The sequence below is a fragment of the Coffea arabica genome, chromosome 8e (assembly GCF_036785885.1).
Source record: "Coffea arabica cultivar ET-39 chromosome 8e, Coffea Arabica ET-39 HiFi, whole genome shotgun sequence".
Lineage (NCBI taxonomy): Eukaryota > Viridiplantae > Streptophyta > Magnoliopsida > Gentianales > Rubiaceae > Coffea > Coffea arabica.
This window is the reverse complement of record NC_092324.1, coordinates 13,091,464-13,163,552: the sequence shown is the minus strand read 5'-3', so window position 1 is coordinate 13,163,552 and position 72,089 is coordinate 13,091,464. Positions and strand designations below refer to the sequence as shown.

Sequence of the window (72,089 nt, the reverse complement as noted above, 5' to 3'; positions counted from 1 at the left end):
TTGAAAATCCTCTTGAGCGCCTGAAGAAATAACAATTATCTATCACTCACAACCATGCATCAACCAAGAAAGAATGTACACTTGTTTAGACTAAGTCAATGTCTTAAAAGAGAACTTTAATCGCTCAAAATCGAGATTTCAAAGTGAGGATTTAAAGTCTCAAGAGAAACTTGCCTTTCCCATGAAATCGAGTTTAAAATGGTTTATCAATATCGAGAGAGGTGACAAGTTCTCAAAAACTCATTTCCTAAGAAATCATGAATTTTCAGCTTTGCGTGATAAACTTGGTAAAATCGGATCTTGAGTTTGGCATGTCCAAAAATGGAAAACTTTATATGGTCAGAAACTAGGTTCGAAATACTAAATGTTCCTAGAAGATATTTTTTTCAAGATTCGAAACGGAAAGCATTCATTTTTCAGCTCAAAGTTGTTGATTCAAGAAAGCAAGACAGAACCAGTCTTGGTTTTTTAGCAATCTTTAGTAATTCGGCAAAATTCACAAGAAGTGAATCAGCCTCTGAAAATTGTAACACAAAAAGAGTCCCATACAAAGTTTCAAACAAAATAAGCGGAACTAAATTCGAAGTTTTGAGCCTCAAGATAAAATAGTTTAAAGTCGGTTGATTTCACTACTTGAACAGTGAATTTCCAGATTTGAAGAGCAATTTTTGGGGCATAATTGGATATCGAAATAGTATTGAAATCACACCAAATTTGATACACTTAAACTTTCATATGTGAACTACCTCTCTATCAAATTATAGGCAAAACTCACGTGGGAAGGCGGTTAATGAAACGACCAAAATTTGTGAAATTTTCAAAGCAAATCTGCCAACCCACTCTTTCTTTCTTTCCAAAGGTTTTATCCAATGAAATCAAACCCAATTCACTCCATTTTTGAAACCAAGATTCCAACAACATTTAATAAGCAATTGATGATTGAATGATACTAAAATTTTTGAAATATAACATCCCAAAATAAATTTGACCATTCGGTCAGCAAGAAAGGGAAAAGTTTCATGTTTCCAACTTTGTCGCATTTTTGAAATCAAACAATATAGAACTCTATACAAACTCAAATTGAAAATGGTTGCTGGTGTTGGAAACTAGGTTCAAAATGTTACAATTTATCAGAAGACATCATTTTGTAAATCTTTCTACAAGTGGGACAAAATTGAGCCATAATATGCAGCTTCTAGTTTCATTCATATGAACAGTCAAAACAGAACAGCCAATTTTGTTGACTCACTACGGTTCACTCAAAATGAACCAGTAGGAGATCTTTATACCGTTGGAAAGTTATGAATGTCTAGTTTTGAATGCTGTAAACAGCACTCAATTTTGGCTTTTGTACAGAGAGTTACGTTCGAACAAAGAAGCACTGTCTGAGTACCCCTGCTATACGATTTTCAAATTTGAATCGTGCCAAAACTCAAGTTTTTGAAAGATACTTTGTACACACAATATAAAACATATATCCATCAATTTCACAGTCAACCAAGCATCAAAATTTCAAAATAAAAACTGAACAATATGGACAGAATTTTCGGCCAGCATACCCACCAAAATTTTCCAACTTTCTCTCCATTTTCTAACCGTAATCCTTTCATTTATCACACAAACAAAATTAACCAGGCAACATAGCCTCAAGTTAGCTACCTGCAAGCCTCCTAAACACTGCTAACCTAGATTAAAGCAAGGTAAATGGTTTCCTCAAGTCCTCTAACCAATTTTCTTGATTAGGGTTGTAAACCCATGAAGATTAACCACTAATCTTTGAATAAATGGAAAGATTAAAGGAGTTGAAAGGTTACCTCCTGAACCTTAGATGAAATCTAGATTTTTCACCAAAAATTTCCCAAGAAACTCCACAAGATGTTGCCTTTCTTCAAGTTAGGATGAATCTCCAAGAACTAGAAGGTTGGATGAAGATTTGCAAGTGAATTGAAGCCAAAGAAATGGAGTTTTTCTTCTTCCTTTTTCCTCTTGGTTGGTCGGCTGAAATGAGATGAGAGTTTTGTGTGATGAAACTTGTGAGTAATGAATGAAGGAAAGTAGCTTTAAATTGGGTGCAAAAAGTCAACCCTCAATGGTAGCAAAAATAGTGTCGCGCACTACCACTTCCTCTCTTGTTTGGTACACTTATACTAATCCTCCAAGGTAATTTTCTAACACTGTAATTACTCACTCTTACGAGTCTAGTATTAATTTCTCAAATCTCCAATTAGTCGCGCAGTGCGAATTTCAAAAAACTATCGATGCGCGCGTGGTAAAAGCTTAATTGGAACTCACTCACCTCTAATCTCTCAATTAACTTTTCTTAGTCTACTATTGATCATTCTTAATTCTCCAAAATTATTGCACTCTCGAATCAAATATTGTCTCAAAAAACGTGTATTCGCTATTTCTCGCTAAACGAGCCGCAGAAAAATTAAATTTGCTAACAGGACATTTTAAAAATATGAATGAGACCTTGTTCCATGTAAATAGATTTAAAATGATTGAAATAAATTATTCGGAGAAAAAGGGTGAATAAATAATTAAATAAGCCAATAAAATAGAATTAAAGTAAATAAAAATTCGGGTCCTCACACATCCCCAAGCAAAGCCTCCTCTAGACGGTCGGCCATAGTTACACACTCAGCCATAATACCATCCACATGGTTCCCCGCCTCCTGAACAATCTGGATAAGGCGCCCCTCAGTCTCCTGAAACTGAGCATGGGAGGCGTCAGCCCTCAGACGCTCCTCAAGTCCTCTAACCTCTAGCTGCTGGATCTGGGCAGCCTGGGCCGCCATAGTGGCCTCCATCTCCTCTCTCTCAGCTAGTGCTATCCTGAGGTCACGAGTCAACTGCCTCCTCTCATTGACTATCCTTAACACCACACTGTTAGGGCAGGGGAATCTCCTTCGGCATGGGCACGTCCTACCCCGCCTAGCAGGAGAGTACCGGAGAAGGAGTCCGTCTCTAACCCTTCGATACAGAATCATGTGGAGAGGTCCCTCAGTCCAATCATCATCACTGCTACTGTCCATATTCTACAAATAACCCACAAAACTAAAAGTCAAGCCCTTATAGTCAATAATACCAATTAAAAATTTAACTTAAGGTATATCATAAATATCTATGATCAAAAGTTCACGATTAAGAACTCCTAACCCTACTCCAAGTATTTCAAACCTAGTGCTCTGATACCAACTGTGAAACCCCCACCTCTCCCTAGGGCGAATCTTAGGGTATTAGTGGGACACCTGCCTAACTCTGGTCAGAACTCACGCACTCGTTCAAACTTAATATAGAGTCACAAAACAACCATCGACTTAATTAAGAAGTACTTCAAATATACAAGCCACAACTTCTAAGCTAAAAGTTATGATTACAATCCACCAACCAACAATAACAAAGTTACACTTTAAGAGCCACCAAAAGTTCATACAAAAGGTATACTAGCATCCACAAAGTTGCTAGTCTATGACCTCCAATCCACCTCCAAAGCCTGTTAAGGAAAACAAACTTAAAAGGATGAGCTAACGCTCAGTGAGGCCAAGAAAACAAGCAAGCAAGCATGTAGGACCAATTAATCGAATAGCATGTTTGAAAGCATCTTTAACATGAACTTTCATTTAAATGCACAAGTAGGAAATAAACACACAAGGAAGGATACAGGAGCTCTCAGGAGCTATTTTCACGTCTCGACCGCTTCAAGCCATCTAGGATTGATTCTCCGTCAACTCAAGTAGTAACATGACCGTAGTGCTCCACTTACTTCCTCCGTCCAACATAACACCCTCTCGGATCTGGAACCAAACACGCATGAGGTGGCGATACTATTTGAGTATGCCAAGCGAGATCTTAAAAGATCAAACTATAAAATTTCTCAAGATTCACTAAACTTCTCGACCAATTGCAAGGTTAGCCAATGGGTTGGGGCATCCCCACAAGCATGATAGTCGACGAGACAACGCTCCAATCGACTGAGAATCGTTCATAGCACTGAGTCAGTATGAGAAGCACTTCCCACCCGAATAGGGTGTGGTACATGCTTCCACTTAGTGCTCACGAGTTAAACATGTTCATGTACAAGTGCAAGTCATATATATTCATTTAACAAGTATCATCCAATCAAGAGAAAGAGATGACGAGGGCGATAAAGTACAGCCTTGTCTCGACAAGTTCACGTATCATATAGCACTTATACAAATATCATTTCAATCATACGAACATTGAACATGCACTTGACACTCACCAAAAGTCAAGGCAAAACAAGAGCAAAGCGAGAAGTGAGATGAGCTCCTCGGCATCCTCGTGACCACCTGAGACATGCACAATCATGATTACCTAGGTACTCGACCAAGATTATAAAGAAAAATATTTTCTCACCACCCACTTTCAAAGTCACAAGTCGAGTCAAGTTAAAGGAACTTTTCTCGCTAAATCATCGAAATAATGCTCAAAGAGAACTCAAAGGTTGTTTTTGATTCAAATTGTGATAAGAAATCTCAATTCCAAAAGAAAGTATCATATTTACTTTTGACACGAAAATCAAAAAAAGGTAAATGGTTTCCATCTCCCAAAACTATTAATCTCATGTCCAAAAGTTAGAATATAAAGAACGTTCACATTTTTCAAGCTAATGGAATCAAAACTCATCAAAACTCCACTCATTTTCATAGTAAATATCAAAATTAAAGGTTCCAAATTTTGAATATAAAACTAGTGAAATTTCCAAGAATTACTCTAGTGAAAATGTTCTCTTTTAAAGTTCCAATCTCATGGAAATCAAGGGCATAAGACTAAGGTTGAAATCCATTTCTCAAGTATGAAAAGAGGTGTCACTAACTAAGGAAGTTAAACAATCAAGAAAACGTATCAAGAGAGGTTTAATCCTTTGGAAATCAAAATTCAAAATGAATGTTTAAAATTCAAAAAAAACCTTGTATCCAATCATGAAACTAAACTTAAAACGGACCAACAATCTCAAAGGAAGGTTGAAAGTGCTTAAAAGAGTACTTTTATTTGAAACCAGAAAATTTCCAGTTTGGTGCGACACTACTTGGAAAATCATATCTCGAGTTCTGTAAGTCTAAAAATTGAAAACTTTATACCGTTGGAAACTAGTTTCAATGCACTAAAACTCTCTAGAAGACACTTTTCTCAGACTCCAATCCAAAATCATTCAAATTTCAGCTCAAAGTCACTGTTCTAGACAGGACAGAGCAAAACAGGCTTGCAATTTCAGTAAACTTTGAAAATTCAGAAAAATTCATAGAAATGGAATCAGCCCTTGAAATTTATACCACAAATAGGACTCCAATTATATTTTCAAATGCAGTAGACGAAACTCAATTTGGACCTTTCTACGCCAAGATACAATAGTTTTAAGAAAGCTGAGTTTTGGAACCTGTTTACGAAATTTCCAGTTCTGAAGTGTTTGACAGAGTTTGAAAGTCTGATCATAACTAAAGCTACACAACTCAAAATTTAGATTCAAAATTCTCAAAATCACTAGAAGGAACTGTCCTAAAATTCGTTTTGCAAGATAGGTGAAAATGAGCTACAAACTGCAGCTATGCTTGCTTCTCGGATGAAAATAGTGAGGAAAATCAGTCATCTTTGCCGGTTTACTACGGCTCATAGAAAATGAATTAGGAGGTCTATCTTATACCATTGGAAAGCTCTTGGAGTCTAGTTTCAGATGCCACAACCAGCACTTGATTTCAACACCCAGACAAAAAGTTATGTCCCAAAATGTGAACACTGGTCGGGTCTCCTGATCAGAAAATTTTCCAGATTTCTTCCTCACTTTAACCCTACTTTAACTCAACCAATTGTAAAGGTTTTCAGGAGATATTTAACACACATAAACACCAACATATGTCAAGCATTATAGCACCAAAATAACAATAAAATTCGAAATTAACATGAGAGATTCAACCAGACAAAAATTTGGACAGCAAGACTCTTTCTTTCCTCTAGTTTTCTTTTCAACTTTCCAACCAAAACTAAGTCATATCTTCTCAGAACAAGCATCAAACAAGCAAGTAGACATACAAAATCCTCAAGGCCTCTACCTATAAAACCACCTCAAGTCCTCTACCTAGTGTGAAGATCCTTGTGAACCCATCAACAACCCAACAACTAACTAGATAACCAACTCACTACTAAGATTTGAGAGGAAAAGTTGAAAACTTGGAGGATTACCTTTGCTTCCAAGAATGAAGAACAACCACTAGTATATAAGCTCTTAAATCACCAAAGTTTCTTCCTTGTTCAAGTCACCTTCCAAGCTTGTATGAAAAACCAAGAAAAGAAGCAAATTTGGAGTCTTCTTGGAGGAAAATGGAAGACAAGGAAGCTAAAATTTTTGGTAGGAAATGTGGGAGAGGGAGTCGGCCAAGGAAGAGAGGAGGAAGAAAGGTTTTGGGTGGTAGTTGGATGATTTGATGGTGTAAAAAAAAGATTGACATAAAGGTGCTTTTGCTCCCAAAAGTCAACAATTGAATAGTGAGCAATTAGTGCTCCTAGTTGAGCTTAATTTAACTAACTCACCTCTAATCTTTCAGTTAACTTTTCTTAGTCTACTATTAATCATCCTTAATTCTTCAAGATTAATGTACTCTTGGATCAAATTTGCCTCGAAAGACGTGCATTCGCTATTTCTCGCTAAATGAGCCGCAGAAAAATTAAATTCGCTAACGAAACATTTTAAAAATATAAATGAGACATTGTTCTATGCAAATGGATTTAAAATGGATGAAATAAATTATTCGGAGTAAACGGATAAATAAATAATTAAATAAGCCAGTAAAATAAAATAAAAGTAACTAAAATAAAAATTTGGGTTCTCACATATTATGCTTTCGTGTTCACAAAACTTATCTAAAGCTAAATATATCCACCTCCTCTATGAGACCTAATTCTTTTTATCTTCTTATGAAGTTGATTTTTTATCTTAAACTTATAAGATAAAAAGGCATTATGAGTATTATCATTATTTCTAAATAAATAAAATTTAGTATATCCAGAACAATCATTTATAAAAGTAACATAATATCTTTTTCCTCCTCTAGTCATAGTTTGTTTTAAATCACCTAAATCTGTGTAAATTAAATTTAATAATTCAGTTTCTTTTGTACAGTTATACAACCTTTTTTGTTATTTTAGTTTCTGCACATATTTCACATTTTTTTCATGTCATTATTATTAACACTAGAAAGTAACCCAAGTGATTGCATTTTCTTTATGTAGCTAACATTAACATGTCCTATTCTAGCATGTCATAAAGAAATTGAATCAACAATATAAGCAGAAGAAGATGCATTTTCATTAATCACATTTGAAATGTTAAGTGCAAAGAGTCCCTGATTACAGTAACTCTTGCCCACAAATACATTATTTTTGGTCATTACAATCTTGTCATAATCAAATGACACTTTCACCCCAACTTTTCCTAGCAGTGCTATAGATATTAGATTTGCCCGAATATCCAGCACATGCAGCATATCATTAAGGGTTAAAGTTTTTCCTGAAGTGAGTTTCAAAAGAACTTTGCCCTTACCCAGAACTTTAGCAGTCGTGAGTCTCCAAAGTAGATCACCCCTTCATCATCCCCTATTGGAATATAGGAGGAAAATACTTTTCGATTTGTACATATGTACCGAGTAGCCCCAGAGTCTACTATCCATTCTTTCACATTGGCTACAATGTTGACTTGAAAGATGATTGCAGCAATTATATTATCCCCTTCGATTAAATTAACCTTAGGACGATTGGCATTTGCTTTATCACCTTTCTTTTTGCTCCTACATTAAGCAACATGGTGTCCTAGTTTTCCAGAAACATAGTAATTGCCTTTCTTCTTCTTAAAGTTGGGATTATTGGGCTTGTAATTCTAGGACTTATTAGCTTACCTCTTGTTGTTGCTTTGTACCAGGTGAGTTTTGAGAGCCATCTTCTTAGCTTTGGCAGCTTTTAACTCCTTCCTATTAGAATCTTCAGTCAGAATGTGTTTCACGGCCTCATCAATGGTGTAATTTTTCTACTTGTGTTTCAAGTTATTTTTGTAGTCATCCCATTATTCGGGCAACTTTTCAATTAGCATGCTTGAAGCAAATTTCTCGGGCAGTTTGATGCCTTTTTTCAAATCCTCGAATAACATTTGGCAGTCCGTGATTTATATTTCATCTCTTTGTTGTCTTTCATCTGCCATTGATTGTACTTGCCCATGACGAATCTTTATTTCGTGGCATCTTCGGCGGTAAACTTTGTTACCAAAACTTTCCAAATTATCTTAGCTTCCTTGCAACTATAGTACATGTCAAAAAATTCATTTGAAACCGTTTGTAGATAGTATGCCGACATATCTTATTGGCATATTGCCATGATTCTTGCATCTTGACATCCATGGTTGCAGCTCGTTGTGCTTCAGTCAGTGCATAGGCCACTCCTTGAATGTCGAGTAGAGAATGCACATGTTCTTGCCACCTTTTGAAGTTTTTATTGGCAAAAACTTCACTTTTGGAGACGTCTGAAAAAGGCTTAGCGAATGGTAGTGCGACTGCAATGATGCGGATGCAGGTTATGAGGTGTTAAATCTGTCGAAGGCCTTAGTTTCTTAGATTGTTGTAAAAATTATCTGAACAGTGGTAACAGACGTAATTGGAGGAAGCTCGAGTTGTGCTTATTAGTACTGTCCTAAGAAACTTTTTCAGAAAATTGAAATGTTTTCCCAGAATTAAACAACTTTTTTAAGAAGGAATAGAACCAGCAAATATTGTATCAGCATAGAGGAGAAAAGAAAGTGGAGTGAAGGAGGAGAAGAGAGCTCCCAGAAAAATTTAACTAGAGCTGTGAGTGAGAGTGTGCTTCCTAATAAGAAGCACCTGGTATTTATAGGTGTCAGAAAATAGTTACGTTAGAGAAAGAGATAAGATATATTTCTGTAACAAAATAAAACGTGCACTGATTTTGTGATTGTGAACGTTAGAGTGGCTGATTTTATACAACAATTCTATTAAGAGACTGTTAAGAGATAAGAGATAAAATCGTATCTGGTGGTGAAGAGATAAAACTTTATCCCGGTAAACATTTTAAATAAATTTTACTTCAGGAAAAGAGATAACATCTTTTGAAATACTTCATTATTTACAACACATCCTTACTCCAACAAGTGGATTTTACTCTAGTGCACTGTTACAAGGAGATCAATTCAACTGCAAATGATCTTGCTAAAAGAGCAAGCGCATCTCAAACTTCATCTACCGACAGTGCCATGGATCCTTCAATCCATATCAGAGGCATTTCGCAACTAGATTAGTAGCACTTCCTTTAAATTCATTGCTCTCATAGGCATTAGGGAAAATGGCCAATTTAGTCCCCTAACCTTTTTTTGCTTAAGTCAACTACAGCCCCAACTTTTATTCATGGATAATGTAATATCTCAACTTTTTTATCGGGTCCAATTAAGGGTCTCTACGGTGACGCCACCACCTAAAAGTCACCTGACGCCTAATTCAACATTTAAGAAGGGGTATTTTTGGAAATTCATGTACGAATTGTATTAAAATCGAACAAAAGACACTAAAAAAAGAACAACTTCAGCAACTCGTTCTTTATTCTCCCAAAAATTAACTGATAAAACATTGCTGACAAAATCTAGTGTTTTAATGGAGAGTAAATTGGCCAAAATTGAAAGTTATTGATATGGACAAGGAAGCGGAGGGCGTTGGAAGGAGAAAGTGTGCAGCGAAAGGTTCCCAAGTTGTCGAAAGGTGGGAAAAACTACATGCTATTATTTTTGTCGTGTTCCAGGCTACAGCAAGAAGACTTGCTGCTGTTTGCAGTCGCAAGAGTGGAGATAACTCATGGCAGTGGTTGATCCATGTAACGCGCATGGTAGTCCCACACCAAAAATGAAAAGGAGAAAGCAAAATGTGAGCTAGGATACACATATAGTGTATTCTGGTTTGCTGGAAAACAGTTATTGCCGGAGTTTAGATTTTATCTCCATGTGCAGAACCACAGATTGTTGGATAAACCAAATGATGCACCACAGGTGTAATTCGTTAGAGATTGACGCTAGAGAACCTTTGTTGACCTCTTCCTGCTGAACATGCCTTGCTATTGAAAAAGTCTAGCAGCTGAAGGTGCTTTGGTTCACAAGGTTCATTAGTTTTAGGAACGATATTTTGCTAAAGATGTCTTTTGTGGTCAATATATGTAAACCTTTTGTGGTTAGGACTTAGGAGTAGCGTTTAGGGACTGATGATCAGTTTATGGATTGTTAGAGACATTGAAGCTGCTTTCTTCTTATGCTATTCAGCTTGTAAAACTTCTTTTTGAGATGCAACAGGGATTGTTTAAATCTATCAATGTGCATCACTTTGGCAGGGACATTTGCAACACTCATTACCAACCATTGAGGAAAATAATAGTTTTAGAACTGGAATGTGAAGCCGCATATTTTGCCATATTCAACATAATCAAGCTAATACATTAACTAGACATTTTCCAACATACACTAAAAAACAAAAGCTACATCATACAATCAAAGACTACATCAACTCTATCATTAGCCATCAAATGCAAAGCTGCAGTATCTACCATAGTTCTAATTCAACATCTTCAGCTCCAGTAGGCCCTGCTTCTGCCTTCTATTGCCAACAAGTACAACAAAAATTAAAATGCAGCTGCTGACACAAACCATGAATAGCATTTTTACTCTTGCTCTCAATTTGCCGATCTCAAGATTCAATCTTGAATTTTCTCCCCCTGGCCTTTTGTTATGGAATTTCTGGGCCTTGTATGGATAGGTTAACCTTTTTTGTAACAATGGTATCAGAGCCAGGCAACGAACCTTACGTCCCAGGTTCGAATCTCGCAGAGGCTTTGCCTCGATAAAGGGGGAGTCCCAAAATTACCAGGCCGTCGGGACGTCGGCCTCTAAGGATGGGCGTTTGTTATGGAATTTCTGGGTCTTGTATGGATAGGTTAACCTTTTCATAACACCTTTCTAAGATCCCTCAACAACAAGGCCATCACATTCTTCATTTGCTAGAATATGGGTGGATCATACAACCCAAAAAAAAAGTTACAAGCACCCAATTTCTGACATTATTTGCTATATTTCAATTTCAATAATCTATGTTCTTCATAAACTTTACCCCGTAATTTTTACAGACATGAAATCTAGAAGGATTTGACTCCATCCATGTCGTCACAATTCGGCATTCTTCATGGCAATGGAAATGCACAATTTGGTCTATACTGTAATATTCAGCTTTCCGTCACGAATCTGTGCTCCTGATTTCGATTGATTTGATCCCATATTCTTTGATACTCTATCACCAACTGAGCTTAATTTTGCTTTGTTTTGATTCCTCCTCAGATGTGTTTGATTGCATTGATTTGGTGAGCAATTTGGGCAGCTGCAAATTTGGGATGAACCCTAGCTTTAGAATTTGGGATATCTTCATTTTTGGGGGAAATAATAACGAAGATTTTAACGTCTTTGTTGGATTTTAATACAATCCGTATGTGAAGTTCCCAAAATACCCACTCTTAATTTGTTGAATTAGGAGTTGGGTGACTCTTAGGTGGCGGCGCCATAGCAGAGACACTCTTAATTGGAGTCGATAATAAAATAGAGGTATTACATTGTCCGCAAATAAAAGTTAGGGACATAATTGGTTTTAGTAAAAAATGTTATAAACTAAATTGGCCATTTTCCCTAGGCATTAATTACAAAGGAGTGGTACTCCTTATTTATGATTTGCAGGACTTGTATTGAAAATTAGGTTTATATGTCATTATGAATAGGGGTGAGCAAATTCAGTACATACCGAATTCAAATTCAATTTGGCAATTTGAAATCGGGTATTTGGTAATTTGGTACAAATTCAGTATGTACCGAATTCACTGAATTCTAATATGGTATGAAATAGGTAATGAGATTATGAATTTGGTAATAACCGATTTCACATTCAAATTCGGTAAAATGAAATAGGGTACCGCATTACCGCATTCGAATACCAAATTAGTTTATAAAATTATATAATATATAGATAAATGCTATTTAGTATTAGTGTATACTACTAATATATTATTGTATTATATAAGTAAATGCTATTAATAATTGTTAGTATATGGTATTATCATGTACTTATAATAATAATAATATATAATAATGTACAATATATTATTTTAGTATTTGGCAATTGTTATATGATTATAATAATACAGATATATAGTAATACATAACAACATAACATGACTATAATACTTATTATTTTATACATGAGTAACATGACTAGAATTAGATAATAATTAATACATATATGTATAATACTAAATATTAAACAATAAACATAATTAGTAATTAGAATTTAGATATTGGTAATATGATACATCATTCATGTTTGAATTATTGAATATTTGAATGCGTAACCTGTAACTTGCGAGTATTAGTATGCTCTAAATTTACATTACATATTTAACATAAAAATTCGTATTCTCTATTCACTAATCTTAAGGTTTTAAGTATAGACAAGACAACTGAGCATGTAAGTGAATGCATATGAGTTGCAAATTAATGTATTAGTATATTGATTTTCACAATAACATGTGTAAGTAAATAAGTTTTGTTTTGATTTGAAATAAATTATAAGTTTGTAACTAATATAACTTTTCACTAATCATTGTAATTTGTAAGTTTATAACTAATATTACTTATTATTAATCATTGTAAATTATAAATTCATAAATTATCACTAATCATTGTACAGTCTAAGGTTTATTCTAGTTTAAATTAATCATTTTTTATGTGTTCCTTAAATCATAGACTAAGGATTCTAGGTATAAGCGATCAAATAAATGCCAATTAAATTAAACCACAAAATGATTAGAACATAAGTAATTGGTTAAATTATGAATAAATTTGGGGATCAAATCAATAATAATTTTTAAAAAATCAGTATTTTTTAACCAAATTCATTACCATTTCTGAATTCGAAATCGGTTGCGAAATGAATTCGATTATAGCCAATTTGAAATTGAAAACAGTTTAAATTTCTATAAGTCAAATAACCGAATTCAACTAACCGAATTACCGAATTTATACCGTTTGCTCACCTCTAATTCTGAATCTTGCTTTTTTAAAATTTATTTGATAAAATCTGAGCGGGCATGCCACTCTTTGTCAAAAGAAACTAGTTTATGCTTGACCACGTTCTTGACTAGTGTTATGGAATTAGCAACTTTTAGCCGTGGCTTGCCAAACAAATGATGACAAAATTTGATGGCCCAGTAAATTGTAAAATGAAGCTATAAAAGCATAGTTATTAAAACCAACCCGGGAAGAAATCCGGCGAAGGAGGTGGACAATGTTTTAAAAATCGGACCGTTAATTGAACCGGTGAAGTGAAAGGGTCGAGGTTCAACCGGTCGGACCGGTTCAACCTCGGTTCAATGAATTTTTTAAAAAATAATTTATATAAATATATATATGTACAAAATAAGACATGTAATGGACTAATTTAATAATTTATATGATGACAAGTTTACTATTTTTTAATAATTTGGATTTTTAAAAATAAATTTTTTAAATTATAAGTTAAAACAAATAAATTTCATCTCAATTTCAATTATATCTAAATCCAACCCAAAAATATCACAATATTTTGAAATTATACAAAATTCACGTCTATGAGAATTTAGATATTGTGAACTTAGATTTTAATTTACATTTTGGGATTTAAAGATTGCAATTTAAAAAAGGAAATTTGGAGTTCGAAGGAAGTCAAAAAAATCGAAAATAGAAATGTAAACTTGATAAGAAACAAAAAATGAGATAAAAGTGAGTGGTTGTGGCATTAAATAATTTGGGTTAAAAAATAATTCTTTTTTAACTTTTTTCAATTTAATGGCAAAAACAAAATTAAAAGATGGAAGAAAATATCAATAAATTAAAAATAAAGAGTTTTGATTAAAAAGGGAGTGACAAAAGAAAAGAGGATAGAGAGAGAGAGAGAGTTGAAAATTAAAAAAAAAAGAACCATGAGAGGATGAGATTTTGTAAGAAAAATGAAAAAAAGAAATATGAGTGTTTGCTTTATATAAATAAGTTATCAAGAAAAACTAATAAGATGTGATGGTGCAACGGTTAATACATTGATCTTCTATTACAAAGGTCTTGAGTTCGAATCTTGATAGCTGCATTTTGCAAAAAAATAAAACATAAAAAATAAAAAATAAAAAAAAATAAGAAAAAGAAGAAGAAGAAGAAGAAGAAGAAGGAAGGTTGAAAACCGGTTCAATAGCAGTTTTTACGGTTCGACCGGTTCTTGACCGGTTTTCTGACGAAGTCAACTATGGCATTGAACCGGACCGGTGCCATGTCCGGTTCGCGGTTCAACCGGTCGAACGGCCGGTCTGGTCCGGTTCTCAAAACATTGGAGGTGGGTCAACGGGTACTAGTTCAACTAGTGAGTGAGTGGTAACCAGTGGTCACTAAATATATTTAAATATTATATTTCATAATTTTTGATATAAAATATATGATATAAATTGTAATAAATAATGCCATAACAAATGCTCATTTAATTTAAATTGCCATAAAATAATTAATTCATATAAGAATCAATCAAATATAAAGTTATTTAGTAAAACACCAAACTTCACGTGTAAAATTTTATTTATGTTTAGTATAATTATCTAACTTATTTATGAATTTTAAGCGCAAAAAATTATTAAAAATAATATTTGTCTTTAAAATGAATTATGTAATATGTTATTTTTGAAATCCATTTTGGAGGGTCATAAATTTGTATTAAAAGATTCCAAATAAATTTGTTTTAGAGAAATAAAAAAAAAGAATTGACAAAATGTTTATATATTATAAGAAAGCTACTCTATTATCATATGGTGAAGTTGCTTGGTGGTAAGCATGTTATAGCATTGGCCACAGGTCCAAGGTTCTAATTGAATTCTAGCAAAGTAACAAATTTTTTCCACAAAACCGCTGGGTTTTCGATTTAATCCGGTCAAATCGCCGGATCATTGACTAGTCAACCGTTTGCTTGTTCAATGATCTGATTTAAAACCCAACCCGACCCAATGGCCAGTTCACCGGTTTGACCTGTTCGACTATCAGACCAGGTCGGGTTTAATAACTATGTATAAAAGTAATGGTAGGAGGCGGAAATTTGTCCGTACATTATATGTCATTTTGGGTAACCGACAATAAATTTGGAATGGACAAAAATGAAAGCACGACACTTTCATTAAGATGGAGAGAGTACTAATTAACAATTGAGCTATGAAAAGAAAAACTAAATTCACCACATAAACTATGAATTATACATGATTCTAAGAATTTCCCCTAAAAATTACGAAATAAAAGTGATAGTAAGATCACACATTCAATATATTGTTAACAAGGATAAATTTAACAGGATATATTTAAGCCTCAAAAGAAATTGTTAACGAGGATAAAGAGAGAAAAAAGAAAAGGATAAACAAGAAAAAAGAAAGAAAAATAAAAATGTAATACTTAACATGTGACTTTTGTTAATAATACATAATAAAGAATTCTTAAGGCAAACAAAAAATTACTTAAATTAATTTCATAAGTGTAAACTACTTTTAATTTCCTATGATGATTTAGTATAATTAAATATTTTTATAAGATTATAGCAATAAATGTTTAATCATAAAAGAAGTTTGTTTTAACTTTTATTTTTAAGTGTAAGTAGAATAGCTCAAATTCAGGACGTTTCACTTACCCTCCTTCCTTCGGAACCACTCAATCCATCTCTCCCTGATGTGTGCATGGATCAGGGCCCACGTAATGACCCAGTCCGAGCTCCATTAGACCCAGTCACATGTGCACGGGCCAACCTCTTCAATGAATCCCTCCAAACCCTTGTTCGAATTGTCCAAGACTAACATGGAGTCCATAGAGATATTGAAGGCTTGGAAAGAGACAATCAAGTAATCTACACCTTGATCCAAGCCCATGAAGGATCAAGTGGATCTCCACATGAGTCGGCCGAGTAGGGCCTTAGTCCTTAATACTTATTAGATTGGATTAGTTGTTTTTAGAAGAATATGGGCCGGCCTATCTTGTCCACCAAGATAGCCGAATTACCTTTTCCTATTCCCCTTAGGAATTTAGTAACCTCTAGCCTATAAAAGGGCTTGCTTTGTAAGGGTTTAGACACAAGTTTGATGAATAAAGTTTTCTTTTATTTTCGATTCTTCCTCTAAGAGAGAGTGTCGAGCCTTTTACTTGCTTGGCAAGGGTTATTGAGCAATCTTGCGTCTTGTCCATGATTGTTCTATCGACCTATCCACTTGAGTAGCCACCTCGATTGGAGTCGTCGTTCTACAGCCTATAATCAAATCGTGTCGTCCGTTTGATTCTAGGTTCCGCAATCCAAGCGTTGGACAACTTCGCTAGATCCTTGGGCAAATGTGCTACATGTCTCGAAACAAGTTGATCGAGGAACGTATCAGTTGGCTTTAGAGCTTAGGTTGAGGTATCTTTCGTTATATCCTTGTTTTCATAGTTGTGTCATAAAGTTTTGTGTGTTTTATCCGCTGCCCATTCAAAAAAAAAAAACCGATAGCATCTTTGTTGTTGAGTCGTTCAATTTTGGATCGTGTCGCTTCGTATGAAACAATTCTAGTCGTGTAGTTTTGTGTTCTTTTCACGTCAATTGCTGATCCATAGTGTTGTGTCAATCTTTCCTGGTTGTTAGTCTTAGGCCAAGCAACAAAAACGAAACAAAAAAAAACTGACCGAAGTTGTTTTCGTTGCCTTGTTGAAATCTGGCTGCACTTAATTTTCCTTGTTGTGTGAGTCGTTACCATACAATTTGTCCGTGGCATTGCTCCTTGATTTGCCCAAAATCTGTTGAAGCCACTAGTCATAGCCGAAGCAACAAGAGGCCAAGGAAGCGACGGCTAGGGTTTGTCTTAGCGGCTAGGGTTTCTTGTTTGCGCTAGGGTTCTTGTGTCAAATCTGTCCAAGTATTATTTGCTTTACCCAAGTTATTTGCTTAACTTTTCTAAACTGATTTTGGGTTAAGAACTTATTGGGTTGTGAATCTTGAAGAGGACCTACAAGACTTTAAGGTTCTTGAAGTTCTTGGAAGTTCTTGAAAACCTTGATACGTATCTTGATAGTTCTTGGGAGATTGAAAGATTGCATTGGGGAGCCAACCAAATTTCTGGAATTTTTACTCATTCGGCCAAGTAATTGTGTTGTCTTGAAGTAAAAAAAAAACAGAAAACAGAAACGAAAAAGAAAAGAAAGACATCCATTCGGCTAGGGCAAAGAGGCTGAACAAGAAAAGAAAAGGAAGAACGTGGTTCTTTATTACCAAATCAGATTTGTTACATCTTTGTTTTCCTACCCAAAACAGAAATTTAAACCCCCAAGAAAAAGTGCTCAAAAGTTTTGACCTACCTCTTCTTAAAATTCTTGACTACCTTGTGCCTTGATCACTTGAGCTACCCTTCGAGATTCTTGAATTTCTTGGCCTTGTTTCTTGAAGATTTGAACCTCCCTTCGAATAAACAACTTCCTATACTCTCTTGCGGTGGTGAAGGGCTTCCTTGGCCTAGGAGTAAACTTCTTGGAGGAATCTTGAGCAACCTGTGGAGGTGTAGTTTGCGTGAGGTCGCTTGAATCTTCTTGCCGCGAAGCCATAGTCAAATCTGTCTTGGTTGTTGCGCAAGCAGAAAGGAGGGCCGAATCTGGTTTGTGTTTGGTGAAGAGGGTGCGGCTGTGAGAGAAGGTTTTTTGTAGGGAATTAGTTGACCTTGGGGAAGGGTTTAAGAAGGAAAAAAAATTCTGGAAAGTAACGGGTGGAGAAAGGCAAGAAACCGACTTTCTTATTCTTGAAAGTGGAAGCCGAATCTGAACTTTTTTTTGGGAGTGTGAGGCTGTGGCTGCCTTGAGGTGTTTTTATTGAAATCCAACCAACCTTAGGAGGAGTTTTTGAAGGAGAGAAATCTGGAAATTTTTGGTTGGAGTGAGAGACACCAAATCTGATTTGTAGCCTTCTTGGTTTAGAATTTGGAAGCTTCTTAAAGTTGTTTCAAGAAGGAAGAAAGGTTTCCTAAGGAGTTTCCAAAACTAACTTGTTTTCCAAATCACTTTAGGAAACTAAGTAAAATACTTGGGTAACTCTTGTTCTCACTTAGACACTTTCCTATATTCTTTCATCCATTCTAGGAAACTCTCCTATATTCTCTCATCCACTTTAGGAAACTACTCCTACACTTTAGAAAGCTAGGGATTCCTTTTTTTTTGTGACGCACATACCATTGCTGGCCACCTCATTTTTCACCCATATTTGTGTCTTATACTCTCGATTACTGTTGTGAAAAAATTGGTAACGATCATTGGGCTCAAGTAGCATTCCTCACCTACTTACACCGACAGGTAAAGGCATTGGGTAAGATCTTTAAAGAGTGTCTTGAGTGATAAACACGAGAGAGAGTGATACACTGAGGGAGTGAAGTAAGGATATATTTGCACTATTTCTTCTTGTTACTAACCTTTTGCAGGGCAACAAGAGAGAGATGGAGCAACAACAACTGACCACAGACTACTCCTTAATGTTCACCACCATGAAGAACGAGCTCAGGCGAATTAGTGAGCAACAAATGGAGGAGTTGCACACTCAGTTTGACGAGCTATCCAAGAGTGTCTCACACGGGGCTCTCGTTCAAGATCTCACAACCGGAGTAACCATGGCACTAAAGAGGCAAATAGCGAGGACTACTCCGCTAGTGAGGATGAGGAGCGACTCGAGAAGCCTAGAAGGGACACGTTTAAGAATGAACTAAAGGGGCTTAAGATTCAAGTGCCTGCATTCAAAGGCAAAAGTGACCCTGAAACTTACTTGGAATGAGAAGGCTACATCGAGATGGTCTTCGACTATTATGACTATAGTGAGGAACAAAAAGTTAAAGTTGCCACCATTGAGTTCACCGACTACGCCTTAGTCTGGTGGGACCAAGTGAGGACCCATAGGAGAAGAATGGGAGAACCACGAGTCCGAACTTGACGAGAGCTCAAGGCGTTGATGCGTAAGAGATTCGTTCCAAGCTACTACAATCGAGTTCTCCACTCCAAACTGCAAACCCTCACTCAAGACAACATGAGTGTGGAGGACTATTACAAGGAGATCGAGATGGCCATGATGAGGGCGAACCTTCAAGAAGATAGTGAAGCAACCATGGCTAGGTTTCTGCGAGGTCTCAACCCTGACCTTCAAGAAGCCTTGGAGCTCCAACACTATGTGGACATACATGACCTTCTTGAACTCGCTATCAAAGCCGAGAGGGGAAAGAAACTGAAGCGAGGAGCCCGAACCTTCCAGTCTTCTAGCTCGACCTCATGGAAGGGCAACCAACCACGGAGAGCGACCCATGAAGCTGGATATTCGGCCACACCAACTTCTTCAAGCCAAAACCAAGGTAATGTCCCTAACCGTAGTTCCAATTCTACCCCTAACAAAGCCTTTGATGCATCCAGGTCAACCTCTAAGACACTACATGAAACTCCTAAGACTAGGAGTAGGGATATCAAGTGTTTTAAATGCCAAGGGTTTGGACATATTTAGTCTCAATGTCCAAACCAACGGGTCATGCTAATCACTCACAGTGGCGAGATCGTGTCCGATGATGACGATTGTGAAGAGATACCCGAATTGGTCAAAGGCGACTGCCTGGATGAAGATTCAGCTGAGGAAGATTGCTCGCCTACACAAGGAGAAGTAGGTTGCTTGGTGGCACGACAAGTGCTAACCGTCCGAGTTAAGGAGGACAAGCAACTACAAAGAGAGAACCAGTTTTACACCCGTTGTAAAGTAGGTGACAAGGTGTATAGCCTCATCATCGACGGTGGGAGTTGCACGAATATGGCAAGCTTACTCATGGTTGAGAGCTTAGGGCTCCCAACTACCAGATATCCACACCCCTATCGCCTCCAATGACTAAGTGAGGATGGAGAGGTACGAGTCTTCAAACAGGTATGCGTTCCCTTTTCCATAGGAACTTACACTGATGAGGTTGTCTGTGACGTCGTGCCTATGCATGCTACACATGTCATCTTGGGGAGACCCTGACAATTTGACAAACATGTCACATTCGACGGAAGGGCAAACAAGTACACACTTTTGCACGATGGCAAACGTAAGGTCCTCACACCACTCACACTGGTACAAGTGTATGAGGACCAACTTAAGTTGCAAAAAGAGTGTGAACAAGACCGTCAAAGGAGGAAACAAAAGGTGGTCGACTCTGGCAACAGCTCCACTTCTACAAGTGAGTCATCGACCAAGGGTCAAGTGAGCACACCTAGTGTTACGCATGACAAATCACCCACTACACCTACCACTAGGAAGCAAAACATGATCATTAAGGCTAAGAACGTTAGAAAAGTTGTCAATTCTGATCAGCTTGTACTTCTCATGATTTGCAAACATGTGCTCTTAGATGTTGCTGAGCTCGATAAGGCATTGCCTTCGAGTATGGTTGCTCTTTTGCAGGAATTTGAGGATGTTTTCCCTGATGAGATCCCTGATAGCTTACCACCCATTCGAGAGATTGAGCACCAGATTGACCTGATTCCTGGAGCACCACTATCCAACAAATCTGCTTACTGCATGGGTCCTTAGAAGACAAAGGAATTTCAACGACAAGTTGATGGCCTATTAGGTAACGGTTGTGCAAAAGAGAGTCTCAATCCTTGTGCTGTGCCTGTAGTACTTGTTCCCAAAAAGGATGGTACTTGGCGCATGTGCACTGACTGTAGGGCCGTTAATGCCATTACTGCGAAATATCGTCATCCCATTCCTAGATTAGATGATATATTTGATGAACTAGATGGTGCTATAATATTCACCAAAATTGATCTAAGGAGTGACTATCATCAAATTAGGATGAAAGAAGGCGATGAATGGAAAAAGGCCTTTAAAATCAAACATGGTCTCTGTGAGTGGCTAGTCATGCCTTTTGGGTTGACTAACGCCTCTAGTACATTCATGCGATTAATGAACCATGTTCAGAGGAATTTCATTGGAAAATTTGTCATTGTTTACTTTGACGATATTCTCATATATAGTTGCAGTTAACAAGAGCACATGGAGCATGTAAGATTGGTTCTCGAGACACTTCAATAGGCGCGTTTATACGCTAACTTTAAGAAGTGTACCTTTTGTACTAACGAGTTTGTGTTCTTAGGATATGTAGTAAGCTCACAGGGAATTAAAGTAGATGAGTCCAAGATTGAGGCCATCAAGCAATGGCCAACTCCAACATCCGTCCATGAGGTGCGTAGTTTCCATGGATTGGTAGGCTTCTACCGACGCTTTGTCAAAAACTACAGCACCATTGCTGCCCCATTAACTGCCGTAACAAAGAAGAATGACAAGTTCTATTGGGGAGAAGCCCAAGAACAAGCATTTCTCACCCTCAAAGACAAACTCACACATGCACCTGTTTTAGCATTACCAAATTTTAACAAGACCTTTGAAATTGAATATGATGCCTCTGGTGTAGGTATTGGCGCCGTACTCATGCAAGACAAGAGACCCTGTGCATTCTTTAGTGAGAAGCTAGGAGGTGCTGCCCTAAACTATCCTACATACGATAAGGAGCTCTACGCACTTGTACGCGCATTGGAAACTTGGCAACACTACCTCCGCCCAAGAGAGTTCGTGATACACACTGATCACGAGTCCTTGAAATTTCTCAAAGGGCAACCCAAGTTGAGCAAGCGCCATGCCAAATGGATAAGAAAAAGAAGGCTGATTTTGTGCGCAAGTTACATGAAGCCGTTCGGGCAAACATTGAGAGGTGCACTCAACAATACATCATGCAAGCCAACAAGCACCGTTGTAAGATGGTTTTTGAGCCTGGGGATTGGGTTTGGCTACATTTGCGAAAGGAGAGGTTTCCCAAGCAGCGACAAAGCAAGTTATCCCCAAGAGGTGATGGACCCTTCCGCGTGCTCCAATGAGTTAATGACAACGCTTACAAATTGGAACTACCCGGGGAGTACAGTATTAGCACGACCTTCAACGTCACGGATTTGAGCCCGTTTCTTAACGAGGAGGATTCAGGTAATGACCCAGTCCAAGTTCCATTGGGCCCAGTCACACGTGCACGGGCCAAGCTCTTCAATGAATCCCTCCAAGCCCCTGTTCGAATTGTCCAAGACCAACATGGAGTCTATAGAGATATTGAAGGCTTGGAAAGAAACAATCAAGTAATCTACACCTTGATCCAAGCCCATGAAGGATCAAGTGGGCCTCCACGTGAGTCGGCCGAGTAGGGCCTTAGTCCTTAATACTTATTAGATTGGATTAGTTGTTTTTAGAAGAAGATGGGCCGGCCCATCTTGTCCACCAAGATAGCCGAATTACCTTTTCCTATTCCCCTTAGGGTTTTAGTAACCTCTAGCCTATAAAAGGGCTTGCTTTGTAAGGGTTTAGACACAAGTTTGATGAATAAAGTTTTCTTTTATTTTCGATTCTTCCTCTAAGAGAGAGTTTCGAGCCTTTTACTTGCTTGGCAAGGGTTATTGAGTAATCTTGCATCTTGTCCATGATTGTTCTATCGACCCATCCACTTGAGTAGCCACCTCGATTGGAGTCGTCGTTCTACCGCCTATAATCAAATCGTGTCGTCCGTTTGATTCTAGATTCCGCAATCCAAACGTTGGACAATCTCGCTAGATCCTTGGACAAACGTGCTACATGTCTCAAAACAAGTTGATCGAGGAACGTATCACTCCCTCCATAAAAGAAGTTATTTAGCACACTTTTGTCAAAATAATTAACTATAATACAAATGAATGGGGAGCAAAAAGAAATCTAAACATAATAGAAAAAAAGAAAAAAAGAAAATGAAAAAGAGCCATGGAATAATTTTCTAAGATGAGGGCATAATTATCTTTTCGCTACTCATATACATTTGACTTTGAATCAATGGAGGGTATTTCATAAATTTTGTAAATATAGGCAATGAGTTGCCATTAATTTCTAATTATAGGGGATAATATGCAATTAAGCCTTTCAAAATAAAAAGTGTCATACTTTTCCATGGAAAGTATGGTTATATTTAGGAACAATTCACCTTGGGGGCAAGGGTTAAACTGGGTTGAGTGATAAGGTAAGAGAGATTATTGTAAGCAGAAGGTCCTGGATTTAAGATCTCTCACTTACAAAAAAAAAAAAAAAATTGACCCTCCTTAAGGCTTCATGCAAAGCTACTTCCACCATCCTGAACTTACTTCCCCTGTTGACCTAAAATGACTATTTACTCAACTAGACATTACTTTTGCATCATGGCTTGTTTTTATTTACATCAAAAGTCAAAATATGGGAAATAGGGGTAAGCGGTTTTTGGGTTTACAAAGCTACTTTCACTTTCCTAATATTAAACTTACCTCTCCTGTTGGTCTAAAATTACTATTTAACCCTCAACTAGACATTACTTTAGCATCATGGCTTGGTTTTATTTACATCAAAAGTCAAAATATGGGAAGAGGGGTAAGTGATTTTTGGGTTTAGTAGCTCCTGATGAGCTGAAACAATGTCATGTCTGGAACCAATGAGGTAACTGCCACACCATTAGTTTTAGTGATTAGTGAAGTTTTTCTACTTTTTGTATTTGCAACACCTAGAAACAAAAATCCTCTTAAACGAGGAATTTCACGGTTTGTAAACAAACTTTTGCTAGTCTAAACTTCTGGAGAAAAGGATTCACCACATCTCTTAGTAATAGTTATTACTACATGTTCTTGTACTTAAATAATTTCTAGGAAGAAACTTAAATTCTATAGCAAATATCAGAAGGTTCTCAAATTGTTAGTGTTTAGAAAAATAATATTAAGTTAAAAAAGAGGGCTTCAAATTTATGATTACAAATCAATAGATTTAAGACTCAAGGCGATGGATGTATCTTTGCCTAAGAACCCTGGACCTCAATAAAATCATTAAAATACTTGCTGCTGCTTCTGGTCGTAAAACATCAACCATCTGCTTCCCCAAGAAGTAGCAACCTTAACTCTTGGAGTTTGCCATGTTCTAGCCTCCAAGTGAGTGCCTAACAATTAACAAACCATTAAAATTTGAGCATATTTTTTATACACTGTTAATGTAAAAAATTCTTTATACTAACAGGTTTTGATTACGCCATATGACATGAATTTAAACTTGAAATTCAAATCATACGCATGTAATATACTTCTATAGCTACTAGTGTGAAAAAATTACTACACTATGAGCACGTAAAAAGTTAATCCTTAAAATTTTGGGCTTGTTGGCTAGCAAATTGAAGACAAACAGATACCGTACTTCTTGTTAATCAAATTGATGTGTACTCTTTGAACGTATCAAAAGTGAAGCTACTCTAATATTAAAAAAAAAAAAACTCAAGTTTGATGAGGGAAAAGCAATGCTTTTCAATCAAGAAGGTGAAAATTACATACAGCTCAAGGCAGGGAGACTGCCTATTAAACAAAAATCGAAGCAGCAAAAGAGATGTCTTCATTAGCGCACACGCACTCCAAAAGAAATAACCTACTCCTGGAAAGAACTCCTAACGCTACTTCCACTAAGTGGATCAATGAAGTTACACTTGTGACATTTCTCCAAAATTTTCACAGAATCAATAAAATAGGACCAATGAATGACTACATGAAAAAAAAGGACCAACGAAAAACTTGGGGACTGGAACTGCTACAGTTCTACCAAATATATGAGAATGAAGGCCCTGCTAAAAAACTTCGAAACCGGAAAAATTAGTAAATCGAGGGATCACCCGAAGCATTTTTTATGTGCTTGTAGACTAAAACTCAGACGTCAACTACTGGAGAACTTCAAATTCAGCACCAATTGGGAGATGATCACTTGGGTGATAATGATTTGGTAATCCACCTATCACATCAGGGGACTCTGATTCTGGAAGTTCAAGGAAACTGACTGGCTTTACATCTCCAGTAGGAGAAAATAAGATATAATCGAGAGTTCCTGTGAACCCAGGAGTGCAGTTTGTAAAGTGTGGTTCCCCTCTTGTGTAGGCATAAACACTAGATAGAGGAAGGGGTTGATCATCCCGACTTTCTGGCAGGTGCTCAGGCAAAGACGAGCCAGAAACAAGGTACTGATACACCTGAAATAACAGAAGTCTCACTTAAAAATCATAATTACCAGCTAAAAACAATCAGCAACAGCATCCTATTAAAGCTCATTTTAAGATCTTATAAAAATTACGGCACTAAACTTGAATCTCAGAAGAAAATATTCAAAGCAAACTGTATACCAGTACAAATTGATAGTATAATGATTGATTGCCTAAAGATACACACAGAGAAGAGCATATTTAATCATTGAAGATCCAAAAAAAAAAAAGTGATATTTGCTTTTAGTAGAGTATTTCGTGGGAAAATGTTTAACTAGTTTTATTTTAAAATGGGCTCATATATTTAAGTAGCATTGCAAGAAGCCCCAAATCCTTGATTTGGCCAGGAAAGAAAACAGATGAACAATCACATGGATAATATGATTCTAAAAAATAATTCTATCCTAGTAGTTTAATGTTTAACACAAGTTCTGAAAGAAAAATAGTTCACAACACCTATCAGCAAGTGCACCTTTATCTGGAATTTTTAGCTTAAAGGACTTTAACTTGAATACTACCTAATGACAAAAAAAAAATTAACCAGAGAAAACAAATGAGGAGACATACTCATGCAGCCAACAGATAGTGTGTGAATATACAAGCTCTCCAAAATTTTGCTCAAGCACTGAATGGATTCATTGGAAAATGGAAAAGGTGAAGTTTACTTTAGCAAGACATGGGCACTTAGTTGCATAATTGTGTAGTGTCTATTTTGGTTTTTCTATTACAAAGGCTAATGAAAAATTTTCTGTTTTGCAGGAAATTATGCAATTTTGATATTCGTACATACACACATACATATAAATGCTTCCTGCTGTGTCTTTGTCCTAGAATCAAAGTTGAGAACCATTTTAAGGCCTCAATTGGTTTAGTAAAAGAATCTTACTTTGTGTTTGTAAAAAAGTAAATCCTGGTCAAGGTAGAAAAAGATTTTGGAGTCTTAGATAATCTACTTCTCTTCCAACAGAGACAGAATTCAGTCAATAAAAGTTCCTGCAAACTCTAGCCTCCTTCTTCAGGTTATATTATGGCATTTTTGATGCATGGAAGTTTCCAGGAGTCATCTCTCAAGTTCCTTAATCTTTTCTTCATCATTCTTCCACTACTGCAGATTTAACCTAGTATTGGCATGAACTATTTACCATGAACCTTGATAAGCTATCCAACAAGTCCATCAACATCTCAGCAGCTTGGTGCTGCAGCATATTATTTTGCAGTATCTGAAGCCCTAAAGCCTTAGTAAACCTTGCTCAAACACACAATTGTTTGACATATGATGAAAGACAATACAAAAGGCCATATATCTGTTTGCAGTTATTAACACACATATTATTACTGACCAGACAAGTAAATTGTGAGACACATCCTAGTGGCATAGATGCATGCCCACAACATTATACTAAGGCCTTAGCGTCCAAGCATCAAATTCATAGTAGTAAGGGCTCAAGATTGCATGTCCACAAACTTCAAAATGCATACTTTCTATTAGTGTCCCCATCCTTATGGAAAGAGCATGTGCATGACATGATTAGGATAAAAGCTCAGTAGTCACCCCAAACTCAGTCCAGCACATGTATAAACCACACCCAACCAAGGACAAAGGTGGGCCAAATACAGAAAAGGCCCCCATAAAAGCGTAAATGGACACAAGCTGGGTGATTCTTTGAGTCAAGTACCATTATCAATGAATTCTTTGAGTAACAATAAAATGCTGAACATACCATATGGGATATATAGGAATCAAATACCATCCACACAAACAGCACAGCAAACAACAGAAAATCCAAACGAAAAACACACAAGTTGAAAGAAAACCTGATCTCCAGGGACTGAATTGAAGTCACCAGCCACGATTATGGAAGGTGTGCAATCCAATTGGCTAGAAACTAGCTGCTTAAATTGAGCTAAGCAGGAAAGTAGATATTTAGCTTGTGCAAGCTTGACATCAGCCAATTCTGGATCCCTGAAGCAACAAAGTTAAGATGCCCATCATTGATCTCAGGATGGACAAGACAAATGCCACAGAAACCACCAAACAAAATGGACAATAGTAATTTGCATGGATTACCAGTAAAGGTGGGTATTGGCAATGATAATAGGGTCACAGGAAGGAACTTTGAGTTTAAAGACTGCCATGACACCAACACAATCACGTTTCAGTCTAACACGAGGATCATTAAGATCACCATGATCTCCTGGAGCTTTACACAAATCTGCATCTCAAAAAGAATCTCAAGTTGTAGCATAGGAACACCATATGTCAAATAAGTTCAGTTAGACAGGCTTCAGCTGGAAGATGTGTATGAAAGTATCATAGCAACTATATGCACAACTCCTTGTAGTGTGTCAGGAAGGGGACAGTACTAACAGTCATAATTGTTATAGCTAACAACTTTTTTCTGTTCGAGAATTTATGATGTTGAAGACTTCAAAATATTTAATAAATAACAAGCCAGTATATACATGTTATCTTGACGCTTTGGAAGCCCCAAAATGCTATATTTGTTTCTTATGACAGAGAAGAGAAGTGACATGTAATGAGACCAGTATGAAAAATAACTAGGTTGTAAATTATTTGTCAAAAGACAATGCAGAGAGATTGAGAAACATTCAGGGAGAGAATTACCAGAGACAGAAAAGGCATACATTTGACCAACTACAATAGATGAACCCAGGACCATGAAACACTCTGAACTTATACCAGTTCTGCAAACTTAAACTCCTGTCTAGAGGGCCATGCATTAGCCTTCTTACAGTAAGCAAAAATTAAAACAAATTTATTTATCATATCCCTGCTTTTCAATCAGTAAGTAAACTTCTTCCAATATCAAACGAGACTTGGAACATATCTTTCCTCAATATCATCAATGTACAACTATTTAAAGAGCTTCCATATGCAACTGGTACTAAGAGAAGGAAATATGAGAAACTAGCATGTCGATGCAACATGCTGAGTGAATCTTTCAAGTATTAACAAACATCTAATGAAAGGAATCGATAATCTACAAACTACTTAGCATGGACAAATCCCATTTCAACATACAAAGCACCTAACAAAGCTCCAAAATAATCTCCTCCCTGAAACTTAATTACAACACACATCAAAATTTGCTTCTTTTCCTAACTGTGGATAAGAAACAGTTACTCCTTTAACTTCATATTCTAATAGAATCAATGAAGAAGCATTAACACTTTGCTGGGAGTACACATCCAAGTAATCAAAAAATAAAGGAAGAAACCAATCACTGAAACAGGGCGCAACAACTAACTTTCTACAACACAATATTGTCTAGAAATTTCTGAAATTTGCAAGCATGAACTTCTATGCAAGGATGTTGATAATTCTATGTCCCATAGATATAGAATTATGACATACTGTCACACTTCCAGATTAAGGCCTTGTTTGGACAGCAATTTTCCAAAAAAAAATTGCTACGTTTTCTGTGAACACATTTCCCAATCACCTTTTTACCTCACATATATCAAATCGCTACAGTAATTTTTCTACAAAAAAATCCAGAAAAATGCAATCCAAACAACGCCTAAGAGTCTTGTAACATATGAACATTCTTATTTAGTACATCTAGTTTCCATTTTATCCAAAAGAAATGTAACTAATTTAAGAAGGAAACGTAGTAGAGTTATCAAAAGGCTTAATAATGGTATAAATGGAAAGGGAAGGATCAATAGTGCATGTTTACCATCTTTTAATTCATTATCAGCGTTTCCACTTGGTATTGAAACACCATCTTTATCACCAGATGAAGCTGCTGTATCTTCAATAGAGTTTATGAGATCATTGTAATCTATTGCTTGCTCTAAGACCAGCTCTGCACTAATAAAATACCGAAACTGAAGGTCAGAGAAGAACTTTTAAAGAACTGTGTTTTGTAACAAGTTTGTGATTTTGTCTACCCTACATCCGCAAAATGAATATTCAAGAACATCTATTTCTGCATCAGCTACCTCTTGTGATTGAGACTGACAATGTGTGTTTTAAATGGTAACATGGTACATATACAACTTTAATACTAGACAAAAAGGCCAGGAAACAACCCTACGAAAATATGATCCTGATTAGGAACATAACCAACTAAATCCTACTTTTATTAAATATAAATGAGATAAACTGAAACCAACATTACGGCAAGACTATAAATAATTTCACTTTTATTTGCATGAAAATATGTAAAATTTGGTGACATGAATGCATGCAAGAAGCCTTTGAAAAAAAAAATCAGGATGACATGTTTGCATGATCTTAATGTCTAATTATCCAGGGCATCCAGGCAAGTTGGCTCCAGAGAAAGACTCTTTATAAGACAAACAGTTTATACATTTTCAATTTCTGGTTTAATGCAAAGTTTGACTTAAACCAATCACATACAAAATCAGAAAATATTTTTGCAATGTTAAATGAGCTAAGAAAAAAGTCTAATAATGAGAAATCCTTTTTATGCAGCAAATTAAATAAATTTTCAGAAATGCATACTAGAGGATTCAAGATATCCACTTCCAGAAAAGTCAGTTTAAGTACATTTTTACATTTGAAGAACTAAGAAATCAATCTTCCGGTTAAAGCAAAAATGAAAGTAGCACTGTCAAACCCATTGATATCAGGCATCACCATTGCAGGATATACCTGGTACGCTTATAGAAGATAGCACATCCGTCACGCTTTTGTCCACTTCTTTGAACATAGATACTTGAGTAGCCAAGATTCTCCATATTCATCATGTAGAAGCTATCATACTCATCTACTTCCTGGTATACATGAACCAAGACATTACTCAACGAAGAATGCCTAAGTCATGGAAAACAAAGAACACTGAGAAGCTATGAAGATCAAGAGTGTAGAAGAAAAATGCTGTCCTAAGAGTTGAGAAATACTATACGGAAACCTGTAAGCAAAGAAAATCTGCTCCAAGATTCTTGAGAACTGTCAATGTTGCTTGAGATCGAGCTTTCCATCTGTTGAAAAACACATGCTCTTTAAGTACCAGTGTAAAAGTTACAAGCACATGATTGAAAATAAAAGATCCAGATAAGCATGCACTAGATTAACAGACTACTTAAACCAAGGTTGTCGAAACAGATTACATAATTTTATTTCTGACATAATTAAGGATGAAGTTAAATGAAACGAACCTAAAGATTGAACACTTTATTATCCTAAACAATAAGAAAAATCATACAAGAGTTCTTCCAGCAAAGGCTGTTAGTTTGATGGTTGCAAAAGAAAACCAAGCAAACTGAACAGAATAAAGTACCGAGAAAATTAACTTAAGAGGTCAATACATCTTATCTGGAACTGAATGCTCAAGAATTTCAACACAAAAGCAAGCAGCGCAGCAGCAAAGAAATTTTTTCTGTTCATTAATTATGATAGGATCTATGATGTTTCTCCTTTAGCTTTAATGTAGGGCCCAATTTCCATGTCACTTGACATAATCAACAAACATTATAAATGAGATAGAGCTCAAATGTTAGTGATGTTTAAGGCATGCAGAAATTCTGAAAAAAACTTAACTTCAATGCAAAGTGAAAAGGTTCAGAGGATTCTGGTAAGCAAGAGGAACAACGCATAATCAATCCAATTTTTGGGAAAATACCACTCACAAACAATTGTGGAATGAGAGGACTTAAAGATCACATAAAACAGCAAATGTGGACGATATATTTACTTGAGGCAAGATGAGGGAGAGTGTGGAAACAAAGCACTCTTCACGTATGCCTGCAATTAAAAATGATTATACAAACTAGAAAAATTACAAAAAGATGAAACTGTCCAAATTCCATTAATTGACAACCATGTTAACTAAGCATTCAGCTCGTGAAATAGAATGAGAACGGAGGATATCATAGTTGTTTCAGATGGTTCATTACCGGTAATAGGATGAGTGGACAAAATCAACTTCATGCAAAAATCATTCAGATATAGCCTTCAAAGACACAAGACCAAAATACATTTTACAAAGCCAAACAGCACCTGGAACTGCAGTTCCCAAAAAACCACAAATTGATTTCTTGGGTAGTAAAACCTTTCTTTTGAAATCTTTGGTTTATTTTCAGATTTCATAAGGATAACTAAACTTTTTATTTTCTTTGTTATTTCAAACAAATCTTTTTTTGTTGTTGTAAATGACTTAATTCAGAACTAAAAACGATAGATTTGTAAAATCTCTTAACCAATTATTCATCCTCCAAGTTGCCTTTGTATCTTTTTAACACTAGTACTACTAGTACTTGGCAAACCTCATTGCCACTTAAGCACCCACACCATTCGAACTGTTTTATCTGTAGAAAAATAGTCGAATAAACCTTTGGCAAAAATATGGCATAAATTTGAAGGAATTAGGACCAAGTCAATTCACTAAATGCTTAGGGACTAGAATAAGATCAGTTCCAACTTTCAGAAGATAATTCAACAATTTAAACCAATTGTAAAACCCTTAAACATTATCTGAGATATTCCTAACCAAATTTCTTATAGCTTTCTTCTATTACCCAATATGTTCTTTTTGTAAGAAGAGCAAACACAAATGAAAGTACCAACTTAGCAGCAGAAAAAATATCTTTATAGTCAACAAGATAACCAGGAAATCATTCTTTTAACCAAATTCTGTCCAAGTTAAAGCAGAAGAATGAGTAAAGAAAAGATTCTTAAAGTTGAAAAATTGATTTCAAATAAACAGCAATACAGTAAAATCATAATTGAACGTGCAAAACTGCCTAGCAGTTTACTTTGAACTGTATTTGTTTGGGATGCTTAAGTCAACACTATAATAGAAAACTACCGAGTCAAATTGTACTAATCACAGTATTATGTACGTGCCAAAAGTGTTCATGAAGCAAAAACAAGCCCCAATCCACACATGCCAAATATCTACTTTCATGTTAGGCTCAGAAAGCACTTCATGCATTGATAATTCCTCGTTCCTTTTCATGTGAATTCCCACAGGCAAAACAAAACCTTGTGGGTCCCTATCCAATTGAAGCTTGAGCCATGAAGAAAACTTCCCACCCATTCAAACTCCACATCTCTTTGATTCCCTACGCGTGGGCACCTGATATTGATGAGGTTCAACCACCCAAATTACAGCATCCCATCTATTGTGCTTAACCTTCACAATTCTGCTAATATTTCACGTGTTTCTATTATTCCCAAATAATTTTAATACAAATCAGATAAAATGCTTAAAAATTAATTTGAGAGAAACTAAGAAATTCAACCAACTTATAACCTTCATCCACGCACCTGAGCCAGAACGTTATATGACACAAGGCTGAACCTCATGCCTGTAAATAGTACAATCCATTACATCAACCAGCAAGAACAAATTAAAGATCAAAGGACGAAAAAGTAAAATCCAGAAACTTACCGTCAGGCTTACTTATTGATGTAATTTCACTTGTCTCAACAGGAATAAATTTGGGTATTACAGGACCTGCTTTGCAGCTCATTTTGCACAAACAAATTGTACTGCAAAACGATTTTATCAATCCACAAGAACTTGACTAAAATTGCATCAAATCTTCAGGAAAAAGGTCAATTTTTAAACCAAAAACACATATCAACAAACTAAAGTAGGTCTAAACTTCCAATTCTCACTGCACTATAGCTTATGGCTACCAAAACTATCGAAACTAATATGGCATTCTCTCAATAAAATGGTAGGCATTAGACTTGGGATGGTTATAGTTTTCAAGCTAAACAAGAAAAGAAATATTCAACAATCAATGGTTTTTCAGAATAATGAGTTTGCAATAGTACTACAATTAATCAACATATTCATCTTTTTTATTCAACAATTCCTCACAAAATCATCAAAAATTGAGGCAGGAGCAACAACCCCAATACCCAAATGGCCCAATTAAAATTTGCATTCAAGTATTGAAAATTCCATTAAAACCATGCACATATTACATATAGTAGTAACTGGTATGTGAGTTTGGGTACCTGGAAGAGTAGGAAGGAGAAGAGAAGCGAGGGAAGAAAAAGTAACTTGCTCTCCACATTCTTTCTTTCGAATACAATTGGTGGTCCGGATGATTTTATTCCTTAAACCCACGGCCCACGTCCTACAGCCCACTGAGTGAAAGGCCGAACAAGATTAATTTGCAAGGCCAGTGCAAAAACATGTGGTTTTTTTTTTTTTTTTTTTGTGCACAAGATCAAATATTTTGTTTATACTCTATAGTTGCATGTGTACATAAATTCTTTGTCCCAAAGTATTTTCCTCCAGAGCTAGGCTAAATACACACCCTTATCATCTAAATCCAAACCCCTATTACATGCATTAAGAACTTACACCATTAGCATTAATAACTTGTAGCGTTAGCACTAAAAATTGTACCAATTGTGGAATTTGAACAAAGGCGTATGGATTTAGCCCATCTTCTCTTAACATGTGGTTTTCTGTAATTTTTTGACATTTGGTTTTGTTCAAAACAAATTACTCCCTCTGTCCCATATAATTAGTTATGTTTGGGAATATGTGTTTTTTATACACGAGACACTTCATCAAAAAAAATTTCCTTTTGTTCCACTTGTACCCTTAATCATATGCTGGTCAAAGTAAGAAGTAGAAAGCAATCTTATCACATTAGTCTTTATACATCATTAATAAAGGACATAAAGTGAATTTCAGAGAATAAAATAGTTAGAAATATTAAACATAACAAATATTTTGGGACAACAAAAAAAAAAAGTATGACACTTTCAATGGGACGAAGAGAGTCTATGAATTATAATCTCTTCTTTTGTAAACCAACACTAGGATTTGTAAAAATATTTGTGCCACCCCTAATTTATGTATCTAAATGAAAGATGGATTGGAAAAGGAAATAGTGCTTAAATGGTTTCAAACTTGTTTGAGAAGCAAAAAAAAATTGTCAATTTTAGAATGAAATTATTTGGATACTTAACATGATTCAATAATAGCATTTGCAACCTTTAATTACAAACCCATATTTTTTCCCATCCTTTTTGTCTAGCTGCCAAAAAATTGTGGAATTAGTACTGTTAAATACATCCAATTTATTTTAATTCATCAAAATATCATTAATGCCTCTTGCTTGGATTGAATCTAATAATTTTCTTTTATTAGTTCAGTTTAGTTCTTAAACACAAACTCCTTCAATCATGGCATATAAAACTTAGGAAAGAAATGTAAACTTTTATGATTTCAAAATTGCTCGGATAGAATCTAAAAATGTTCTCTTTTATCATCACAAATTAATGATTTACAAGTTCAAATATTGAGTTTAAAGAAGGACAAGATATTAGGGACTTAGGGATTTAATAAAATTTTCATAAGTATGGATATTTATGCATGTCCATCATGTGTATAGGTTTAATATCTAGAGATCAATCAAGCAAAATTATAGTTAATTAAGTTTGAAATTAAGGTAAGTGGTTTATATCATCTTTGTTTATTTAGAAATACCTATTTCACTAAATGCTTACAAGAACGGTATTATGATTGACACGTGCTTTTTAAAAAAAAAAAAAGTTATGTTTATATATAAATAGGTCTTATGTTAATAATTTATGATTCAAAATATGACTGTATGAGTGAAATTACTTTGCAAAATTATGATGATTATACTTGATACTAGGTAAGCTTTCCCGCGCAATGCACAAGCGCCAGGTCGATGTGTTTAAATATTGGTGAATTGTTTGAATTTTTGATTATATTTTGGGGATTTTTGAGAAAGTATGGTGGTATGATTTTTTATTGGTATATTGGCGGATTGCATTTATTTAATTATTGCGGTTCTTTTAGTGTTATTTTATCTTTTAATTTATTTGTAAAAATTTTATTAAGGTTTTTTGTGTATTTTTTGTTTGAATTTTGTTTGTATTTTTAATTTGTTGTTTGCTTCACGTGTGTACAGTAGTAGATATTATTTGGTGGCAGGATTTATTTTTTGGTATTCACATGCGTACAGTTAATAGTTCTTTGGAACTGAGATGTAGTATATAAGAGTGGGGTGGTTTGTTTATTTGGTAACTGAGTCTTATTTGGTCTTGGTTTATCTGTAGGTGAATTAATGGCATATAATGATCGAGTGTTTTCAATAGTTCAGGATCAATGTCCAGAGTTGGAGGAGGAGCTGAGTGGGCTGAGTATTAGTTGTAATACTGCTTATCCTATGAGAAACTCTTGTCGAAATCATCCTGCTGAACCTATTAATCGGTTTCAAGTTACTCATGTTATGCTGAAGAATGAGATCTATGATTTTTTTAGGGTTTTATATAGGGATTGTGAGGCGGGACGTGTGTTGGACAGTGGATTACGGGGTGGGAGGAACTTGCCGATGCTGGAACTTATTGCTTCAAGAATCAAGTTTGATGTAGCTAAGGAATTGTTGTTCTTGCGGTGTCGCCTTCTTTTGACAGTTCTGGTAGTCATAATGATTGAGAAAGCGTTGTGGTGTCTGTGTTGTTTAAGGTGTAGTAAGGTGTCTAGTGAGCTAAGTGTTAGTTTTGTGTTTTTGTTTGCACTGTACTGTGTGATTTCGGTTGTAGCAAGGTGTTTAGTGAGCTAAGTGTTAGTTTTGTGTTTTTGTTTTCAGTGTACTATGTAATTTCGGTTGTAGTGTCTCTGTTTTTAATCTAAATGAATAAAGCATTAGCGCTTTGCTTTTATGTATTATTGAATTGAATAATAGAAGAAGCTGAATTTGTGGAAAGAGCTGTGGATAAGTTATTTTATTCTGTATAATTAGCTATTTTATAATCTGGTCTTAGTTGAGTTCTTTTTTGTGTTGGATTTTAGTGGCTGTACATATATGGATTTGGAAGTTTTTGGCACAATATGGATAAGGTTTGTTTGTGGTTGACGTGTGTAGAATGTGCAGTGAATTGTTTTATTTTTTTCTATGGAATCTTTGTGATTCTATGTGCATGTGATTTTGCTCACGGGTTTTGGAAGGTTGTGGTACTATATAGATAGCGTTGTTCTCTATTATCTATAAGTATAGTGTATAGCTAGTTTCTTGTCATGGTCTAAAATTATTGTTTAGAAATAGAGTATAGTCATAATCGTTTTGGAGTATTGCGTGATTTGCATCTGGATGTTGAAGTTATGTTTAATAGATTGTCATTAGCTGGTGTTGCAGGGAGTTTGGCTGGACGTGATGGGGATAATAGAACTTTGAGTGGTTCCGATAGGTCTTTGGCGCACAATATTTTGCTTCGAAATGAAATATATGATTTGTTTAAGAAGTTTTATAGCAAATCTAGTAGGGTTGCTGTACTGGATGAAGTTTTGGGAGATATCGGAGAATTTCTATTTCTTCAGATAATTGCTCAACGTATGGAAGTTGAGGTCGAAGAACAGAAGAAAGCTATTACAAGTGCTATGGTTTAATGTTTTTATGTTTTCTTTTTTTTTTTTATGGTTTTCTTGTGTTGATTGTGGCTTTTTGTATTTTGTTTTGGTATTTTGATATTGTGCAGATGCTTGTGTAGTAAATAAGTAGTATCAGGTACTGCGATTGTGTAAATGAATAAAAATGAATAAGAAGTTCAGCTGATAAGAATATTTGTACCTGATATCTAGATACTTTTTATGCACTTGATATATATGCGCTTATTTCGTAGTTACAATTTACAAAATAGAGGCTATCATTCATTGATATAAACATGAACCTTTACAAAAGCACAATCTGCAGTTGTCGGTGGTACAGAAAATGTTCAAAAGCATAATTATAGCTGTGATTCAAAGCTACATGGACTAATGATCTGGTTCAGGCCTTTAGTGATTTATGAGCATTAGGGTTATGTACAATGATAGGGATCGCTGATCATTAGATGTTCAAAAGATTTGTCAAAAGTGTAGGGAGAGATGTTACATGCTAATGCTCCATGTCAGTTGGGTCAATGCGCTGTCTTTTAGTTGGACTTTCTGTAATCTTGAGTGTTGTGAACAAGTTGCTGTCCAAGCTTGTAACACTTAGGCTAGCAACTGGATTTGATGGTTCTGGAGCTGAAGATGCATAAGTAGAAGAAGTAGGAATTGATGTTGGATTTGTAGAAGCGTTTGGTATCATTTCTGCAACATTTGCTTTATGCACTATTATGGCAGTGTATTTTTCTGTGTCGCCAGATCCTCAATTTCCAGTCATTTTTTTGACAAAGCAGGTGATGATAGTGTTTTCAATAGCTTGTTCAATAGCAATGTAGTCGAGCTGGTGCTGTAATGTTCATCTTTTAATATTAGTTCATACAATGCATGTGAGTTATTGTTTAAATGCAGCTTAATGAGTTTTAGTGGTGGATGTGTACTGACCTTGTCTTCAAGTTCTTGGATCTGTGGTAGAGTGAAGGGCACTAACTGTTGTGCATCATTCTTGCATAGATTGAGTGTCAGCATTCCAAAGTAGTCAGTGAGTTCTATGGTCAATCTGCTTCTGCGATTGTGATTAGTAATTAGGGCAGTAACAAGTGGTGAAATAGTGTGCGAGATTGTTATTATGGCAGTTACCTTGGAATAACATTAACATGCTTATTGTAGGAGGTGCAGATAATTTTCCATAATGGTTTTGCTTTGAATGATTTGTGACAGTTTGAGCATGCATTATACCATAGTCGTTGGCTTTTGTCAAGGAATCGTGGAGTTCCTCTGATCCAGAAAACCTTTTTTTGGCAAGAAATGAGGTTTTGAGTTAGTTAATTTGATGGGTTAAGTGGTGAATTAAGGAGTTAGAGGTGTGAAAGTTGCAGAAGCTTACCATTGGGAATTTTAGGAAGTCCTCAATTGTGCAGAGCTCATTTTCCATAGGTTCTGACAGTAGCTTGGCTTGATCACGGTATGCTCTTTGTGTGATAAGCTCATTGATTTGTGACTTGTTTTGCAAAGCTCTTGTGAGCAAAAAGTGATTGTTAGTTGTTGAAGTATTGTAGAAACATTACTATAACAAAGGTTGTAGGGTTTATGTAGAACCAAGTGTTTACCATTCTTTCAGCATTGCAGCTTGTTGTATTGGAAGGTTGACCAAGATGCTTGATCCAAACCTTGTTGTGAGATTGAGAGGTGAAGTATTATGTGTGTTAAGAAGTGTTGAAATACATGAATGGTATATTTGTAATATTTTGTGGTGCACTTACTATGATATGATGAAACCTTCACTCGGAGTGCAACAATAAGTGGCATTGATTGAATCATGTTTGCTATTGTCTGCCCTCCATCTGTTTCATGCTCACCCCATGAATGGCATGAAGCTGCAACACCATTGGTTAGATGTTTATAAGGCATTGTTATTTATGCGTTTATCTGTGGAGTAGACTGTGCATGGAGTAATTAATTCATCAGTCATGCGAGTTACCTCTTGTTTATGACCACAATTTCTCTAATTGGTGTAGTTCCTCTGTGATTTCGAGGGTGGACTTCTGCAGCAATGCCAAGTATATCTGCTTTTGGTATTTATGAAAGGTAGACTAATCAGTGATGTGTTCAATATCATACAGCTAAATTTAAGCTCTGTGTGTTACCTATGTCTGAGGTATCGTCAATATATTGGTAGAATCTTCTGAAAGGCGTAAATATGAAAATAGGAGGAATTTCTAGAGAGTTTGGTTCATAGATTGCTTGCACAACAGTGGAGTTGTCAATATACCAAGTGCATTGATGTTCATGTGCATGATATAACGCTTACATTGGATAGCATATAACGCTTATATAAGGTGGAATTGGTTGCAGAAGAATTCTATATCTGATTTGTATATCATAGCTTCCACTGTTGTTCCCTACACAAAAGATTTGATTTCATTAAGATGTAGATGTACATGTTGAGCTGTAATAAGTACTTGACAAAGTTTATTAGTGTATTTACCTGCTGATAAATGAGTGTAAGGTTTTGGTAATGATTTCCTACTTTTGACAGTAGGGGTTTCTGTTTGTCAAGAACTTGAACTATCGTTGTCTAGTCTCAAAGTCTAAGAATGATCTCAGCAAATCCTATGACTTTCCTGTCCTCCTATAATTTAGAAGAGTAACTGATTGCTAGTTTTTGAGCACAAGTATGAGAACAAAATGATAAAAGTATGATGTAGAATGATGTGTGTATACGTATATAAATGAGTCATTAATGTGCTAAATCTAATACTTCTCTATACATAATATTTTGTGTTATTGAGTCTTGTTCATTACTAAATATAGGTGGCTTAACGAGAATTTTTATTGAACTCTTGTTTTTGGCTCTTGACATTGCTACATATAACTGGTCGTGTGAAAAAACTAGTTCCCGTAGATATATTCCCATAAAATCTAGCATCTTCCCTTGAGCTTTATTGATAGTCATCACAAAACATGATCGAATAGGAAACTGAAGTCGTTCAAAAGATGCTAGTGAGTGTGGATCATTCTCTATTCTGAAGCAGATTCTGTGGAGAAAGACCTTCTTGCCAGTGAATTCTCCGTAACTTATTATTGCATGTATAATGTTGGACTTTAAAGATTTGTAGATGAGTCTTGTTCCATTGCATAGTCCTTAGAGAGGATCGATGTTTCTGAGCAGCATAACTGGCGTTGTTTGGTTTGAGAACCAATTTGTGAGGTAGAAATCCATTTGGTGTTAAGCTGTTTATGAAATCCTCCATGATTGTCTATTCAGAACTATCAATGCAGTTGTCACGACTAATGTATTCTTGAGTCTAGCCAGGTAAATGCTGTATGAGTTTCTGATTAATCTCATTGACGAACTCATTTTTTTGTAAGTATAGCACGATTTACAGCTGAGGAATCATGATCGAAGAATACTGTTAAATTTGGAAATACTGCACTAGTGAGCTGTGTGATTGAATTTTTATCATTTGTATATCTTATTAACATTGATGCAGGTATCTGGATAGAGTCGTTGTTGACAGTAGATTCTATTCCATTTGTAATACAAAGTAGATATTCAATGAACTCAGGATCATGTCTTGCTCTCATGTTTTCTGTGAGGTGAAGCTTGTGGAGTTGTGGCCATATATATGACTTTACTATGCTGGCATCAATAAATTCTGATTTTGTGCCTTTAATAACAACCGGTAATACCTGTCAAAAATCTCCTCTGAAGACAATTACTTTTGATCCAAATGAGGCATTCGAGTCCATTAGGTCTTGGAGTAATCTATCAACAGCTTCTATTGAACTTTTATTTGCTATTGGTGCTTCATCCCAAATTATGAGATTGGCTTTTTGCAGAAGTTTTGTTGATGAATTTTGTTTGCTGATTCTACAGTTTTTATTCTTTGTTGTTTCTAGCGGTGTATTGAATCTTGAGTAAGCTATTCTTCCACCAAGCAGTATTGAAGCTGCTACTCCGCATGATGTTGTAGCAAGTGCAATCAATCCTTTGGATCTTACCTCAGCTAATAACGCTCAATAAAGGAAGGTTTTTCTAGTTCCACCTACACCATCAATAAAAAAGCATCCATGTGTTTTTTGGAACACAACATCAATGATTATATGAAAGACAATTTTCTGATCTTGGTTTAATTGACTGATTCTTTGGAGATCAGACTCTGGCACAGTGATTCTTGTTTCTGCTATTGTGTCTCTGGTATTCTTGTTCAGATCATTAAAAATCAGAGGATGTGGAACCAGGGCATATGAGTTGATATCTTTTCCCATTGATTGGAGGAAATTATTTATCTGTTGCAGTACCTTATATCGTGTTTGATCACGTGATAATTCTGGTATCCTGATGAAGTTCTCTGATAAACAATATTCAAAATTTTCCCATAGATGTCTAGGATTTGATGGAGGAAAATGTACGAGCAGAGTTGCAAATAGCCTTCTCAATATGTATGACATTTGATATGAACTGGCTTCTTCAAGATACTCTTCTTGTGATGTATCTGATTCAAAATATCCTTTGAGGATAGCTGCTTCACGGGATGTGTTGACGTATGTTCCATTAACTGTTTTAAGGTCGTCAAATGATCTTGGGGCTTTAACATATGTTAGGAGTAGCCGTAGAAAGTAATGTTCTCTTTCTTTGATGGTTGCTGTGACAATTCTGCCAATGCAATCTTTTTGCTTTCTAGGTGACAATCCTATTTTCTTTTTTCGGGATACCAAACAAAATGCTCTGGGAATTCTCTATATGTGCATTTAAGATGCTAAGCCAGTTTATCCATCGAATTCATGTAAAAGAAATCTGTTAACATAGTTCTGTTTGTATACTTGTTTCTGACTATATCTCGGAGGTCCTGATCGGGTCTGAAGTTCATGGATTGGCAATTTTCTAAGTGGAGCTGGAGGTGTATTACAGAAGGGTGCATTTCACTGAGTTAAAATCTGTATATTCTTCAAATTGCTTCAACCGCACATACCCATCGAGCTGATTAGAATTCCTTTATTTCATCGATTGCAGGAGGTGGGTGTTACTTTTGGCTTCAGCTGAAGCATCTGAGTTTACCCTGAAATGGATCCTGTCATAACTTTTATATATATACTTGTATATGTATTTCACAGCTTTCACAGTGGAGCAGATTTTCACATTTATATGGCAATCAAATTTTGCCAATAAGTATCCATTGTATGTAACTACCCATCTGTTATCAAGCTCATGGCCACGGACCATGATTTTCTGTCCATCATTTCTTTTGCGATAAGTAGGATACGTATTGTTTCCATTAAAAATTGTTTGAGCAAATGATTTTGGGTAATTGTTTCTGCACATTTTCTTCTGATTTCCTTGCATTTAAATGTTATCTAGATTTTGTTTTCTGCATGGACCATGGATCATGTACTTTCGAACCCTATTGAATAGATGTCGATTTGCTACTCTATCAGGGATTTCTGCATTGACAATATTATTGTAGGATTCTATGGAGTAAAGCTTTGACCTTGCCTCTAGGATTATAAGAAAGTGAACATGTGTTATACCACATTTTTGGAACTCAACTACATAAGTATACGTAGCGACTGGTCCAAATATTTCTTTTTTGAAGAGTTGCTGCTTTAGAAAATCAAGTTTAGCATGAAAAACTCGAGCTAGTAAGTCTTGTCTGTTATGAGCTTCATCAGTAGAAAGCATATGTTCTTTGATCTCAGGCCATAAAGGATTGCATGTCATGGTGATGAATAGATCTGGTTTACCAAATTTATGCACAAGAGCCATAGCATCGATATATCTTCTTCTCATGTCACGAGGACCACCTATAAACGATGCTGGAAGGATAATTCGCTAACCTACTTTGGATCCTTGGCAATATCCTGCTATGACACTGTACATTATACCTTGAAACTGCTCTCTTCTTATTCATTCTTGTCGACTCCTATAGTAGTCAAGTCTCTGGATTTCTATCTTTATGTACATATCGATCACATATTGTTGTAGTAGTCGACCAGTATTAAGTATGTTTGGAGTATATTTTTCTCACATCTACAACTTATATGCATAATACTCACGCATAAATAAAAATTCTTTGTTATCTTTGGGATCGTTACAAGCTACAGCATATGTTATTAAATGTGAGTGTAATGATGTGCGTAAGTGTATAGTGAAGAATATAATTACGGAATATAATTTTTGGTATACCTTACTCTTCAGCTTCTATTAGCTTCTATGCAGATTTGTAATTACCAAGAGTAGGACTGCACTTAACTCTTCAATCATATCTCTTTTTTTTTTTTTTGGATTTTCTGTAGTTGTTCTTCTTATACCAGAATGCCATCCAATTTCTTCAAATGGAAATAGCAAGGGATACTGCAATAGATGATAGCATCCATAATAGTATTGCACCAGTTGATCCTTTCCCTATTTTGTATAGATTTGGATATCCTTCTGTACCTTTCTCTAAATTCTTATCCCTCTACCCATAAGACTGCAATTTGGAATGTAGTTGATCGATTCTAGACTCTTTAATCATTCTGTGAGTGGGATCTAAGCACTATTTGATATGAGTTAAAATTCGGAACATATTTTAAGCTTCGGAGGAAAAGGCATGGGGGTTGGATTCCATGACATCCATAATCTTTTGCACTATACTTTCTGTTAGTTTCTATGATGTAGCTGTGATGTAGCTAGTCTACTTTCCAATTCATGCTCTATATCGTGGAAATATAGCTGGAGATAAAGGGCAGAGTCTCCATGTGGAATAAGATCCATGATGAAGTGATTGGTTTGTCCCTGCACTTTGAATGTATAGATGCCATTAGTTCACCTACATAGGGATTTGTTATAATGCACTCCAAAAGAGGTGAAAGCAAACATGTTGTTATATGTTCTAACATATGTTTTGAAAGAAAGACCTTCGACAGAATGACCAGTATATAGTTCTGTGAGAATAACTAGAAGTTTGTTTTCTTGGAGAACTATCTAACCACCGGAACATTAGAAATTGGCTGTTTCAAAGTGAAAATTTTTTGTTTCGCAATAGCCGCAATGTGGTTTTGGAGGCAATATATCCGATTGATTCCTAATGAATTTTAATACTTCAATTCCATCTTGGGATTTTTTGAGCTACAATGTAACCAATGTAATAGTAATTGTTGACTATAAGAGGAGGAATTCAAAAGCAAGCTTTGGATGTGTATTATACTATATTCACAATACCTCTTGTCTTTCTTCCTCTCTTATGATCTTTCTGAGTTCCTTTTGCCTTTGAACTTTTGTTGCCTAAGTGATAGTTAAGAAAGCGTTATAAATTCTAATAGATAAACCACTAATATAATGAACATCACAATGGTTAAAGCTGATAATAGAGGTTGCATTTTTATCTCCATTTTTCTTAGCAGTAGATTTTGAATATTGTCAAAAGCTTTGATATTGTGTCACAAATGACAACAGCTCTACAAAGGCAAATCTGTTGAGTTAATGACATTGTAAATAGAGAAAATGTACGAAGAAGTTTAATACAATTCAATAGGAATCTGTACATGTAAAGTTGTTGGAGTATTAGGTACCTGGAGCATCTTTGATGTTTTCGAGAAGAAATTTGAAGTAGTTCATACATATGAACAATTCAGCTGTTAGTGAAAGATGAACGATAATAAATGAATGAGAACATCATAGTAAAGGATCATATATTTTGAAGAATAGAACAACACGCAAAGGGTAGAGGGATCAATGAACAAGTTATTTGAAGCAGTTACACACCTTTGTCGTGCGGTGCACTATAATCTGAACACATATGATTGTGGTTGCTATTCGAACAATTTCCTTGGTTTTAGAAAATGCAGAAAAGTATAGTTATATGCTTGAAATGTCAGTTAGCGTAGATGTAGTAATATTTGTATAAAGATGACAAAGATGAAGACCTTTTTCTTAGGTGGAGAAGTAGGAGACACCATTTTTTAATTTTGATGCAGTATCAGATACAGAGCCTTCATTACCTGTCGCATAGAAAGAAGTAAATAACTGATTATATGAACTAACAAGAAACAAGTTATTATGGTATTTTTGAATACTAGTGAGTATTAGGCTCTTACCACGATTGCAGCGGTCGCAATAATCAATTGATAGAACTTGTGATTGTCGAAGATGATCTTTATGTGTATCAGTGGCAAGAGGAGGAGGACTTTTGCGGAGTTGGATGGCTGAGAACTAGCATAAAGAATTTGCAAAGCAGAGAGTTAGATAAAAATTCAAGAATGTGAAAAAGAAACTTGTATATTGGAATTGCGAACATTGAAGTGTTTGATTTGAAAGTGACAAAATAATGGTGCAGACCAATATTTTGTTTAAGTCTACTACTGTTACATTGATAGTTGGATGCAGGTAACTCAGGATTAGGAAAAGGAGTTCTGCTCACATTTGTATCACATATTCAAGTTAGTGTACTTCTCTGATATTCTGGAACTGGAATGTTTAACAGATAAGAAGTCAACATAAGTGTAACAATATAAAAAAAAAAGTGAATGAAGTTGACAAGACATATATGTGTGATGGAAATGCTACTTAGTTAACTGCGGCATCAGTTTTCCTGTGTATAGTAATAATTAGTTGCATTGCTCCAAATTTTTAGTTGCAGAAATTACAAAGCGAACAGGTCTGCAAGCTCTATTAACTAATAAATTAACTAATAAGAAAGACATAAATTAAGAATACACTTAATAGCTATAGGAGCATACTGGAGCAAAATATGAATGAGTAAGGAACCAGAAATTATGAAATATATATGTACCATCATCCTTGTTATTACCAATGACTACTGTAACATGAGCTTCGGTCCGTGATTGTTTGGAAGAATGCGGAGGTTGTCGACGAACCGGGTTGATCAACAATCTAGTTAACTTTCTCCTGTGATATGCTTCTCTATTTCTTCTTCGGTGAGCTTCATTTTCTTCAACCGAAAGAGCAGCAAATTTCTCTCTTTTTTTTATTTCTCTCATTTTTTTCTCATCGATTTTGAGATCATCATTACGTGGGTATAACTCAGATGAGTTCATGGTGTTTGTATTATGATGCAGTAGATTTTTATTCTGGATATAGCTATATAACGAAGGGAACAAAAGTTTGGTGCATGAAATAAGCAAATAACACCGGTAGCAAAGATAGAAAAAGCGCTTGGAACAACCTTAAAATAAAAACTATGTTAAACAAGTTAGTAAAACAATACCTCCATTGATCTTCAAGGCATAGAGCACTGAATCAAACTTCTTCGAAGGCTAAACAAAAGATTTCAATTCAGTAAACACGGATTTTTTGATCAATAAACAAATGAATGGAACAGAACATCAGAATGATATCATAAAAAAGTAAAGAAAAAATTATTGAAGAAATAACATTAGACTACCTGGTGTATGAGCTACTCAGCTCACAACAATTGATAATAAGATTTACATGCAATCTGGCAATTCAAGCATATAACAAAGCCTGAATGGAGACCATATATATCTTACAAGTCAATCAAAACAATAGGAAATTAAAAACGTAACCAACCTGCAAGATGGACCCATCCACAAGATGTGACGACTTGAAAATTTGCTTATATTTTCTTATAATTCCCTCTTATTTTGAATAAGTTAATTTATAATTCATTTACTACTAATTTACTCTTTCAATAGTTGTAATAAATAATAGAATCGAGAGGTTTACTTTTACTTTTATAGTTAAAATAAGTTAGGATTTTTGCGTATTTTGGTAGTGTGATCACTTGGTGAGGTATGTGTACCGAATTTGGTGGATAAGAGTGAGTATTAGGTAAGAGAAAGTGTATGATTATAAGTGCTAAGAGTAAGTTAGTGAAATATAAGTTAAAACAAAAGTACAAGAGGGTTAAGAAAAATAGACTTGAACCGACGTGCACCGTTTGTTATCGATTAAGTACACCACTTGACCAATACTTTCTTACCCTAATCTTCTTGTTTTTATTTCACTTAATCCTCCCTAAGTTAACTCTTAAGTCAGCCGAAATTATTGACCAAAAACAAGAGGAAAAGAAAAAAAAAAAGAGGGAAAACTTGGTTACCAAGTGTTGGCAATCCAAGATAGCTTTGACCAAATGAGTTTTCTTTCTTCTTGGCCCATTTTTCTTCATTTTTCACTTGTGTTGGCTGAAACTTGGAGAGAAAAAAAAATAGAGAGAGAGCTTCAATTTTCATCTTGATTCTTGCCTTGTTTGAGTTGAAATCACAAAAATAAACCGAACAAACTTACAACAAGGTGACAAGGAAGCTTGGGATGGAGTGATCTTGCATAGGCAGCCTTGGTTTTGTGTTTTTCCTTGAGGTTTGAAGGTATTAAGCTAAGAAACTCTTCTTATCTCTCTTATCTTGCATTTTATTGGATAGATGACTTGAATATGGAAGTTTTATGGATGATATTATGGATTTGTGAAGTTGGTGAAATTTTCTAGCTTTGGTTTGTATTTTTCAGCCATGAAATGATAGTATCTAGTTTTGATATAGACTTGAGAGTGTTAATATGAAGATTTATAGCTTTAGTGCGAATTTTTAGCTTTAAAGTAGAATTTTCCAGCTTTAATTGCAAATTTCCAGCTTAGGGTTTCAAAATTTCAGTTTTGGTATTGTGATGATTATTGCTAGAAATGAGTTACAATTGGATGGTTTATGGACTAGATTAAGAGCTGTCTTTATATTCTTACTTGTGTGTTGATTTGGGGCTAATTTGAGAAGAAAAAAATGAAGCCTTGAATGGCTGAAAATTGGTAAACACAAGAGAAACGCTGCCCGATTTTTCTTTCGTGAGATAAGTGAGTGAAACGGAAATAGGGATGTGACTTGGGTTTGATTTGGGACTTACTTATGTAGAGATGCTTAAATTTACCTTATGGGTGACCTATAAGCTAAAATTTTGCTCAAAAAAGGTAAATTTCTCAAAAACAACGTAACGGCCATTTTAAACACGATTTTGTAGTTTCTTCTGCCAAGTTGCAAACTTAAACGTTTTAATCGCTTCTTTATCGAAACCAGAAGAGCGAGTATGAATTTTCTAGGGTTTGATAAGTAAAATGAGTACCACTTAAATGAGTTTTATTTACTTGATTTTCTTGATCGAAACTCCTATATTTGGAACCCTAATTTATTATAAACTATTTAACGGTATTTTATCACAGGTTTGGACTCCAGCCAGAGGGTTGAGGTTGAGCGTGATTTTGAAAAGCAATAAATCATTGGTGAGTGTTTCCAAGTGCATGTTTGAATTTATTACTTGAATGAATTGCTTTGTTAACGTGATTGGACGGTACTTAACTTGTTTGATAAGATAAGGGTGTACTTTACCGCACTTACCCTAATATGACTTATTATTGTGTATTGGTTACAAATGGTTTGATATATGTACATGTGCATGACTTGAATACTGTCGGGGAACTTAACCCTATTGGTTAGTCAGTCAAATCGAGCCGGTAAGGGCTTGGTCGAGGAGATTGGCGAACCATAGATACTGTTTACTGATTATCGTTTATTGTTTATTGTATAATCCTTTAGATATGGTCCACTGGATTCGGTATACTTGAGTATTACCACCACTGTTTATTTTAGAGTTCGGGCCCTAGAGGGGGTTGATTGGTGGATGGAGATTGAAGTTAAGTGGTGATCTACTGGATTGGTTACTCTACTTGAAAGTTGACGAAGTGTCAACTACTACTTGGTGAAACTATGGCGGAGTTAACTCGCAAGAGTTACCATATCCTTTTACTTGAAAATATTGGATATCTAATGATTGGTTATTTGTAGTGTTATTGCTCATTTTTATGAACTCTTATGCTCGTTACTTTGATATTCCAAGTTTTTACAATAATCAATTTGTTACTTGGGTCTACATGATGTTTTGGAATCTCACTGAGATTTGACTTACCCTATTAGTTTTGTTTTTCTTACAGGGGAATACGAGCATGGGCGTGAGGCTGGTACAGGCTAGCGTCGTCTAGTTTTTGAATTTTTTGTGATTGTACTCATGCTAGTGCTTGATTAGGGTTGGAAGTTAGTTGGAACTTGGATCTTTTGTTATATTTGGAAATGTATGAACGTTTGAGATAGAAATGAATATAAATGTACTTTCTGAGCTTGGGAACTGTTGTTTTCTTTACTTTTGAAGTTGTAACTTATTTTCTTGAAGTGAGTGAGTGAGTCCTGACGGGAGTTGGACAGACGGTCCGCTAAATCCTGAGGTACGCCCTAAGGAGAGGTGGGGTCGTCACACAAGAAAAGCATGTTGGAGGACAATTTGGTAAAGAAGAAAATCTAATGGCCGATAGCTAATTAAACCTAGCCATCAATTCCAAAAAGCATTTCACTCCAGATGATGCATATTAGAAGTGGCAAAATGGATTCATATCCACCAATCCATCCATATAAACCAACCTTAAATGGATTTGGATTATCCATATAAATTCAATGGTTTTAAATGGATAACCATTTAAATCCAATTATGTTGGTGCATTGAAATGGATTATCCATGTCATCCATATACATCCACTTAACTTAAAAAATAGAAAACACACATAGTGATTACAAATATTTATATAAAAAAAAAGTGGGATAGAATCTTGTGGGACCATCTATTATTTTCTTCATAACTTCCTCATATGTCAAATTAATTTTGTGGGACCACATATTCTTTCCTTCATAACTTTCTTATATACCAAGTTGCCAATAACATTAATTGCATTTTATTTGCTTCTAGTTCCTAGACTTCTTCCATCCTTTCAAAATTATATTTTAGTCTCTACTCTTGTTTTTTTTAATTAAACTCTCATGTAGTAATGATTGCAAACATTTACATTCTTAAGTAAAGAAAAAGTGATAATGCATCATGCAGTGTCAAAATGATTTTTTATTTTTTTAATTCTTTTATTTATAAAAAGAATTTTTCTAACGAGTGTCCCTGCAACATTGGTTAAGATACGTAAATGACACCTTCTTTTTTTTTTTAATAAGTGGAAGGTTTTGAATCCAAATCCTCATACTTACAATGCCTCTCCCCTTATCACCCAACCCAACTATCCAAAAAAAAAAAAGACACCTAATTTACTAAGTAATATAAGTTAGCTTGTATATCAATGGTATAATAAGGAGTTTCATACATTTTTAGGTACTACGTGCACATGTGATGAAAATATTTTACTTGTCAAATAACATAAGATTTCTTATTAGAACTCCACTTTTATTCAAGGCATCCCTCTTGAACTAGAGTGGAAAAAATTGAAAACGTAAACTTCTTTTCACTGTAAAGTGGTATTCAATTCACCCAAAAGTTATAAAAACGAAGCCAAGTTCTTAATTGTTCATTACTTTACAAAATGATACTTAAAGTAATGATGAAAGGTTAAATTGACCACAACAGTTAAATTTTCTTGGAACTAAACTAATTTTATGAAGAACTGAAATAGAATAGTAGTACAAGCATTTGTCATTAACAAAAGATTTTAGGTGATTTAAGGATAGAACTTTAGGGATCTGTATTTTTTGAAAAAAATTATTTGGATCTTAAATTTAGGATTTGAGAGAGTAAATGGATAAATGGAAGGATCATGGTTTACACTATCCATTTAAATGACATCCATTTAGATCCATTTATTAAATGGTTTTAATTGGATTGGATCAATTTGATCCATTATCCATTTAACTAAAACCATTTATCAACTATATATCCATTTTGCCACTTCTAATGCATATCTATTGAGATTATCACAATTGTCCATGTACTTATTACTTATGATACATGATACATATATATATAATAAATATACACTTGAAAAATACGAAGAAAGGACTATATAAAGACAAAACTATATACAAGATATTTTTTCATAGTACTTATTATTATATTAAATGTATATATATATTGAAAGATAACAACAAGTATACATACACTCACTTCCCAATTAGAATTTTCATTATTATATTATGTAAATTATATATATATATCTTAGAAGCTGTGGATAAACAGGTGTAAATATATATATAAATATATATCTTAGAAGCTGTGGATAAGCAGGAGCCTGCAACGGCAGCAGCAATGTGCTAAAAGCTATGGACAACCAGGAGGCTGCAACGGCAACAGCAACGTACAAGGATTCTAAGCAAAGAAAGCCACTAGAAGGTACAACCCATTTAAGCATAGTAGCACCTGAAATTGGCTCCACTGTAGAAACACAAAGTGCTTCTTATGTATATGTCTATATATATATATATATATATCTTAGAAGCTGTGGATAAGCAGGAGCCTGCAACGGTAGCAGTAACGTGCAAAAAGCTGTGGACAACCAAGAGGCTACAACGGCAACAACAACGTACAAGGATTCTAAGCAAAGCAAAGAAAGCCACTGGAAAGTACAACCCATTTAAGCACAGCAGCACTTGAAATTGGGTCCACTGTAGAAACACAAAGTGCTTCTTATGTATATGTCTAAGACACAAAGTGCTTCTTATGTATATGTCTAAGATATTGCATGAGTTATAAGATTAACCCAAGACTCATATGTGATCATGCATAATTAGGTGAACTACAGATGATGCATGATTGCAATTATAGTTAGTAATGGCCTTGACATTAATGTGTGAATCTCTTGGAGACCCTCTCCCAATAGGTTTTGTAATAACAAGTAAGTACTCAGTTACTGACAGTAGCATGATCTGCTAAATAAGTTTTGTAAAAATATGAGTTTTTCAAAAGATATGATATAGCTTGAAATGACGTGTTACATGATTACAACAGTTAATAGTGTCGTAAATAGTTATGCATTTCAAAAGATTTTGTCTCAGATTAAAAAATCTAAGAGACTTCCAATAATTTTACTTAACTTCTTATTGGGTTTGTGGTGATTTAAGAACTAATGTGAGTTTACGCACACAAGAGGAAAGTTGAGTTGGAGTTGTGACAATCCCACTTCCCCTTATGGCGTACCCCAGAGGTTAGCGGACCGCCTGTCCAACTCTCGTCAGAACTCACTCACTAACATTAACTCCAAAGTAGGCAAGAAACTCCCCAATAAATATTACAAACCATCCAACTTTTCAAAACGTCCATACTTATGTGCACAACTAAACGGATCAAAATACAAGTAGTTCAATCAATTCACTAAATATAATAGGATGACATTTACTTAAAATGAGGACTACCACTTTCGAACTCACTATTCTTAGGATACCAAATCAATAACAATAAAATTTTTCAATATAACATTTACATGTTACAAATTATCCAAATAGACAAACCAAAATACAAGCCAAAAGATAAGAACTTGAACAACCAGTACCATAATACAGGGACGGCCAAATACAAGTTTAAGATTTTCTATTACAAGCTAGTACTATTCTTGTCTCTCTCATCATCGCACCCTGTTAAAGAAAACAAATAAATGGATGAGCTAAAAGTTCAGTGAGGTTCCAAGTATCATGCAAGCAAAGTAACAATCTCAGAGCAAGTAAGAAAGCGGCAACTAAACAAACAATAACAAGTAAGCAGGAAACAAGTAGCACTTTCAAGTGGAAGGATACATTCCTCTTACATTAGCCGCTTAACTTGCAACCATTGACATTCCATCATCCTTAGAATACACTATCAAAATCCAGTAGATCACCACTTCACCCCATCTTCGTCCATCGATCATTCCCCCTTACCGTACCTGTAGACACCAAAATTTTGTCAAATTTAATATTTTCTTGAATTTTATCTATTTAATGAGTTTTTTATTTTCTTGTATTTTAATGTGCATTTTTCTCATTTTTGTAGGTTGGTTTTAAGAAAAAAAAGAAGAGAAAAAAGAAAATCATTCTAATCATTTTGTTTCACCAAATGCACTATCAACCCATTTTTACACTCCATGTTTCCATTCACCTTTCTTTTCATTTGGTAAAAGTCATCATTTTTGGTGAAAGAAAACTACATTTATTTCTCCCACTTTCTCTCAGCTCTTTCTTTTTCCCTCAAGAAGGTAAGAAAAAAAACAACAGGAAGGACTCCAACTCCCAACTCCCCTCTTGGCCATCTCCCTCTCTCTAAATTTTTCCACCATCCCATTCTCACAAAAACTCTCTCGGTCTCTTTGTTGTCGAAAGAAAAGACAAGACAACACAAAGGAGAGGAGGATTCCAATTTTTTTTTCTACCTCTCTACCCCTCTCAGCTCTCTCTCAACTTTTTGACCCCTCAAAACTATCACACACGACACAAAGAAAGAGAAGGAAAACATCTAACAAAAACAAAACTCAAACCCGAAACTTCCAATTCTCGGTCCCCCTAAGTTCACATACCTATCCACAAATCAAACAAAAAAGGGGAACAAGTTGTCAGACCATTGAGGCTTAGGAATTTAATCACAAACCTCGCCTACCAAGTGACTGCAATATTCTTGAGGTATTTTTTTTCCTTTTTCGGTTTTGTTTTTCACATTAAATTCATATTTCGTTGCTTATTTTCTCCTGTTTTTACTGTCTTGCATTGTTGTTGTTGTATTGTTGAAATTTTGGGAAATGGTTTGAGCTAGATTAAGGAAAATGAGATAATTTTCGCATTTGCATGCTAGGTGTTTGAAAGAATGCATAAACCAAAAACTGAATTAAAGTACCCATTATTGTGCATAGTTTTTGTCAAAATAGATTATTATGGTTAGTGCAAGGCCTGAAAACGTGGGGTTGCTCAAACATTTTGAAGTTCTGAACCTTAGAAGCATGTGAATAATTTTTATTTATTTTTGGACTGTTTTACTTTAATTTTGTTATATTGTTGTTGCTTTTTATTGATTTCAGCTCATAGTTATGTTGTAAAAATCGTGAGGAGTGTGTTGGTATAAATTTTATGATTTTTGGTGAAGGTTATAGTGATTTCAAAAAATAAAACCTGGGCTATTTTTTGGCCATTTGGCCACTTTCAGGTCTTTTTTTTTTTGTAAAAACTAAGTTCAAAAATGGATTCTATGCAAAAAATCGAGTTGGGGTGTGTATTTTGGTAATTTTTCGCGACCGGAGAGGTCGCTGGCGATCGGCAATGCCATCGCTGCCGGCTAAGGGAGCTTGAACTGGCCGGAGAAGGAGAAGAAGAAATGGAGGGAAAGGAGAAGAAAAAAAAGAAGAAAAGAAAAGAAAGAAAAAAATAGAAAGAAAGAAAATAAAAGAAATGTTGGGCTTTCTTTTTTTTTTTCGTGGACTTGTTTTCTTAATTTTCATTTGGGCTTCTTTTGTTTTTAATAAAAGTAGTCTGCACTTTTCTTTTGGACCAAAGCAGTCTAGCCCAAGCAAATGAAAAGAAATGGCCCGATGGCCTTTTTCTTGCCCAAATCAGAAACCAAAATTTTCACTTTGACCCCTGATCTTTGGAGTAGTTTTACTGTAGCCTATATATTTTGGATTTCTTTCAATTAGGCCCTTGCTTTAATTGTAATTTGGTCCATAAACTTTATTTTTATTTAATTTTGACCCCTAAACTTTTGAAAGATATATTTTTGCCCAATTTTTTTATTTTTGTAATTTAGCCCCTATTGACTTTTTGACTCTTTCTATTATAATTGTTTCTCTTGAGTGTATTTAACTTGTAATTTTTAGATGTCCTTAAGGTTCTTTATATTTAACATATTGATATGAATTTAGTACTTTTATTGTTATTATTGTTATTATTATTATTTTCAATTAAATTTGTGCTATGATTCTTTTGTTTATTTTGAGTATAAATAGGGCAATTTAACTCCATTTAGTCACCAATTCAAAAGGGAAGTACCCATATTATTATTTAAATGTCAATTACATGCTCTTATGTGCTCCTACGTGATTCTAAGTGTTTATATATTTTTACATGCTTTGTTATATATTTAATTCAAATGTTCATTTAAATTTTCTTATGCTTGTTTAGTTAATTTTATAATTATTTGAAAGATATTTAAATACCTCAAAATGTAATAGATAGGTAATATTTTTTATAAAAATTTGTAATTAGATAGACTAATGTAATAGATAGGATAAGTAGATTTATTTTATCATATCTTCCCCATTTTAGATTGTAATTAGGTCCCCTATTCTAATAGATAGGGTAGATAGGATTATTTATTTTTCTATTTTAGATTGTAGTTAGATTTCCCACTGTCATAGATAGGTTTTGCATGTTTATGTGGCTTATGTGTTTATATGCTTCATTCGTTTTCCTTAGGATTTTTGCATCTAAATATTATGCCTATGTGTTACGTACTACGTGTTTTTATGTGTTTAACTGTTTTAATGTATGCCTTATTTGTTTTACTATATATCATGAATGTACGACATCACCACACTAGTCCAACATTAGTTGTAGTTTCTCTCTCTGCTTACTTGTTAGTCCAATACTAGTAAGGATTTTTAGAAATGAGTTAGTCCAATACTAGACCCTTAGATCGTTCATGCATTAGATTCACCTCTGTGTGATGTTCATTACATTTTTATGCATTTTTTTAAGATCTTTTTTCATATGCATGATATTTTCTATTATATTATTCCCTACCCTCTATATGTGTTAATCATATCATTTAAAATTGCATCTTGCAAAATAAGTTAGTTCATTTGTTTGTCTAGATTAGGAGCATTATTCTTTGAACATGGAAAATGGGCGATTATAACTTTTTAGTTTAAATATCCCATTAATCTCTGTATAAGAAAAATTATGTCATGAGTTTTTGCCGTCGTGCCCATTATGTTGCATCCTTTCTTCCTTAATCACTTATATCTATATATAATTCTCTTTTCTTCGAATTTTATTTTTGCATACTCGTGACCCTTTTAAGTGATTATTTTGACTTTCGCAATTAATGCGATTGATATCAATTAAACTCTTGAATGGACATCTTGTCTCTTTCGATATTTTCTACTCCCTCCGTCCCATTGAAAGTGTCATACTTTCCTTTTTGGTCTGTCCCAAAATTAATGTCACTTACCACAATTGGCAATAAAAACTTTCCCCCATTTCCATCTCATGCCCTTAAATATACCAGATTCTTTTAAGATTTTGATGGGCCCCAAAAAATTACAAGGATTGCACTTGATATGCGTGAGTTTCACAGCAAATAGAAACAATGGTCGTGCAAGGAACATTCCAAAAAAGCGGCTGAGACATTGTTGAAACATGGGTCCCACAGGTCTGTCACCACTCCATTATCATTCTAATAGTCAATAAGTTACGCTGCTCCATAGACACCGGATAGGGGCATTGCTGGAAGTTACACCAAAATCGTTTGAAATTCAGACACTGTTGAAAATAAACACAACTCCCGAAGTGCGACAATTATTTCGGGACGGAGGGAGTATAAATTTATATTTGCATTCATGTGGAAAACATCCAAACGTGATAAATTTAAGGGTTAGATTAGGAAAGTTTTGACTAAATCTCGCAATTAGCAAAGATTAGATTGAAAGGGTGCCTTAGGTTTGAGTTAATCGAACCTTTGCCTTTCGTTTCTTCAACCGCGACTCTCGAACTCATTTTTTCTTATTTTCAAAGATATGGAGTTGTCAAAAAGGATTTTATTTTATTTTTATTTTTATTTAAATTTTGTTAGAAAAATATTTTGGGTGACTTGGTACACCCAAACTCAATACCAAGTGGCAACTCTTATTTTTCTTAAAACCCTTTTTAGACTAAATTTTGGGTCCAAACTGTCGCATTTTTTAAAGTCCCATTTTAGGTCCTTTTTCTTTATTTATTCTCTAAAATCAAAAATTCATTTTTTCACTCATCTTTTAATAAAAATTCACATCTTTTGTAAATACCTAAATTTTATTTTTTTTTTAAAAAATGGGGCACTACAATACCCACAAGCCAATCAAGTAACAAGTGGGGTAATACTCAAGTATACCAAGGCCAATAAACAAGATATAAGACTCATGGTTCGTCGGTCACCTCGACCAAGCCCTTATTGGCTCGATTTGACCAACTACCCGATGGGGTTTGGGATTCCAATCACAAGTATAGTTGGTGAGATAACAACTCTAAGCAATTTTCAAGTCATGCACAGGTATATTGGTTTACAAGTAAACAAATCGACAAGAGTCCAAACAAATTAGATCGAGTGCGATAAAGTACACACTTACCTTTTCAATATCAAGTCAATCTCAACAACAAGTCACATGAAACATCACATAAACTAAATCATGCAGTTGGAACACTCACCAATCATTGTTGTTTATCAAAATCGTCAGGCCTAGCTCCATGGTTAGATTCAAAATCTGCGATCAAATGTTGTATAGCAAAATGCAATCAAATAGAGTTTCAAAATATACAACTCTCGCTTGTTAGTGTCAAAGGAAGATCACATAAATAGAACTCATATAAATAGACCTCATGAGGTTTAGTAAACACTATGCAAGATACAAGCACACTTCTTTTTGTTTTTGGAAAGAAAACGATCAAAACTTTTAAGTTAAAACTTGACATTCGCAACTAGAAATCATGTTTAAAAGGGTCATTACGTTCTCCTTACAAAATATATGGGTTTTGGCAAAATTTCAGCTTATCACCACCAAAGTGGACTCAAGCATCCCTAAGCAAACTAAGTCCAAATCATCCAAAAATCACATCTCCACTTTCACTTACACTACAAGAAAAGAAACGGGCAGCATCTCTACTATTTTTTCTTAAATTTTTCCTCCAATTTTAAAGCTAGATTTGATAGCAAAATAACCCCAATCAAGTCTACAAGTTGTAAAATACAAAGGGCTCTTATTCTAGACCTCAAAACTAACTAAATTAGGCATACATCTAGCATATATTCATCATATACCCAAGTTGGAAACTATTTCCTTATTTAACTTCCTTAAATTTAATGCATATTTTATAATCATTCTATTATAGATAATTTTTTGTTAAGATTGAGTTAAAATTTCTAAAGGAACTCAGCAATTCAATCGAAATCATCCAATCAACCCAAATCTGTCAAACAGTTTTGCATGCTCGACCAACTCCTATTCTTTTCTAAGGTGTAGCATTTTCCTCCCAAATCAGGACAATCACAGTATACAGAGTAAAACAGAGGAGTATGGATATTTTTTAACAATATATGCATCAATTTTAGGTTACAAGATGAAATCTAAGCTTGGAAACGCATAAGAGCATTCTCAGGTTCAAAATTGAAGTTTCCAGCCGTATATCTTCACAAATATTTCATTTAATGCATCAAACATCAACCAAATTCGACATGTATTCACATAAACATTGCCATAAGATTATGTAGTTTTGAAATCCAACAAAAATTTCTCATGACATTCCAATTTTAGACCAGAATCACAGCTGATGCTCCATCAAACCGGTTATCAAACTAGTATATAGTTCATTAGTCATTTTATCCTTAGTTCAGCCCCATTAATCGAATTTTCATCAAAGAAAACTTTCAGACAACCATAAGTACAACATACACAAGGTACACAACACGATCTTTCAGTCAATTTCCACCAAAATACCCAGGTCAAATTAGAAGATTCATCATTGGCTAAATTGCAGATTTTTTAGCAGTCATGCGGTCCTCCAAACAAGAATTCCAGCCACAAGAGTCGAGATTTTCATTATAAAAACTTACATGCTTGCTAAGACTGAAATATCTTAAGATATATGGAATCAAAATATGTTAATCTACAACCAAAGTTTTAGATATAAAGTTGGAAAAATCTCAACTTCTCTCCCACGGTTCCAACAAAAAGAATTCCAGCAAGCATCATTTCTTTAAAAAATCATAACTTGAGTTATAAGTATCGAAAAATCATACAACTTGCCCCATTAAAACTAGATTTGAAGCACTTACAATCCTTAGAAGACACCTCAAAGAGATTCAATTCATAAATTGATCCAAATTGAGCTGCAAGCTACTACAACATTCTAGTTTTTACTAATTTCAGTCAACTTTTTCAATTTTCTGGTGTGTATATAAAATGAATCACAACTCAAATTCATACCGTTAGAAAGCTCTCTAAGTTTAGTTTCAAACACAACTAACGGCACTCCAATTCAATTTTTCTACACTAAATTATGATCATTTTACTATACCTGCTCAGGGGTAACTGTCACCTGAAATTTCAAGCTTTCACTTGTTTGACAATACCAAATACACAACATATCATATATCCAACATAAAATGAAGCAATTAGCAAAAATCTGTTTCTAGTGCATATTTGTTTCAGCCAAGCATTTTACTAAAAAAAAAAACTTCACAAAATCTGTCATCAACTACCACAATAAATCTGTCATCAGCTAAGCAGAATTTCTAGCAAGAAAATTGAACTTTTCTTCACCAAAACTCATTCTTTTCTACCAAACTCGACTTACATCCTTAAAGCTTAAAAAGACATGGAAGAAGGAAGGATTTACAACCCTTTTTACCTCTTTTTTCCCAAAGAAATTGAAGTTGGAAATTGAAGAATCAAGGCTGGCGGCTTTCCACTCTTTTCCTCTCTCTCTCTCGGTTGCAACAAAAGGGATGAAGCAAAGTTTCTCCAATCTTTCTCAAGCTCTTTCCCCTTGGTTATGAAATTGGTCATGGATGAAATCCCTCCCTCAAGTTTCTTCCTCAGTTTCAAGACTTAGAAAAGGAACAAAACTTCTCACCCACCACTCAATTTCTTGGCTGGAACAAGCTTGGAATGTTGGAGTTTTTCTCTTTTTGATTTGTTGGGGAAAGATGGAAGGAGGTAAGGGCTCTCTTAGCTACAAGAAGGGAAAAGGAACAAAGCTCTCTCTCCTCTCTCAACTGCAAGATAATGAAGAAAGGGTAAGGATTTCAAGCTTTCTCTCTCTCTCTCTCACTCTCTCTCTCTCTTGGATGAAAGGTTGGAGCAGGACAAGGAAAATTTCTTAGCTCCCCTCAAATGTTTCCTACTCTCTTGGCAAGAAAATGAAGAAGAAAGACCTCTCACCTCAAGCAAGGGGAAAAGAAAAAGAAATTGTGATGAATGGAAACTTAGTTGGATAATTATCAAGGTTAGTCTTTAGTCAAAGTTGAGTGGATAAGTGACACTTGCCAAAAATCCAAGCCACGTCTATCCAATTGTCTCTAAAGCTCCAAATATCTAGTGTCCCTCCAATCCTTGGACAAAAGTCCCTCTAGTCCACCAAATTTATTGCACAAACTTCACTAGTTGATTGCGCTATCACAATGCACTACGAGACTCAACATGCACCTAATTATAAAAGAAAAGATAAAACTCTTGAGTGAATCGTTAAAGTATTTAAGAAATTAAGGCAAGTGAATTAGACCAAAAGAAAATATAAATTAGCTTATTCAAATAAGAGAAATTATAAGAAAAATATAAAATAATTTTCGAGACCTCACACTCTCTCCCCTTTAAAAGAATTTCATCCTTGAAATTCTAACCTTTGCTCGCATAAAACTTGATGCTACCAGATTTTTCTCCAATTTTCAAATGGCTTGTTCTCACTCGTGGTGCTATCACAAGCTTGCCTAAGGGAAAATATGCTAAGGAGGTTCAATGAAGGCATCAAATTGTACAAGGTGATATAAACTTAAGAACTCGATGAAAAGGAGAAATCGTAACTACGAAACTTGGTTATTACTCTTGCTAGATCATGAAATTATACGCTATGTGTAGACACCAAATTTTTACTCTTTTATTTATTTGCTATTTTTGTTTAATTTATCTCAAAATTTCATTTTTTTAGCATTTTGGACATCAAATCTTTTCATTTAGTTTTATTTGTTAATTTTATTCATTTTTTTTGCTTATTTGTCTATTAATTTTAGGACATTTGAGCCTTAAGATTTTTCGGAAAAAGAGAGTTGCTCACAAAAATATTCTCTAAATTTTTAGATTCAATTTATGGAGGTTTGTTGTTTATTTATTTTGTTAAAAAAAAAACTCATGCACCATGCTGCACTGGATCCAAGCTCCTTCTCAATATTTCATTTTTGAGGCAGAAGCATGAAACGGAAAAACCACGGAAATTTGCAGCGGTTTCTTTGATCCCAACCTTATCCAAAAATATCATCCAATGGCTCAGATCTTTGGTAATAATCTACCCTTCATCCTCACCTTTGAGGTGAGGGTTTTAGGGACTTAGAGGGTTCCTATAAAAAGAAAAATCTGAGAGCCGCAGCCAGGGAGAGGGACGGAGAGTGAAGTCTGACGGACTAGAAAGCTGGAAGTTTTGGAAGGGCTTCGGCTGAAAAAAAAAAAGAAAAAGAAAAGGCCGAGAGGAAGAGAGATTGATGGGAGGTTTTTGACGGATTGGTTGAGGAAAAGAAACGGAGAGTTGGCGGTTGCAGATCGAGAAGAGACCGAGAGGAAAACCGAGGGGGAGGAACTAAGGAGGAGCTCTCGGAGGGCAGGGCAGTGGGAAGGATAGGGAGCAAGTGGGCCGAAAAGAAAGAAAAACAAGGAAGGTGGCTGAAAGAATCAAAGGAATCAGCAAGGAATTGCAGCTTTTCTCAGGGTCACGAATTCACCATCATCATCTGCAGAGCTTTGTAAGCTATTTTTCTGCCTTTACGTTTCAGTTGTGAAGTACGGATGCTTGAGGCTCTCTGTTGTGTTTTATCGCAGTTCCTTGGTGGAGTTCCTACGTTTGTTCTAAAAGTTACAGCTTTATTTGTTGATTGAGTGGAAATTTCTGGTTTTTTTCGGATAATTCTGAGGCTAACCGTGACTTCGTTGGAGTGGAGAAATCTATGAAACCTTCGTTTGATGTTTCGCCGTGAGAATGAGTGATGTTTACTTTGTTTTTCTTGCAAGCAATGCTCATATTCCTCTTGTTTTGTGGTATATAAAATGACTATTCATACAGACTGTTCGGCTGGCCTATTATGTTTGAGAAAACAAGTAAATAAGATGAACTCCTAGCCTGGGCTCTGTGAAATGTTTTGAAAACGCATGTTCTGGCCCCTCTCTATCCTCAAATTTCCTTTGTTGCCTGTCCAAGCGTGTGTTCATGGTGAACCTAATGAATGTTGGGCTGTAAGTCTTTCTGTGTTTTCTGAACATGAAGACCCGATTAACCGAACACTGTCCAGATTTTTGTATCCTCTGGCTCTCGGATTTTCATGTTTGAAACATAGGATTTTGCGGTTAAAAATGGAAAGAATGCCGAGTAATCTTGTTGTTTGGATCCAAGTTTTGTTGGTTTGGTCATTAGATATGTTTGGATGGCATTCAAAACCCACCAGAAAATTGAACCCAGCATGCAAGAACCGAGTACAAGCAACAAAAGATGTTTTCCGGTCTTTGCAAATCTGTTTGGGAGGAGGGATGTTGAATCTTTGCTCTCGTGTCATTGCATGATCTTTGTTGGATTGCGTTTGTGGGATTAGTTGACAGGTTTGCAGGTTTCGTTTGAGTTAATATTCATGGCTGTTTTTCCCGTGTATATGGAAGCCGAAAATTGCCCGAAATCAACCCATGAATGCATTCGAACTTGTTAGTTTTGTTGGCCGGAGTTGGGTAGTTTAGTTCGTATTCTTGATTCTAGTTCATGTTTAATTCATACTAAAGGGATGGGTAGTTCAGTTTCGTTTAGTTGGTTCATGTTCTTGTGGTTATTCAAAGGATGTTGCATGAAGTTATAAATGTTTACAGCTGCAAAGTTGCAGCAAAGAATAATAAGGCTTTCAAATCATTGTTTTCATTTTCAGAACTTGCTTAACCTCATTTAAGTTGTTGGCCTGTTGAATTTTGTAATTGTTTTTGGGTTTAATGTCGAGGCTTTGATTGATTTGGCTGAGATGTTAGTGGCATTAGGATGGCATTTGAGAAACTCAATAATGCAGCAGAGCTTGCCGAAAGAAATTGCAGAACTTTGTCATTTACCTTCGGTTTAATTTTCTGGAGTATAAACATCAAGATTTTAGGATAAAAGTGGGAAGAAAGCTTTGTTATCTTGTTGCTTTGATTCCAGTTTTTGGGTTCGGTTGAAATTGTTAAGGGATGTTTGAATGAAAGGAAGTTTGCATTTGTTGCAGAAAGCTTTCAGCAGAAATGTTTGTTGCAGAATGTTTCTTCATAGTATTTGCATGAAACTTCGCATGAAATTCTGCCAATTATTTGCATTATTAAGGGATGTTCAGCAATGTTAATTGGAGTAATTTCGAAGCTATTGTATGAATCTGCTTTGCTGAAATTGTTAAACTTTGTGCATGAAAATATGCGCCAGAACCTTGCCAAGAGCTTCATCAGTTGCTGAAGTTTTGTTGTAAAATGTCTTCCCACGTTAACTTGCATGGAGTGTGCATGAAATGTTCCAAAACAATCACACTTTGACCCTCCAAGTCTCTTCTTGTTTCACTATGGCCCAAATAATTGGAAAAACCAATCAAATTGACCCCTCAAATTTCTTTAGTTTTTGCAATTAAGTCATTGCTTGCTTTAATTTTACGTGGGTTGATCACCTTCCTTTTAAACACCTTGGATTGATTCAATTTCATGCTTAGTCTCGTTTCATGTGATTATTTCTTGATTAAAGTGGTGCCTTGACCCTTTTATTGTTTTGAAGCTATTTTTCCTTCATTTGATAACCATTGCGAGGGAGGTACGCTCTATCATCTATTTTTGACTTTATTTGACCCTACGTGCGTATATGTGTCTTATGTGTGCAATTGCATGACTTTAAGTGTTTATTTCATTTTCACTTTATTTATTTCTTTAGTTTGCCTAGTTTTTACTTTAATTTTAGTTCAATTTTATCATTTGGGAGGCACTTGAATGCCAAGTTGTAATAGTTAGGTTTATTTTATTTATTCCTTCTTATTTCCCCTTTTAGATTGCAGTAGGCCTCCCCCCCAAAATGTAATACTTAGGGCCTTAATTGCCTTATGCGTTTTGCATGTCTATGTGCTATGTGTTTAACCGCTTTCTTAGATTTTGGCATCTAGATATGCATGCTTATGTGTTATGTGAATTACGTGCTCACATGTCTACTTGCTTTAATTATGCACATTACTTATATATGTGTATGATGGATGCAAATGCACGTAACCATGGCTAGTCCAATGCTAGTCATGGTTGTCCCCTCGAGCTCTTACAAGTCCAATGCTTGTGAGAGAGCGTAGATGTGGGCTAGTCCAACGCTAGACCCTTAAGAGCCTTTCGAGCGTTAGACCATGCTTGTGTGATCAAATCACCCCACTTCATGCATATTTTCCACTTTCTAGGGCCTTTTATCATTTTGCATGATATTTCCCTTATACGTATATCCCTTATCCCTAATTTCCCTTATATATATACCCCTTTTGTATGCAAACATGACATTAGATTGCATTTCATATAAGCATTAGAACTAGGTTAGTTCATTTGCTTGATTAGATTAGGGAATAACCCCTTGGATATGGGATATGGACGAGTTTGGCTTTTTCTAGCCTTAGCACGCTCGTATTCCCTCTATTAAAGGGAAAATTGAGTCACGAACATTAGTCCCCCGTACCCGACATGATGCATTCCTTTAAGACATGTATATTTCTATAATTATTTTATTCTTTTCCTCTTCTTAGAGTCTCATATTTTTGCATTATTCGTGACCTCTCCAAAGAGTCACTATTGGGCATCACAACTAATGTGATTGGCACCATTCAAGCTTTGAAGAAAATTTTACCCCCCGATGTCCCCCTAGGTCTAGGTTTTGCATTCATATAGTGCATCCAAATGTGATAAATGCTTTGGTTAAAACAAGAAAATCTTTGACTAAATCACGCAACTAGCCTTGGCTAGGTCGAAGGGGTGCCTTGGATTTTTTTTCCTTGCTTTCCCCTTCGTCAAATATGACTCCCGAACCCTTCCTTTGATTTTCGTAGACTAGGAGTCGTTTAAAAGGGGTTTTTCTGCTTTTTCCTTTAAAAAACTCATTTTTGGTGACTTGGTACACCTTAACTCAATACCAAGTGACGATTCCGATTTTTATTTCAAAACCCTTTTTAAACTATTATTTTGAGTCGAATCGTCGCATTTTCAAATCCCATTTAGACCCATATTTTTCTTCATTTTCTTTGTAAATCTTCATTCATTTTTCAAATAAAAAATTCACTTTTTAAAACCATTTATTTTTCTTATAAAAAATGGGGCGCGACAGCTGGCGACTCCACTGGGGACTTAGAGAGTCCGAGCAAATTTGATTTAGTCAATCTATTTCTTCTTTTAACCTCTTCATATATCGCATTTGCATTGCATTTTTTCCTTTTATTAGGATTTTTTTTGCATTTCGTGCGTATCAACTCCCTCACACATTTGCGTACGATTGATTTGATGGATGGATGGTTTATGTATGTGATTCCGCGCTTTGCATTGCATTTGGATGGGGGATATTACCCTAGAGCCTCGCGTTGGTTCTCGATCCCTCCCCTCCAAACGAGCACTAGCATACGTGCATACGCTTTAATTTTTTACCCCTCATTTATTTTTCTTTTAGTGGCTTGTCACGCCACTCCACCCTATTAGGGTTTTAGGCGACTCACTTGGACTTGTGATCGCGACACGATGTATGCGTAGCATGATCCGAGGGGTCACTCAATCTTCCATTTTAAGCTTTGGGTTCATAGCCTTTAGCTTTTAATTGAAGGTTGAGGATTTTCGATAGATTCACTCATGACATGTAGCCGTGACACGATGTGTGCGTAGCAATGTCTGGGGAATCGCTCGAGCCACCGACAAAGAACCTTGAGATTGATGACCCTTGGTTTCCAAGTCTGAAGGTTCGGGGACCTAAAACCTATCGAGTCTAGATGCATTAGTGAGCCAATACCTCATGCATCCATGATAGCTTGCGTAGGGTAAAGTCTGCCTTGCCTTATTAGGGACACTGTTCACGAGGGGAGGGATCCAACCCCTTTTTCCCTTTTATTGCTTTATTTCTTTGTATTGATTTTATTGCTTTATCTCGTTGCTACAATGTGTTATGTGTATTTATCTGGCTGAACTAACTTTTCTTGGCTTTGTCTCCATCGCATTCATCAGCCCTAGAAAATAAGAGACCTGGCGTGGTACTCTCTAGGAGCCTACTCCATTTGATGTGACACGTTTTCAATGCTTCACATTTGTAACATGAACACATTTCATTTTAGGCTCACCCTGGCAAATAAAGGGCTCCTTAGGTCATGTTTCATTTCGAATTGCATATTTTACTACTTTAATAAATTGGCATCACGCATAAACCATAGAAAGGGAATGCCATTTAGGGGATCCCGCGTTAGGAATAAACCGCCATGTGTCTCGGATATTTAATCCAAGGAGACTTGCACGTTTATATTTTTGTACCATCCAAAGGGGTAAGGCACAAGGTAAGGTAGGATCCGATCCTTTGCATGACCCAGAGGCGATCTTTGGTACATTAGAATATGAGCATCTAACGATCATTCTTTGGCCATTTTTAACATAGTTGGTAAAAATCCCTTGCATGAAGGACATTAATTTGAAGAAATTCACAAATAATTCCTCACTATTGAGATGATAAATAAATTGAGGCCGAAATTTGATTTTAGAGGGATCATAGACTAATGCATCGTAATAAATTTTTGAAACTACTAATTGATAAATTGATTTTTAAATAAGCTGCCAATTCGTCCGATCCATTTGACCAATTCACCTATTTTTAGGGCAATTCGGTCGATTTTGAATAAATCATCATTTCACTCGATCTGTTTGATCAATTGATTTCATTCAATTCATTTGATTAGTTTAATTCATTTTCAGGGTTATCCATTCAATTTTCAATAAATAATCAAATTTTCATTCAATGCATTTGACCATTTTACCCCTTTTGGCACATCATGCGTCAATCAAAGCAAGCAATCCATTCGGACTTTGTCCTTATTTTTAGAACAAATGTCTCTTCTCACTTCAATTGGCCAAATTTCTCAAATCATTTTTCATTCAGTTGATCAGATTCATCAGGTATTGTATGGTGCCTACCCTAGAGGATTGCATTTTCATACTAGGCCTACCCTTGGCATAAAAGGGTTCCCCCATAGGACATGCATACCGATTTTATGGTCTTGCTTACTAACTCATGATATTTTTTCTTTTGTTTTCCCCCTCCCCTGCATTCATAAAAACAAAAATGTTTCAATAAGGCGAAAACATTTTTCTATATCTGATGATAATTTTGATCTAATAAAGTTTGAAAATTACAAGTATTACTTGATTCTTGGGCAGACCTTGCAATGAAAACATGAAAGATCCATCTGAAAGCTCTAGACTAAAGTTTCTGAGAGACTTTATAATGGTTTTTCAAAGGAAAATTCTGTTTATTTGATTTGTTAATATATTTTGTTCCAAAAGAAATGGAGACAAAAAGTGTATATATGTGGAGCTTTTTAGAAGTTTTTCTCTTCTCATTTATATTATAATTGAACGAGAATTTTTGTTTTAAACTTTTTCAGCAATAAAGCTTTGGACAATTATTATTTTGTATATATATTCATGTACATTTCATTGTTTATTTTTGCTCATTGGAGATTTCAAGATGAATTTTAAGAAATAAGCTCAAATTGAGATTTTTCAACCTCTTGCTTGAAAACTCACAAATGTATACACTAGATTGGTGATCCGAGCTATGCAATAAGAGCGCTCAGAATTAAAAGAGGTCACTCAAAAGACCCAATACGATACTTTTTTTTTCTCCTTCGCTGTACAATTCCTATTTTGCCCACCTCTATTTGCCCCCTCCAAAAATCAGTCACATTTATTGATAAATTGTAAATTGGGGCAACTTTTTGCTTGCAAATGTTCACTGTGTCTAATCCGGTTCAATCCACATCTAAGTGAAAGCAAAAATGTGCATTATTCTTATTTGTTTGGAAATTTTGGAATGATACTTCGAGCGTTCGTTTCTCTACCTATACAGATTTTATCATTTGCTCTCCCATTTGAACCTTTAAAAGAATAATTACGTTTCAAATAAGGGCCTTAATGATCACTACCCTACATTGGGAAGATTTTCAAAAGGGAATGAATTCTCAACGAGCAATTCGTTTACTTGGTTGTCATGAGGTGTAAGAATGATACTTTGGCCATCGGTTCTACAACCTAAATACTATTTATCCCTTGCATCCTTATTTGAGCTAAAATGGGTGGTTCTTTTCAAAGCACCTATGATCGCACCCCGCATTGAGGAAGGAGATTGAAAAAAAAAAGGGAAAAGGAAAAAAAGAGAAGAAAGGGAATTGCAAATTGGGGAAATTTTGGTTTTACCATTAATATCTGGGTTTCAATTTTGAAAAAAGAAGAGAGAAAAAGAAAAGAAAGAATTTTGTCCGACGGATCACGTTTGCTTCACAGATAGATGAACGGGAGTCTTCCTCAGTCAATTAATTCAGATACATGCAAGAAATTTCGCATTAATGAAAGTTTCCTTTCAGAGTTAATGTAAGGAATGGAATAAAAGTCAGGCCCTCTTCTTTTCCAATCAAACATTCTATCCCTAGTTATCCCTTTTGAGCCTTCAGAATAAATTATTTCGTTTGCCAACCCCTGAGAATCGCAAACCCCACACTGGGGTAAGTTTGAGTTGAAAAGGGAAAATTTTCAAGAAGTGAAAAGTGATAATGCAACAAAATCAATAGACAAAAGAAGAAAAGAGAACCTCAGTTCAAAAATAAATTGGGGCAAATTTTGTGAAAGGTTCAAAAGAATGGCAGAAGGCCGAAAAATCAAAAGAAGAAAGAAAATGAAAGAGAAAAGCCTCAATTGAGCTTAAATTGGGGCAAGTTTTGACTTAACCCTAAAGTAGGGTTGGTGCAATAATGCGATCTCAGACCGTTCAAACCACTTTTAAAATTTCTTTTCAAGTCTTAACTTTTTTAAGCACCCCACCTGACCTCATTACAAAAGTCGAAAGTCCTGACTTCTGTTCTTTGCAATGGCCCTGTCAAGAAAATTTCTGATGCCGGAAAATTTTAGCTGTATTTCTGAATTGCTTGGGTATGGGGTTGACGCTACTCACCATGTAAAAACCCACCAGGTCGAGGAAAAGAAAAAAAAAGAGCAAAAGCAAAGCAAGAAAAGAAAATATAGAAAATTCGACGCTAAAATCCCTGGTGAATGATGAGGAAAAATGCAAACAAAGTCTGAGATCTTTTGAGTTCAAAATAGGGGCAATTTTGGAAAAATGCGATCTTCGGTGCAATGCCCTTAAAGTCTTATTCTTTAGCTATCGTTTTCAAGCCACATTACAAGCTCATAAAGTCCATCATTGACTTATTCCTTCATGACAACCCAAAGTGAGGATTATGCTCATAAGAAACCCATCAATCACTCATGATCATAAGGGTATAACCAGTTTTCACATGTTTAGCTATCGTTTCTACCCATTTGTTGCAAGTTTAAAGCATATATGTTGACTAAATTTTCCTAAGAAATAGGGGTGACATACTATTTGCTTTCACTAAAATGTGGTATTGAAGGGATTACATATTTGGGCACAAGAATAAGATAAATCTTGACCTCCCATTTTCAAATCAGAAATAACGCCCCACTTGATTGGTCCTGAAGGTGACCCGCTACTCTAAGCACAGATGCTAAAAGTGAGGAAGAAATCTTCTGTAATTTGGTGTTATTCTGAGAGATTCATCACGAAATTTCTGCATGACTTCGAACTCAACGTTCAAATTTCTTCATGTTGTATATATGATTACTTTCTAAATTTTAGAAAGTGCGATTTCCCTTTGTTCAAATAAATGGGGAATCATCTGAACAAATTTTTGCAATCAAAGGAGCCCGCACTAGGGCAAATTTTTATTTGTGAGATTTCGCGAAATAATCCCACACAGGGGCAAATTTTTTATAGTCCATTTGAGGATTTCGTCAAAGAGTCAAGCAAGACTTTCAAATCAATCACACTGCTCTTTCCATGATTAATAGTTGCAATATTTTAAAATAAAGTGCATGTTGTAATTTGGCAAGCCCCTGTGCAGGTATCCATGGCTGAAATCGATGAAGAAACGTAAGTCAGAATCTTACGAATCAAGGCCTCAAGGAGGAGCAACCATGCCATAATGCGAATCAATTGATCGGTTGCGCAATAATTGGTGGAAACTGGGGCAAATTATTTTCGAAAAGATTCTCAAAAATCAAACTTGAATTTAATTTCTTGTTCCTTGACAAATTTCAATTTGATCTCAACATCCGCCGCGCACCCTTCCATTCCCCATTCTTGACAACCACATTGAATTCACTGACTTCAACCACCATTAGCATCGAGGCTATCTCACTAACGTGTGCATTTTTGTTCAATCACCGTTAGCATCGAATTTATCTCACTAACGTGTGTGTTTTTATTTTACCACCGTTAGAATCGAGTCTATCTCACTAACGTGTGCATTTTTGTTCAATCACCGTTAGCATCGAGTCTATCTCACTAACGTGTGCATTTTTGTTCAATCACCGTTAGCATCGAGTTTATCTCACTAACGTGTGTTTCATTCTACCACTGTTAGCATTGAGTCTATCTCACTAACGTGTGCGTTTTTATTTTACCACCGTTAGCATCGAGTCTATCTCACTAACGTGTGCATTTTTGTTCAATCACCGTTAGCATCGAGTTTATCTCACTAACGTGTGTGTTTTATTTTACCACCGTTAGCATCGAGTCTATCTCACTAACGTGTGCATTTTTGTTCAATCACCGTTAGCATCGAGTTTATCTCACTAACGTGTGTGTTTCATTCTACCATTGTTAGCATTGAGTCTATCTCACTAGCGTGTGTGTTTCTTTTCTTCTACCACCGTTAGCATCGAATTTATCTCACTAACGTGTGTGTTTTATTCTATCTCCGGCAGGCTCGGGTGTAATCCCACTGACCGATCATCAAGGCAGGCTCGGGTGCTATCCCACTGACCGATTATTAAGGCAGGCTTGGGTTTAATCCCACTGACCAATTCATCACACTGGGGCAAATTTTTAGATAATTTTTCGAGCAAGTCTTATACAGTTTCTTCATACATACCAGCATTTCTTTTACACTGCCACTAGCCGTTGGGTCAGTCCCACTAGCGCGCATTTTATTTTCATCGCCACTGAACATGGGTTAGTCCCACCAGTGTGCATTTTGTTTTCATTGCCGCTAAACATGGGTCAATCCCACTAGCGCGCATTTTATTTTCATCGCCACTAAACATGGGTTAGTCCCACTAGTGTGCATTTTGTTTTCATTGCCGCTAAACATGGGTCAGTCCCACTAGCGCGCATTTCATTTTCTTTGCCACTAAACAAGGGTTAGTCCCACTAGTGTGCATTTTATTTTCATTGCCGCTAAACATGGGTCAGTCCCACTAGCGCGCATTTCATTTTCTCTGCCACTAAACATGGGTCAGTCCCACTAGTGTGCATTTTGTTTTCATTGCCGCTAAACATGGATCAGTCCCACTAGCGCGCATTTCATTTTTCACTGCCTCTAAACATGGGTCAGTCCCATTAGTGTGCACTCCATTTTAATTTTATTCGGGTCAGTCCCATGATTTAATTTTATTCGGGTCTGTCCCATGATTTTAAATTTTATTCGGGTCAGTCCCATGATTTTAAATTTTATTCGGGTCAGTCCCATGATTTTAAATTTTGTTCGGGCCAGTCCCATGATATTAATTTTGTTCGGGTCAGTCCCATAATTTTAAATTTCTTGTTCGGGTCAGTCCCATGTTTAAATTTTCGTTCGGGTCAGTCCCATGATTTTAATTTTGTTCGGGTCAGTCCCATGATTTTAAATTTCTTGTTCGGGTCAGTCCCATGTTTAAATTTTCGTTCGGGTCAGTCCCATGATTAAGTTTTATTCGGGTCAGTCCCATGACTTTAAATTTTGTTCGGGCCAGTCCCATGATTTTAATTTTGTTCGGGTCAGTCCCATGATTAATTTCTCATTCGGATCAGTCCCGTTTTAAATTTTTTTGTCCGAGTCAGTCCTATTTCAAAATATTGTCAAAGGGGTCAGTCCCCATTTCAAAAGCTTCAGTCGTTCGAGTCATTCGCAGCCGAGTAACACAGGTAAGTATTTGGTGTCTATTTCTTTGTCTCAAGTTTTTCCAAAACTCAGACAAAGAGGGACAAACTGTAGACACCAAATTTTTACTCTTTTATTTATTTGCTATTTTTGTTTAATTTATCTCAAAATTTCATTTTTTTAGCATTTTGGACATCAAATCTTTTCATTTAGTTTTATTTGTTAATTTTATTCATTTTTTTTTGCTTATTTGTCTATTAATTTTAAGACATTTGAGCCTTAAGATTTTTAGGAAAAAGAGAGTTGCTCACAAAAATATTCTCTAAATTTTTAGATTCAATTTATGGAGGTTTGTTGTTTATTTATTTTGTTAAAAAAAAAAAACTCATGCACCATGCTGCACTGGATCCAAACTCCTTCTCAATATTTCATTTTTGAGGCAGAAGCATGAAACGGAAAAACCACGGAAATTTGCAGCGGTTTCTTTGATCCCAACCTTATCCAAAAATATCATCCAATGGCTCAGATCTTTGGTAATAATCTACCATTCATCCTCACCTTTGAGGTGAGGGTTTTAGGGACTTAGAGGGTTCCTATAAAAAGAAAAA

General features: G+C 35.4%; 1 protein-coding gene across 1 annotated transcript; it reads right to left on the bottom strand.

Annotated features, from left to right (window-relative positions):
- Positions 1–24,456: 24,456 nt before the first annotated feature.
- LOC113704297 (carbon catabolite repressor protein 4 homolog 4-like) lies at positions 24,457–33,304 on the bottom strand. The gene is made up of 10 exons (XM_027226104.2): positions 33,161–33,304; positions 32,583–32,683; positions 32,459–32,499; positions 30,885–30,934; positions 30,102–30,171; positions 29,843–29,964; positions 28,902–29,035; positions 27,269–27,413; positions 27,016–27,163; positions 24,457–25,191 (listed from the first exon to the last, which is right to left on the bottom strand). Exons 1-10 carry the CDS (start codon positions 33,217–33,219, stop codon positions 24,886–24,888), a joined length of 1,176 nt encoding a protein of 391 aa, XP_027081905.1. The 5' UTR covers positions 33,220–33,304; the 3' UTR covers positions 24,457–24,885.
- Positions 33,305–72,089: the final 38,785 nt, after the last annotated feature.

Excerpts from the sequence above, each read along its gene's own strand:
- LOC113704297 (XM_027226104.2), bottom strand. The coding sequence starts at position 33,219 with ATGTGGAGAGCAAGTTACTTTTTCTTCCCTCGCTTCTCTTCTCCTTCC. Across the intron at positions 32,500-32,582 it reads ATCAATAAGTAAGCCTGACG|GCATGAGGTTCAGCCTTGTG; the intron begins GTAAGTTTCTGG and ends TACTATTTACAG. Across the intron at positions 29,965-30,101 it reads CAGATTTTCTTTGCTTACAG|GAAGTAGATGAGTATGATAG; the intron begins GTTTCCGTATAG and ends CATGTATACCAG.